Source organism: Salmo trutta, chromosome 40, assembly GCF_901001165.1.
Source record: "Salmo trutta chromosome 40, fSalTru1.1, whole genome shotgun sequence".
In the NCBI taxonomy this organism is placed as follows: Eukaryota; Metazoa; Chordata; class Actinopteri; order Salmoniformes; family Salmonidae; genus Salmo; species Salmo trutta.
In genome coordinates this window covers 11,172,949-11,245,037 of record NC_042996.1, presented here as the reverse complement: position 1 = coordinate 11,245,037, position 72,089 = coordinate 11,172,949, and the positions used below count along the sequence as shown (strand labels likewise).

General features: G+C 43.7%; 2 gene segments (V, D, J or C); one reads left to right on the top strand and one right to left on the bottom strand.

Moving 5' to 3' along the window:
- The first annotated feature begins 25,331 nt into the window (after positions 1-25,331).
- Positions 25,332-26,254, top strand: LOC115180560 (Ig kappa chain V region 3381-like). The segment is given in 2 exon segments: positions 25,332-25,666; positions 25,769-26,254. Coding segments are annotated over 2 exon segments (414 nt in total).
- A 13,544-nt stretch (positions 26,255-39,798) lies between these two features.
- LOC115180153 (Ig kappa-b4 chain C region-like) lies at positions 39,799-71,674 on the bottom strand. The segment is given in 3 exon segments: positions 39,799-40,367; positions 70,621-70,724; positions 71,640-71,674. Coding segments are annotated over 3 exon segments (456 nt in total).
- Between the last annotated feature and the right edge of the window lie 415 nt (positions 71,675-72,089).

The window sequence follows — 72,089 nt, the reverse complement described above, 5'->3', positions numbered from 1 at the left end:
ATCCCGAAGAGGTTTTAAGAAACTCAACATCCATCCCACTTTTTTGTCTGAAATCAGACACTTATTTAACCTGCTTAAATCTAAGAGTAATGGACTATCTGAATGCATTTGTCATGTATGTCACTAAGTGCATGTGTTGTGACGAAGGGAACTGAACTTTAAAAAAACCTTTCAATGGGATTGGCTTGAGTGAATCCTTTAACGAGAATTGGTCAAAATCACATGACATTCTGGACATCTTGATTTTGCATTAAGATTTGCAAAACAAAAGGCTTGCTATTATGCATATATTTGTGTATTTTATGTACATTTGTGTTTTAGCAAACAATATGCTTTTTGGCCTATTTTCAAATGAACTAATTTAGATTTTAATTCCTTTGAGTGGGGTTTGATTGCCTGACTGTTATGCTACTGTATAATCTCGGTTACCGTGGGATGTCTTTCTCTCAATTGATTTTTATCTCTATCTAGGTTCACTGAAACACTGAGGTTTCTATTGTTACCAGCTCTAACCACTGGGGGGAGACAAACAAAATCCTATTTTATCCTCAACAGATTGTCTGGAGCCAGAGTAAGTAGCCATTAGAATTCTGGAAGCACAAGCACCTACTTTTTGCTTACGCATATGTTATTTTTTAGATAACACAGTAAGGTAGCCGTTGAAACAAATCCTGTTCTCAGCATTGATGGTGTTGGTTGTTCTTCGGAATACCATTTGCATAGAGAGGACACTTTGCATTGGCAGCACATGATTCAGTGCTCTGGGAGTGTTTATATCTCTGTGAGTTTAACACTTCATGACTGAGAGCTGTCCTTCATGACAACAGAACCCACAATAACCATGACTTTTATCACCATCTTCATCTGGACACTGGCCCTCTGCTTTCAAGGTGATGATTGTATTTGCTTGGTTTTACGTTAAATTATTTTGTTATAGTGAAATTATGATATGATTTACACAATAAGACATGCTAAACGATTAAATTAGGTACTTGCTAATTGTTTGATGTCTTTTTTTCAGAATCCAGAGGGCAGTACACTTTGACTCAGACTCCTGCTGTGAAAGCTGTTCTCCCAGGACAGATGGTCTCTCTGGGGTGTAAAACTAGCACTGATCCAGGTGGGAATTGTGGTGGTTGAGGTAAACAGTGTCTAGCTTGGAACCAACAAAAACCTGGAGGAGCTCCTAAACTCCTCATTTACTATACAAGCACCCTTCAGTCTGGGACTCCATCTAGATTCAGTGGCAGTGGATCTGGGAGTGACTTCACTCTGACCATCAGTGGAGTCCAGGCTGAAGATGCAGGAGATTACTACTGTCAGAGTTTAAACTGCAATCCATGTGTGTTCACACAGTGATACAGAGTCGTACAAAAGTCTCCCTCAGATTTCTCAGTGACTGTACTATTTGAGTGTGACTGCAGGTGCTGAGGGGGAAGAGACAGTGACTTGGAACACTGACTGAACTAAAATAAACTGAGATAAATATATCAGTGAAACTTAATCTGTCAACCCATTTACTGTTATCAAAGAATTCCTGAAATGGCAACTCATACTGTCACCAAAGCATTCCTGAGGTGGCCACCCATATACTGTCACCAAAGCATTCCCATTCATACTTATACATGTCTAGGAATTATATTATCTGTTGAAAGTATTAACCACCTTGAACATTTTCCCCTAGATCCTACACATTTGACCAATTTAATCATTGATTATTCCACATCTGCTTTGAAAAATCAGGTTTATTTTGAATGCAAACACTTCATTATATGCAGGAATGTGCAATACATTGAATGGACTGCATAATTATGTGTGTAATAATAATGTCTCACATTATTTCAGAATAAATACCCCAGTCATGGCCCCCTGCTGAATAGAGCATTTCAAGCAATATTTCAACCATATTTATTGATGTTATAAATTAGTAATAAACTCCTTAAACCAGAGCACAAAGACCCTCAAGTCTAAACATCACCTGCACACTAAATAGCCACCCTCTGGTTCCGGGATTGTCCATGTAGGAAGAAATGTTCTGTTTCACCTGTCCTTGTGATTGTCTCCACCCCTCCAGGTGTTGCTTATTATCCCCGGTGTATTTATCCCTGTGTTTCCTGTCTCTCTGTGCCTGTTCGTCTTGTTTGTCTAAGTCAACCAGCGTTTTTTCCGTTCTCCTGCTTTTTCTATTTCTCTTTTTTCTAGTCCTCCCGGTTTTGACCCTTACCTGTTTCTGGACTCTGTACCCGCCTGCCTGACCATTCTGCCTGCCTTGACCTCGAGCCTGCCTGCCACTCTGTACCTCCTGGAATCTGATCTGGTTTTGACCTTTTGCCTGTTCACAACCATTCTCCTGCCTACTCCTTTTTGGATTATTAAACATCTAAGACTCCAACCATCTGCCTCCTGTGTCGGGCAACGCCAGCATGGTGTGTGCAACGCCAGTGTTGTGGGTTTGATTCCCACGGGGGGCCAGTACAATTTTTTTTTAAATAAATAAATAAAATAAAAAATGCATGAAATGAAATGTACGCATTCACTACTGTAAGTCGCTCTGGATAAGAGCGTCTGCTAAATGACTAAAAATGTAAAAATTTTAATGTGTCTGCGTCTGCGTCTGGGTCTCGCCTTGAGTTATGATATGTTGAATCATCAGCCCCTCAAACCAAATCCCTTCATGCAACCAATTATTGATGTGATCAACTAGCATGTATTAACCTTTTTCATGAGCTGTTAGATCTGTGAATGAGACATGATGCTGGGCTCAAACATGACACATTTATGTAGAGACATACGCTACACACTATTATCATGAAGTATAATATCTGTTTTATCTTTCACATGGTGTCCCTCACCGGAATCCACCATAGAGGTTAAAACCAGTCCACTCCCTCACATCTGGCCCAGTCCAGGGTATTTCAGGCTGTGAAACTGTTCAACTGGTAGCTGTAAGAGTGAAACTGAGATTTGCATAGACAGGGCTGGGTGGTTCTGCTTGTCCCAGAATAGAGCAGCACTGTCACCAGATGTTCACTCTGTTCCCAGGGGGTTGGAGGTAGAGAAGACCAAGGGGGAAAATAATAGAGATTACACATTGTTGAAAACCATTGCTAAAACATCTAATATAATAAAATCACATTAGGAATTAAACATAAATACAGTGCATTCAGACCCCTTGAGTTATTCCACATCATATTACGTTACAGCCTTATTCTAAAATTGATTAAATGATTTCCCTCATCAATCTACACACAACACAGAGCTTCCTGCCATCCAAGACCTATATAATAGTCGGTGTCAGAGGAAAGCCCATAAAATTGTCAGAGACCCCAGTCATCCAAGTTATTGACTGTTTTCTCTGCTACCGCACGGCAAGCGGTACCAGAGCGTCAAGTCTAGGACCAAAAGGCTCTTCAACAGCTTCTACCCCCAAACCATTAGACTGCTGAACAATTCATAAAAATCGCCACCGGACAATTTACAGTGAGGGAAAAAAGTATTTGATCCCCTGCTGATTTTGTATGTTGCCCACTGACAAAGAAATGATCAGTCTATAATTTTAATGGTAGGTTTATTTGAACAGTGAGAGACAGAATAACAACAACAAAAACGCATGTCAAAAATGTTATAAAATGATTTGCGTTTTAATGAGGGTAATAAGTATTTGACCCCTCTGCAAAACATGACTTAGTACTTGGTGGCAAAACCCTTGTGGCAATCACAGAGGTCAAATGTTTCTTGTAGTTGGCCACCAGGTTTGCACACATCTCAGGAGGGATTTTGTCCCACTCCTCTTTGCAGATCTTCTCCAAGTCATTAAGGTTTCGAGGTTGACGTTTGGCAACTCGAACCTTCAGCTCCCTCCACAGATTTTCTATGGGATTAAGGTCTGGAGACTGGCTAGGCCACTCCAGTACCTTAATATGCTTCTTCTTGAGCCACTCCTTTGTTGCCTTGGACGTGTGTTTTGGGTCATTGTCATGCTGGAATACCCATCCACGACCCATTTTCAATGCCCTGGCTGAGGGAAGGAGGTTCTCACCCAAGATTTGACGGTACATGGCCCCGTCCATTGTCCCTTTGATGCGGTGAAGTTGTCCTGTCCCCTTAGCAGAAAAACACCCCCAAAGCATAATGTTTCCACCTCCATGTTTGACGGTGGGGATGGTGTTCTTGGGGTCATAGGCAGCATTCCTCCTCCTCCAAACACGGCGAGTTGAGTTGATGCCAAAGAGCTCCATTTTGGTCTCATCTGACCACAACACTTTCACCCAGTTGTCCTCTGAATCATTCAGATGTTCATTGGCAAACTTCAGACGGGCATGTATATGTGCTTTCTTGAGCAGGGGGACCTTGCGGGCGCTGCAGGATTTCAGTCCTTCACGGCGTAGTGTGTTACCAATTGTTTTCTTGGTGACTATGGTCCCAGCTGCCTTGAGATCATTGGCAAGATCCTCCCGTGTAGTTCTGGGGTGATTCCTCACCGTTCTGATGATCATTGCAACTCCATGAGGTGAGATCTTGCATGGAGCCCCAGGCCGAGGGATATTGACAGTTCTTTTGTGTTTCTTCCATTTGCGAATAATCGCACCAACTGTTGTCACCTTCTCACCAAGCTGCTTGGCGATGGTCTTGTAGCCCATTCCAGCCTTGTGTAGGTCTACAATCTTGTCCCTGACATCCTTGGAGAGCTCTTTGGTCTTGGCCATGGTGGAGAGTATGGAATCTGATTGATTGATTGCTTCTGTGGACAGGTGTCTTTTATACAGGTAACAAGCTGAGATTAGGAGCACTCCCTTTAAGAGTGTGCTCCTAATCTCAGCTCGTTACCTGTATAAAAGACACCTGGGAGCCAGAAATCTTTCTGATTGAGAGGGGGTCAAATACTTATTTCCCTCATTAAAATGCAAATAATTTTATAACATTGCGTTTTTCTGGATTTTTTGTTGTTGTTATTCTGTCTCTCACTGTTCACACAAACCTACCATTAAAATTATAAACTGATCATTTCTTTGTCAGTGGGCAAACGTACAAATCAGCAGGGGATCAAATACTTTTTTCCCCTCACTGTATACGCTACAATGCTGAAATGATAAAAGCTGATTAATCTAAATTAGAATGAAATGTGTGTCCACGTATGCTGATGATACAACCATATACGCATCAGCAAACACAGCTAATGAAGTCCCTGAAACCCTTAACAAAGAGATGCCGTCTGTTTTGGAATGGGTGGCCAGTAATAAACTGGTCCTGAACATCTCTAAAACTAAGAGCATTCTATTTGGTACAAATCATTCCTTAAGTGCTAGACCTCAGCTGAATCTGGTAATGAATGGTGTGGCAGTTGAACAAGTTGAGGAGACTAAATTACTTGGTGTTGCCTTAAATTGTAAACTGTCATGGTCAAAACATATAGATTCAATGGTTGCAAAGATAGGGAGAGGTCTAGCCATAATAAAGAGAAGCTCTGCTTTTTTGACACCACACTCCAAAAAGCAAGTTCTGCAGGCTCTAGTTTTGTCTAATCTTGATTATTGTCCAGTTGTGTGGTCCAGTGCGGCAAGGAAAGACCTAGTTAAGCTGCAACTGGCCCAGAACAGAGCGGCACGTTTGCTCTTAATTGTAATCAGAGGGCTAATATTAATACTATGCATGTCAGTCTCTCTTGGCTAAGAGTTGAGGAGAGACTGACTGCATCACTTTTTATTTTTATAAGAAACATTCATGTGTTGAAAATCCCAAATTGTTTGCATAGTCAATTTACACACAGCTCTGACACACACACTTATCCCACCAGATATGCCATCAGGGGTCTTTTCATAGTCATCAAATCCAGAACAAATTCAAAGAAAACGTATTATATATAGCCCTTATTGCATGAAACTTCCTTCCATCTCATATTGCTCAAACAAACAGCAAACCTGGTTTTGTCACGGTTGTCGTCGGTGAAGGAGGACCAAAACGCAGCAGGTATGTGCAGGTTCATCTTGATTTTTATTAACTATCAAAAATGAACGTACAAAAATAACCAAAAAAAACACGAACGATCAACAAAAACAAGGCGAAACACAGAACAATCACCCACCCATACCAAACACAAACACACCCTACTATATGGGACTCTCAATCAAAGGCAGATAGACAACACCTGCCTTCAACTGAGAGTCCTAACCCCAATTAACCAAACATAGACATACACTCACTAGACTCCACATAGAAATACCTAAACATAAACCAAAACCCGGAATTACTAAATCAAACACCCTTTTAACAAAACACACCACCCTGAACCACATAAAACAAATACCCTCTGCCACGTCCTGACCAAACTACAATACTAATTAACCCTTATACTGGCCAGGACGTGACAGTACCCCCCCCCTTAAAGGTGCTAACCCCGGAAGCACCTTAAAAACAAAAAAACAACAACCCCAAACAACAAAACAAATTTCCCCTCTACTAAAAGGGAGGGAAGGGAGGGTGGCTGCCGTCAACGACGGCACTGTGCTACACCCCCCCTCCCCAACCCACCTATATCAGGAGGTGGCTCCGGTTCTGGCCGTTCCGGGCAGTCGGGCCACTCTGGCAGTTCGGGGCAGTCTGGCCAGTCTGGCAGCTCGGGGCAGTCTGGGCAGTCTGGCAGCTCGGTGCAGTCTGGCAGCTCGGGGCAGTCTGGCAGCTCGGGACAGTCTGGCAGCTCGGGGCAGTCTGGGCAGTCTGGCAGCTCGGGGCAGTCTGGCAGCTCGGGGCAGTCTGGCAGCTCGGGGCAGTCTGGCAGCTCGGGACAGTCTGGCCACTCTGGCAGTTCGGGGCAGTCTGGCCAATCTGGCAGCTCGGGGCAGTCTGGGCAGTCTGGCAGCTCGGTGCAGTCTGGCAGCTCAGGGCAGTCTGGCAGCTCGGGAGTCTGGCAGCTCGGGACAGTCTGGGCAGTCTGGCAGCTCGGGGCAGTCTGGGCAGTCTGGCAGCTCGGGGCAGTCTGGCAGCTCGGGGCAGTCTGGCAGCTCGGGACAGTCTGGGCAGTCTGGCTGCTCGGGACAGTCTGGGCAGTCTGGCAGCTCGGGACAGTCTGGCAGCTCGGGACAGTCTGGGCAGTCCGGCAGCTCGGGGCAGTCTGGGCAGTCCGGCAGCTCGGGGCAGTCTGGGCACTCCGGCAGCTCGGGGCAGTCTGGCCACTCTGGCAGCTCGGGGCAGTCTGGCCACTCCGGCAGCTCGGGGCAGTCTGGCCACTCCGGCAGTTCGGGGCAGTCTGGGCAGTCCGGCAGCTCGGGACAGTCTGGGCAGTCCGGCAGCTCGGGACAGTCTGGGCAGTCCGGCAGCTCGGGACAGTCTGGGCAGTCCGGCAACTGGGGACAGTCTGGGCAGTCCGGCAACTGGGGACAGTCTGGGCAGTCCGGCAACTCGGGACAGTCTGGGCAGTCCGGCAACTCGGGACAGTCTGGGCAGTCCGGCAACTCGGGACAGTCTGGGCAGTCCGGCAACTCGGGACAGTCTGGGCAGTCAGGCAACTCGGGACAGTCTGGGCAGTCTGGCAACTCGGGACAGTCTGGGCAGTCTGGCAACTCGGGACAGTCTGGGCAGTCTGGCCACTCCGGCAGTTCAGGGCAGTCTGGCCACTCCGGCAGTTCAGGGCAGTCTGGCCACTCCGGCAGTTCAAGGCAGTCTGGCCACTCCGGCAGTTCAGCGCAGTCTGGCCACTCCGGCAGTTCAGCGCAGTCTGGCCACTCCGGCAGTTCAGCGCAGTCTGGCCACTCCGGCGACTGTTGACTGGCGGGGAGCTCCGACGACTGTTGACTGGCGGGCAGCTCCGACGACTGTTGACTGGCGGGCAGCTCCGACGACTGTTGACTGGCGGGCAGCCCCGACGACTGTTGACTGGCGGGCAGCCCCAACGACTGTTGACTGGCGGGCAGCCCCGACGACTGTTGACTGGCGGGCAGCCCCGACAACTGTTGACTGGCGGGCAGCCCCGACGACTGTTGACTGGCGTGCAGCTCCGACGACTGTTGACTGGCGTGCAGCTCCGACGACTGTTGACTGGCGTGCAGCTCCGACGACTGTTGACTGGCAGGCAGCTCCGACGAGTGTTGACTGGCAGGCAGCTCCGACGACTGTTGACTGGCAGGCAGCTCCGACGACTGTTGACTGGCGGGCAGCTCTGACGACTGTTGACTGGCGGTGCTGGGTTTACGCACTTGAAGGCTAGTGCGGGGAGCGGGAACAGGACGAGTCGGACTGGGTTGACGCACTTCCGGGTCCGCACGAGAGACAGGAGCTGGAAACCCAGGGCTATGGAGGCGCACAGCCGGTCTAGATCTTACCTCCTGCACAACCCGCCTTGGCTGGATGGAACTAGTAGCCCTGTACGAGCGGGGTGCTTGTACAGGGCAGACTGGGCTGTGCAGGGGCCTGATGGTAGCCGTGCGTAGAGCGGGAGTTGGGTAGCCTGGTCCTCGGAGGCGTACCGGCGACCAGATGCGCTGCGCAGGCATCCTCCTACCAGGCTGGATGCCCGCTCTAGCACGGCACCTGCGAGGGGCTGGAATAACTCGCACCGGACTGTGCGTGCGTATGGGTGAGATAGTGCGCTTCTCAGCGAAACATAGCGCTCTCCACCCCATACGCTCCTCCATATAACCACGGGTAGCTGGCTTCCGGCTCTTCCTACGCCTAGCCAAACTACCCGTGTGCCCCCCCAAAAAAAATTCTTGGGGGTGCCTCTCGTGCTTCTCCCTCAGCGCGTCTATGGCCTCGTACCACCGCCTCTCTGCCTTGGCTGCCTCAATTTCCCACTGCGGGCGACGATAATCCCAGCCTGATGCCAAGGTCCGGCCCCGTCCAGAATTTCCTCCCAGGTCCACTTCTCCCGCCAGTCCAACTCGAATTCCTTCTGCTCCTTCCTCTGCTGCTTGGTCCTTGAGTGGTGGGTGATTCTGTCACGGTTGTCGTCGGTGAAGGAGGACCAAAACGCAGCAGGTATGTGCAGGTTCATCTTGATTTTTATTAACTATCAAAAATGAACGTACAAAAATAACAAAAAAAAACACGAACGATCAACAAAAACAAGGCGAAACACAGAACAATCACCCACCCATACCAAACACAAACACACCCTACTATATGGGACTCTCAATCAAAGGCAGATAGACAACACCTGCCTTCAACTGAGAGTCCTAACCCCAATTAACCAAACATAGACATACACTCACTAGACTCCACATAGAAATACCTAAACATAAACCAAAACCCGGAATTACTAAATCAAACACCCTTTTAACAAAACACACCACCCTGAACCACATAAAACAAATACCCTCTGCCACGTCCTGACCAAACTACAATACTAATTAACCCTTATACTGGCCAGGACGTGACAGTACCCCCCCCCCTTAAAGGTGCTAACCCCGGAAGCACCTTAAAAACAAAAAAACAACAACCCCAAACAACAAAACAAATTTCCCCTCTACTAAAAGGGAGGGAAGGGAGGGTGGCTGCCGTCAACGACGGCACTGTGCTACACCCCCCCTCCCCAACCCACCTATATCAGGAGGTGGCTCCGGTTCTGGCCGTTCCGGGCAGTCGGGCCACTCTGGCAGTTCGGGGCAGTCTGGCCAGTCTGGCAGGTCGGGGCAGTCTGGGCAGTCTGGCAGCTCGGTGCAGTCTGGCAGCTCGGGGCAGTCTGGCAGCTCGGGACAGTCTGGCAGCTCGGGGCAGTCTGGGCAGTCTGGCAGCTCGGGGCAGTCTGGCAGCTCGGGGCAGTCTGGCAGCTCGGGGCAGTCTGGCAGCTCGGGACAGTCTGGCCACTCTGGCAGTTCGGGGCAGTCTGGCCAGTCTGGCAGCTCGGGGCAGTCTGGGCAGTCTGGCAGCTCGGTGCAGTCTGGCAGCTCGGGGCAGTCTGGCAGCTCGGGAGTCTGGCAGCTCGGGACAGTCTGGGCAGTCTGGCAGCTCGGGGCAGTCTGGGCAGTCTGGCAGCTCGGGGCAGTCTGGCAGCTCGGGGCAGTCTGGCAGCTCGGGACAGTCTGGGCAGTCTGGCTGCTCGGGACAGTCTGGGCAGTCTGGCAGCTCGGGACAGTCTGGGCAGTCTGGCAGCTCGGGACAGTCTGGGCAGTCCGGCAGCTCGGGGCAGTCTGGGCAGTCCGGCAGCTCGGGGCAGTCTGGGCACTCCGGCAGCTCGGGGCAGTCTGGGCAGTCCGGCAACTCGGGACAGTCTGGGCAGTCTGGCAACTCGGGACAGTCTGGGCAGTCTGGCAACTCGGGACAGTCTGGGCAGTCTGGCAACTCGGGACAGTCTGGGCAGTCTGGCCACTCCGGCAGTTCAGGGCAGTCTGGCCACTCCGGCAGTTCAGGGCAGTCTGGCCACTCCGGCAGTTCAAGGCAGTCTGGCCACTCCGGCAGTTCAGCGCAGTCTGGCCACTCCGGCAGTTCAGCGCAGTCTGGCCACTCCGGCAGTTCAGCGCAGTCTGGCCACTCCGGCGACTGTTGACTGGCGGGGAGCTCCGACGACTGTTGACTGGCGGGCAGCTCCGACGACTGTTGACTGGCGGGCAGCTCCGACGACTGTTGACTGGCGGGCAGCCCCGACGACTGTTGACTGGCGGGCAGCCCCAACGACTGTTGACTGGCGGGCAGCCCCGACGACTGTTGACTGGCGGGCAGCCCCGACAACTGTTGACTGGCGGGCAGCCCCGACGACTGTTGACTGGCGTGCAGCTCCGACGACTGTTGACTGGCGTGCAGCTCCGACGACTGTTGACTGGCGTGCAGCTCCGACGACTGTTGACTGGCAGGCAGCTCCGACGAGTGTTGACTGGCAGGCAGCTCCGACGACTGTTGACTGGCAGGCAGCTCCGACGACTGTTGACTGGCGGGCAGCTCTGACGACTGTTGACTGGCGGTGCTGGGTTTACGCACTTGAAGGCTAGTGCGGGGAGCGGGAACAGGACGAGTCGGACTGGGTTGACGCACTTCCGGGTCCGCACGAGAGACAGGAGCTGGAAACCCAGGGCTATGGAGGCGCACAGCCGGTCTAGATCTTACCTCCTGCACAACCCGCCTTGGCTGGATGGAACTAGTAGCCCTGTACGAGCGGGGTGCTTGTACAGGGCAGACTGGGCTGTGCAGGGGCCTGATGGTAGCCGTGCGTAGAGCGGGAGTTGGGTAGCCTGGTCCTCGGAGGCGTACCGGCGACCAGATGCGCTGCGCAGGCATCCTCCTACCAGGCTGGATGCCCGCTCTAGCACGGCACCTGCGAGGGGCTGGAATAACTCGCACCGGACTGTGCGTGCGTATGGGTGAGATAGTGCGCTTCTCAGCGAAACATAGCGCTCTCCACCCCATACGCTCCTCCATATAACCACGGGTAGCTGGCTTCCGGCTCTTCCTACGCCTAGCCAAACTACCCGTGTGCCCCCCCCAAAAAAATTCTTGGGGGTGCCTCTCGTGCTTCTCCCTCAGCGCGTCTATGGCCTCGTACCACCGCCTCTCTGCCTTGGCTGCCTCAATTTCCCACTGCGGGCGACGATAATCCCAGCCTGATGCCAAGGTCCGGCCCCGTCCAGAATTTCCTCCCAGGTCCACTTCTCCCGCCAGTCCAACTCGAATTCCTTCTGCTCCTTCCTCTGCTGCTTGGTCCTTGAGTGGTGGGTGATTCTGTCACGGTTGTCGTCGGTGAAGGAGGACCAAAACGCAGCAGGTATGTGCAGGTTCATTTTGATTTTTATTAACTATCAAAAATGAACGTACAAAAATAAAAATAAAAAACACGAACGATCAACAAAAACAGTCTGGTAAGGCACAAGGCGAAACACAGAACAATCACCCACCCATACCAAACACAAACACACCCTACTATATGGGACTCTCAATCAAAGGCAGATAGACAACACCTGCCTTCAACTGAGAGTCCCAACCCCAGTTAACCAAACATAGACATACACTCACTAGACTCCACATAGAAATACCTAAACATAAACCAAAACCCGGAATTACTAAATCAAACACCCTTTTAACAAAACACACCACCCTGAACCACATAAAACAAATACCCTCTGCCACGTCCTGACCAAACTACAATAGTAATTAACCCTTATACTGGCCAGGACGTGACAGGTTTAAAAAAACAGATAAAGCAACACCTCGCGGCAGAACGCCTCTCCCCTATTTGACCTAGATAGTTTGAGTGTATGATATGTAGGCTATGTGTGTCTTTTTAAAATGCATGTAGTTTTGTCCTTGAGCTGTTCTTGTCTAATGATGTTCTGTATTATGTCATTCGGTATTACTGTATGTTTCATGTTTTGAGTGGACCCGAGGAAGAGTAGCTGCTGCTTTTGCAACAGCTAAGGGGGATCCTAATAAAATACCAAATACCAATACTACTACTCCTACTACTCCTCCTCCTCTTCTCCTACTACTACTACCACTACTACTACTACTATGACCACAACAACTACTACTACTACAATTACTGCTACTACTACTATTACTACCACTGCTCCTACTACTACTACTACTACAACTACTACTCCAACTTTTACTACCACAACTACTAGTACTATTACTAGCGCGACAACAACTACTACAACAACTACTACTACTGCTACTACTACCCCTGCTGCTACTACTACAACTACTACTCCTACAACTACTACCATGACTACTATTACTATTACTAGCGCTACAACAACTGCTGCTACTACTACTACTACTACTACTACTACCACTACTATTACTACCACTGCTCCTACTGCTACTACTGTTATTACTACCACTGCTCCTAGTACTACTACTACAACTACTACTCCTACTATTACTACCAATACTGCTATTACTATTACTAGTGCTACAACAACTACTACTACAACTACTACTGCTACTACTACCATTACTACCACTGCTCCTACTACTACTACAACTCCTACTATTACTACCATGATTACTATTACTATTACTAGTGCTACAACAACTACTACTACAACTACTACTACTACTACTGCTACTACTACTATTGCTACCACTGCTCCTAGTACTACTAGTACTACTACCACTACTACTATTATTATTACTAGCGCGACACCAACTACTGCTGCTACTGCTACTACTACTACTACTACTACTACTACTACTGCTACTACCATTACTACTACTTCTCCTACTAGTACTACTTATACTACTACTACTACCATTACTACCACTGCTCCTACTACTACTACGACAAATCGTACTATTACTACCATGATTACTATTACTAGCGCTACAACAACTACTACTACTACTACTGCTACTACTACTATTACTACCACTGCTCCTAGTACTACTACTACAACTACTACTCCTACTATTACTACCACGACAACTATTACTATTACTAGCGCTACAACAACAACTACTACTACTACTACCACTACTACTGCTACCACAACTACTACTACTACAACTTATACTACTCCTACTATTACTACCACTACTACTATTATTATTACTAGCGCGACACCAACTACTGCTGCTGCTACTACTACTACTACTGCTACTACCATTACTACTACTTCTCCTACTATTACTACTTCTACTACTACTACTAATACTCTGTAACATTAGAAGAGGAGAGGGGAGAAAACACACTGGCCTTGTCTGAATACCCATACTACCGTACTAAATAGTATGTGAAACAATTGCATTTTATAGTATATGAATTTTCTAACATAGTACCTGAATGCGTCCGGTAATGCACGATTGTGTTGACCAGCCATTCGTTGATTTTGGTACAGCTCGTCAATTTATCTGATTATCAGCTGTTGCCAAACAGTGAGTGAATTCTACTTGATCAAACACCAAAATGAGTATGCAGTTTAAATGTGTCCACAGTTTCGGCCCCCCTCACATTCTCTGGAAGTCTATTCCAGAGGCTGTGGGTGTAATAACTAAAGGCTACCTCTTCATGCCTCTTGGTCCTAGGCTTTGGGATAGTCAAAAGGCCAGTACCAGAGGACCTGAAGGACCTACTGGGTACATAACTTAAAAGCATGTCTGACATGTATTGGGGTGCACAATCGTGGATTGATTTAAAAACTAATCTCAAAATGAATTTTCAAACTCAGACAGCCAGTGCAGAGACCTTAAAACCGGTGTAATGTGTGCTCTCCGTCTGGTCTTGGTCAATACCTGTGCTGTAGCATTCTGACTGTTTTGCAGTTGACCAATGGCTTTCTTTGATAGACAAAGCTATTTTGGTCACATTCCTAATGTGTGATTTGAAATTTAGTTCAGAATCTAAAATAAACCCTAGGTTTTTTACCTGGTGTTTTATCTTTATTGCCTGTGAATTAAAATGTGTGGCTAGATTCTCTCTCTGGGCGTTGGCTCCAACAATAAGTACCTCAGTCTTTATTTAGATGGAGGAAGTTGTGACCCATCCAAGTATTTAGATCACTAGTACAGTCTAATAATATATGCATGGAGCGAAAATCCTTGTGTATCGTCTGTGTAGGCAGTGAAAATCAATGCTGTGCTTTCTGATAACCCTGGCAAGGGGTAATGTAAATAAGCTGAAGCAGGAGACTGGCGTCATCAGAGCTCTGGAGATCTCCCCTTCAGATCAGAGTCAGTCAGCAGCATCACACAGTCCACACACATACTGCAGTTACTGACCCTGACCACTGGAGGGAGACAGAAAGCAGATACCATCTGGTCTAATAACACAGTGATTACAATCTACTCTATTTATAGGTGTCTATTATCACAAATATCAGTCCCCATTCATCACTTATATCAGAAACCATATCAGTGATTACATAGCTACTAGGTTTCTACATCACATTGGTCCGACTGTCCAGGAAGACTATTTACATATAAGACACTTTGCATTGGCAGCACATGCTTCAGTGGTCTGGGAGTGTTTATATCTCTGTGTTTAACACTTCATGACTGACAGCTGTCATTCATGACAACAGAACTCAAAACATCAACGACTTTGATCATGATTTTTCTGTGGATATTGATGTTCTTAAATCAAGGTAAGATTCGACAATTTGTTGGTCTAAAAAAAAATTCTTATTGAAATCTTTATTCTTAATTTTACCTCATATTTGACTCAAGAGAGACATGACCAAACGTTGACAACATGAACAACTGTTATTACATAAATAATGATGAGATCTTAAATGTATCTGTTTCAGAATCCAGAGCACAGGTCACTGTGACTCAGACTCCAGCAGTGAAAGCTGTTCTCCCAGGACAGACAGTCTCTCTGAACTGTAAAACCAGCAGTGATGTGAATGGCGCAGGAAGCTCTATTCCCCGTCTAGCCTGGTATCAACAGAAACCTGGAGGAGCTCCTAAACTCCTTATTTACTATGCTACAACACTTCAGTCTGGGACTCCATCTAGATTCAGTGGCAGTGGAACTCATAGTGACTTCACTCTGACCATCAGTGGAGTCCAGGCTGAAGATGCAGGAGATTACTACTGTCAGAGTGAACACTACATTAATAGTAAATATGTGTTCACACAGTGATACAGAGCTGTACAAAAACCTCCCTCAGTCAGACTGCACAGTGACTGTACTACTACAACTGGGACCTACTGCAGCTGCTGAGGGAGAAGACAGTGACATGGAACACTGATCAGTAGAGGAGGTCAACTTTGAAAATGGTTGAAAAGTATCATACAAACCACACGTTCTCCAACGTCGTCATTATCGTCTTCATCATCATCATCATCATCATGGCTGTAACTTGTTATGTTGGTCATGAACTGAAAGTGTATATAAAAGTTATTTGTAGTTTTGGAACACATTACCAGTCCATATGTAGAGTAAGATCTACTGATGTTAAATCAGCATCAGCCCCCCAAACCAAATCCCATCAGCCCCCCAAACCAAATCCCATCAGCCCCTAAACCAAAGCTTCACAACCAACCAACACTGCTGTGATCATCTAGCATGTATTAACAAGCTGTTAGATCTGTGAATAAGACATGATGCTGGGCTCAAACATGAGACACATTTATGTAGAGACATACACTACACACTATTATCATAAAGTGTATTCATTTTATCTTTCATTAATTACATGAATGCATATCTGTTATGTCTCCGTCCCTGAATCCACCATAAAGGTTAAAACCAGTCCAATCCCTCACATCTGGCCCAGTCCAGGGTATTTCAGGCAGTGAAACTGTTCAACTGCTAAACTGGTAGCTGTGGGAGTGAAACTGAGATTTACATAGACAGGGCTGGGTGGTTCTGCTTGTCCCAGAATAGAGCAGGACTGTCACCATCTTTAGAATGGAACATTAAAAATATACATGTTATGGAAAGAGACCGTTAAGCAGAGTGGGTCCTGAGAGAATCATTGGTATTGGTTCTATAGTATTACAGGATCATTCAATTGTAGAAATGATTGCAGAGTATTTGTTGTATCAGATGCCCTTTTAATTCTGTTTGAAAACATGAGTAGCTATTTGCTACAATGTTGAAATTATAAATGAAGCTGATTGATATCAATTAGTATGAAATGTGCTGCATATTCATGAGCTAGTGATGATTGGAATCTTCATTAAATTAACTATTGGGGTTATATCTCAATCAAAACAAGCTTTATTTGAACTTTATTTGAAGTCAAGAAGACATATACAACTTAATCTCAAAATAGTTCATTTAGCACACAGCACTACTGATATTATTCACTATTATGCTGTAACATTCAGCTCCAAAATACTAATGTTTCCAGAACTAGCACCATGTGGGGACTCTCTAGCCCCCTACAATGGCTTCTCCGGTCTCTAGACACTACAGGGATTTCACCGGAAGGCGGACGAATCATTGGTGTCATCATGGGCGACCCTGCAGGTGTACACCTCTCCCTCTTCCCAGCGGGCCTTGCTCAGGGTCAGGGTGCTGCTACGGCTATAGCGACCACTCTTCTCTTCTTCTGTGGTGGTCAGGACCCCCTCCTTCACCTTCGCCCCGTCCACCTCCCAGCTTACCATCGCCCCCTGGGGGGAGTAGCCACTCAGCAGGCAGGCCAGAGTGGCCGAGCCCCCAGAGAGCTGCTCAGAGGACGGGGGGAGCAGAAACACTGTGGGCCTGACAGAGAGACCAGCTGGAGAAGAGGAGAGATGGAAAAGCAGGGTCAGCTAGTACTATTGTATAATGGAATGTATTAGGAGAGGAGTGGAGAGAGGAGTGGAGGGCTAGGCTTAATGTGTCTGGCAAACAGCCCCTAAGTCTACAAAGACATGCGGAAATACCGTATATGAATTTTATTTTTATTTTTTTAATCGCACGTTATTATTGCCAGATAATCTTGGTGATATGTGAACAATTCTCTCACTTCGGTGACTCTGCCATTTACCAATCTACCAAGGTGTTCATAGAGATCTCTAAAAAGATACAGCCTGAAAGTATTTCCTCTGGAGAAGATCATAACGTTGTTACAGATGATTACTACTGTCGGAGTGAACACTACCCCAACAGTGTCTGGGGTTTCACACAGTGATATAGAGCCATACAAAAACATACCTCAGATTTCACAGTGACTTCACTAGTTGAGTATGACTGCAGGTTTATTTTTTTATTTCACCTTTGTAACTAGGCAAATCTGTGTAGAACAATTTCTTACAATGACAGCCTACCCCGGCCAAACCCTAACGCAGATGACACTGGGCTAATTGTGCACCGCCCTATGGGACTCCCAATCACGGCAAGTTGTGATACAGCCTGGAGTCGAACCAAGGTCTGTAGTGATGTCTCTAGCGCTGAGATGCAGTGCCTTAGACCTCTGCGCCACTCGGGAGATCCTAAACTCCTGAGTGGGAAGAGACGTGCTGAGTGGGAAGAGACAGTGGCCAAACTGGCCATGTCCGAATACTAGCATACTAAATAGTAATAGTTTTATACTATGTGAAATTTGGATAATAGTAGGCCTACTCCATATGCGTCATCTAATGCGATATTCCATTGACTCCCGTTATTCATTCATTTTGGTACAGCGCGTCAATTTATCTGATTATCAGCTGTTGCCAAACATGTGAGTCGGAAAAGAGTAGTGAAGTCTTCTAGATCAAATGCCGAAAATAGTGTAAGTATGTAGTAATAGTTTAAGTATGTAGTACGCTAGTATGGATATATTTATACACGGCCACTGACCTGGAACACTAACTGAACTAAAGTACACTGAACTAAATACAATATATGAGTGTACAAAACATTAGGAACACCTTTGTAATATGGAGTTGCACCCCTTTGTCCTTTAGAACAGCCTCAATTTGTCGGGGCATGGACTGTACAAGGTGTCGAAAACGTTCCACAGGGGCGCTGGCCCATTTTGACTCCAATGCACCCCACAGTTGTGTCATGTAGGCTGGATGTCCTTTGCGTGGTGGCCCATTCTTGATACACACGGGAAACTGTTGAGAGTGAAAAACCCAGCAGCGTTGCAGTTCTTGACACGAACCAATGCCCCGGCACCTACGATTATACCCTGTTCAGAGGAATGTCGTGGAAAATTGCAAGATTATGTTATAATGCTTGTATTGTATTATAATGGCTGTTTTATTTGACAGAATAGAGTATTCTGTTGACTATTGTGTGTGTTTTACGAAGGATGGGCCTCTACGAGATAGCACTGACAGAGGAGATTTACGATGTCTTTGGGTAATAAAGTCTAAAGAGCATTCCAGAGAACATGAGCTAATGGTTCTGTTCTATACCGTACCAGGGAGAGACGGTTCCAGTTTGGAGTAGGAGGACCAGACACTGGTCTATACAATGAAAACTGTTGACACAGCAGTGGCAGTCTGCTATGTTTTATAGATATCTTTCATACAAATCTTAACCTTGTGACCATTCTATGTATCTGTTGTTCGTCATGTACGTTGAGAGGGGTGTATCTTGGCTATAAAAGATCTTTGTACTTCTGTGTTGTCACTTTTCAATGGCGCATCATTGAAAGTCAAGTGCTATTGCAAAGCTCTTATTATTAAAGATGTAGTTTAAGTATAACTCTGACTGGTGTGTGAAGTGTGTAACTTTAGTAATGCAGAAATTAGCCACCACATTTGGCGACGGGGATGGGATGTGAATCTTCACTTGGTTACCGCTCCCGACGATCTGGGCAAATCGTGCACAAGGGATCCCTCAAACTTGGGATTTCGAGGAAACCACACTTCAGGAACGAAGCAGATTGACCCACCTTTGATCTGAGAGGCAGCAAGCCGAGTGGATAGCACATCTCAAACTTAGTTTTTTTTAGAAAGAGGTGAGCAAACCACACTTGAAGTTGAGTTTTTAGAAAAGCCTCTGTTACGTGAGCACTGAGTGTGTATTCCTTTGTGAGGGGGGCACCTTGGAGGCGTAAGCAGGGCCGAGTTAGAGGAGAGTAATCTGAGAGTTTGCGGACTCAAAGATACTCTGCCACTGGTCGTTGCGGGCGACCTAGAGCCGTCCTGACACTGAATTGATCACAGTGGGGATTGGTGCGGTCTGTGGGGGTGAGAGACCAGGGTGACTGTGTGTTCTGTGTGAAACATGGTACTTGGTGAAACCCTATTGGAAGAAGGACCTCGTTCTGAAAGTGTCTGTGTGACTGTCTAAGTGACCCTCAGAGGTGGTGAATTCCAATTATTTTAAATGTGCTAGCCAGGTATGCCCTGGGTTACTCTGTGTGAGTATTTTGTTTTGGGACCACTAGGACCACTAGGTAATCTCTGTGTGTGCGCGGTAGGTTGACTCTGTGTGGGTCACCTTTCAATTATGTTCTGATGTTCTGTGTGGACATCTGACCAGTTCTGTGTGAGCATCTGACCAATCCTGTGAGGGTGATCCTTAAAGTTCTGTGTGAGTGCCTAAGAATTTCTAACGTTTTATATGGATTCTGTGAGTATATGAAAATATGATCAATTGTATGTGTGTATAATCGATTACTAGAGATTTGATAAAGTAATGCTGAGAATATAATTAGATACAATTTAAACCACACATTCGTAGACGTACCTAGGTTTTTAGTTGGTATCTTTAATGGATAATTTGATAAAGATGAGGTTTTAAGCATTATTAAACTGTCTACAATGTCTGGGAAATTGTGCTCTAGAAACTGATTGGAGTGTGTCCACTTTTGGTTATCTTACCTTAACGATGTAACTATAAATGCATGTTGGATTATCTCCGTCTGGGTAAAACAGTTGAAATAAAACTCCCCTTAAGGTCTGAAACTGTTTTATTTTTTCCTCCCAGTATGAGAGGAGTTGCTGGATTTATTGAATAAACCGTTTTCCATAAAGTTAGAGCGAATTAAGATGGAATCTCGATGTCATTTATAATGTCGTACAAAGCCTAGGGTATCCATCAAACTAATTATCATTGCGTGATTAATGTGATGTAGTAAAGTAATTGAAATACGTTGCATGAGAAAACATAATCTACTTTTATTATAAGGCGCAAGATCTGTTTCCTAGTCTATGAATGTCGATTTTACTCGTTGACTGCTAATCTATTAATTTGGCATGTGAGAATCATTGCCGGAGTAACGCTTGTACCTTTAAATTAGGGTTATTTTCTGGGAATTGTCTTGGGAGTACATGCCTGATTTTACGACTACAGACAATTGTAAATTGGTTTATTTGCGGGGAGTCTTAGTCATTTAAATAGCATTGGTGGTTCAGTGGTAGAATTCTCACCTGCCACGCGGGAGGTCTGGGTTTGTTTCCCGGCCAATGAAATCTGGGTTTCTGATTGTAATTCAACTATTGATATGTTTTGCCTGGAAAGACACGGTCGCTAGTGTTTGTTTAATATACACTGCTCAAAAAAATAAAGGGAACACTAAAATAACACATCCTAGATCTGAATGAATGAAATAATCTTATTAAATACTTTTTTCTTTAAATAGTTGAATGTGCTGACAACAAAATCACACAAAAATAATCAATGGAAATCCAATTTATCAACCCATGGAGGTCTGGATTTGGAGTCACACTCAAAATTAAAGTGGAAAACCACACTACAGGCTCATCCAACAAGTCAAAAAGAGGCTCAGTAGTGTGTGTGGCCTCCACGTGCCTGTATGACCTCCCTACAACGCCTGGGCATGCTCCTGATGAGGTGGCGGATGGTCTCCTGAGGGATCTCCTCCCAGACCTGGACTAAAGCATCCGCCAACTCCTGGACAGTCTGTGGTGCAACGTGGCGTTGGTGGATGGAGCGAGACATGATGTCCCAGATGTGCTCAATTGGATTCAGGTCTGGGGAACGGGCGTGCCAGTCCATAGCATCAATGCCTTCCTCTTGCAGGAACTGCTGACACACTCCAGCCACATGAGGTCTACCATTGTCTTGCATTAGGAGGAACCCAGGGCCAACCGCACCAGCATATGGTCTCACAAGGGGTCTGAGGATCTCATCTCGGTACCTAATGGCAATCAGGCTACCTCTGGCGAGCACATGGAGGGCTGTGCAGCCCCCCAAAGAAATGCCACCCCACACCATGACTGACCCACCGCCAAACCGGTCATGCTGGAGGATGTTGCAGGCAGCAGAACGTTCTCCACGGCGTCTCCAGACTCGGTCACGTCTGTCACGTGCTCAGTGTGAACCTGCTTTCATCTGTGAAGAGCACAGGGCGCCAGTGGCGAATTTGCCAATCTTGGTGTTCTCTGGAAAATGCCAAACGCCCTGCACGGTGTTGGGCTGTAAGCACAAGCCCCACCTGTGGATGTCGGGCCCTCATACCACCCTCATGGAGTCTGTTTCTGACCGTTTGAGCAGACACATGCACATTTGTGGCCTGCTGGAGGTCATTTTGCAGGGCTCTGGCAGTGCTCCTCCTGCTCCTCCTTGCACAAAGGTGGAGGTAGCGGTCCTGCTGCTGGGTTGTTGCCCTCCTTATGGCCTCCTCCATGTCTCCTGATGTACTGGCCTGCCTCCTGGTAGCGCCTCCATGCTCTGGACACTACGCTGACAGACACAGCAAACCTTCTTGCCACAGCTCGCATTGATGTGCCATCCTGGATGAGCTGCACAACCTGAGCCACTTGTGTGGGTTGTAGACTCCGTCTCATGCTACCACTAGAGTGAACGCACCGCCAGCATTCAAAAGTGACCAAAAAATCAGCCAGGAAGCATAGGAACTGAGAAGTGGTCTGTGGTCACCACCTGCAGAACCACTCCTTTATTGGGGGTGTCTTGCTAATTGCCTATAATTTCCACCTGTTGTCTATTCCATTTGCACAACAGCATGTGAAATGTATTGTCAATCAGTGTTGCTTCCTAAGTGGATAGTTTGATTTCACAGAAGTGTGATTGACTTGGAGTTACATTGTGTTGTTTAAGTGTTCCCTTTATTTTTTTGAGCAGTATATAAACGTAACATTTTAATAGCTTGTTTGGTTCAAATTGAAAGACGAATTCATTCAACATAAATAGTTTTGATATAATTTTGATATAATTCGTTGTCTGTTGCCTAAATGGCCTGCTGAAATAACATATTGCGAATAGGAGTCGTATTTAAATAACTGAATCAAGGAAGAGACAGTTACCTAAATCTAATGAATTATAATAATAGCGGAGAGGTAATTGCGATAAAGTTGAGCCCACCGAAATGTGTTGTTTATTCTTATGGATTGACTGATGTATTTTATAAATTTGGCTCTTTACATGTTATTTTTAAAGTCTTGGACATTTCATAAGTGTGAAGCCAAAAGAGAAGAGAAAGTTGTAAAGTTTGGTTTTAATCTTACGAAAGAGGTAAGGCAGAACGTTGTTTGAGTAGGGGTTATATTTTTGCCTGCTGGTAAGGATTGGAGAGTTGGTTTTGTGCGCTGGGCTATGTTGGGCTATGTTTGGCTGTAAGGGATTCAGGTGTGAATAAGGAAACATTTTGTGATAGTTTCTGGTTATTGATTCTTGGTTTGAATGTTTAGGTAACACCAGTGAATTTGAACATGAAGTTAATGTTCTAACAATATTCTAACATTATAATCTGTTTCCATTACATGGAACAATGTCAGGTCAGTAAAGTGAATTGCAGGTTGAGTTAATTTTATTTTACAGGGACAGTGCACATTAATCACAGTTGTGTGTGTGTCTAATGGCAGGGTATTCCAGACATGGGAAGCTCTCACACTGAAAGCAGATTGATTAAAGGTGTTTTTCCTTAAGAGAACTATACAGTCATATCTCATGGCGGACCTTGTGGATCTGCTGCCATAAGGTTTGGGTTTTCTGTTTAACAAAAGTACTGAGTGGAGGGGGAGCCTGGACATTTAGAATCTTGAATACAAGATATGAGTCAGTGTATTGCACAAGATTTTTTTCCAACTTAGGAGTTTATGCTTTCTATAGCTATTGGGCTTCCTATCAAGCACTTTGAGAGCCTGTTTGACATACTGAATGGGTTTTAATGTTGTACAGCAAGCTTGGGCCAAACTAGTAAAGCAGTATGTTAGTATATAGTTTTGTTAACTCTGTAGTCAAACAATTTCATATGTTTTGGAAATTAGCTAGGTTGAATTGGTTATTTGAGTTCCCTTTTTCATTTGCTTTTTAAAGGAGAGGTTGGAATCAAGTATGGTGCCGTGGTACTTAAAATCAGATACCACCTGGAGCTTTTCCCCTGATACATAGACATCTGTCTTAGGGGCAACAGTTGTTTTCTTTGTGAGGAACATGCAGACTGTGTGTTTTTACATTTTTTATTGAGATGCAAAGATGAGTCTCTGAGCAACTTTGTCATCTTAACCATTACAGTAGTGAGTTCTTGTGTAGCTTGTTGTTTGTTATTTGCATGCATTTATCACTGTATCATCTGCAGACATTGGAACTTCAGACCCTGTACAGACAGAAGGTAGATCATTAATGTACGAGCTGAACAGTATTGACCTTTGGGGAATGAAAACATTGTATATTATGAGTGGAAAAAAGTTAGTTTTGATTCTTACGCTGATGAGACAGCACCAACTTTTGAAAGGTTTTAGATTTGTTAAACAACAGGTTTGTTTTTACAAAATTTATGCAACAGGTTGAAATGATTAGATTGCTGGAAAGGGGTTATGGGTTTGTTTATTGTTTACTGTTTATTGCTTATTTTAGGTGTTGATTTTACTTAATTAAACATTGTATTATCTGATGTGTTTGAGTAGGATTCTTTCTTCCGGGACGGATGGAAGTCAACTAAAGTATGTATGTTAAAGGAGACTGTCACGGGCGGATAGAACAGTTTAAGGGTGAGTCAAGCGCAGGAGACTGAGGTCCGTTGGAACAAACGTGATTTAATAAATCCAAGGGCAAAATCCATATAAGGCTGGGAGCACAACAGTCAAAAGACTAAACGAAGCTCCGCTCAAAAAGGCAGACGGGGCGCAGCCCGGCAACCCTAATGCCTATACAATAAGTCGTAACCCAAACAATATAACACCACACGTAACAAAGAACAATCCCGCACGAATCCTAACTAAACACAGAGAGACTAAATACCCCCCCACTAATGACAAACACGAAACAGGTGCAATCAAAAAACAGACATAACTAACAGACACTGAAACACAGATCGGTGGCAGCTAGTAGGCCGGCGATGACGACTGCCGAGCACCGACCGAGGAGAGGTGCCACCTTCTGTGGACGTTGTGACAGAGACATGGGAGAACATGTCTCAAACAACATTTTATTTAATGCCTGGGATTAAATATCACTGATTCCTTACGTTGAGAAATGTACTACATTTGCGACAGCATTTTTTACATTTAGTGGGGTAACAGGAACAATCCAAAGGAGAAAAAGCTATTACATATTTGTTGGACATTGGTCTAGCAATGATACCAGGATAAGTGTATCTAAGGGTAGTGCATGTTCAATTAAGCATACATATACATTGATGTAGATTAAAACTAATGATTTGAGGGAGTACGGTGGAATTATCATTATTATATGGTTTTGTTTGAAGTTAACTTTTGGGTTTCTGAATCGGTGTAGTATAATGAATGCTGACCAAGTGTTTGTGTTTCTTTCTCTGGGAAAATAAGTGTTTCATTGTCTCTCTTTGGAATGTTTCCTAGAGTCACGTTTATACACACATGGAATGTTCAAAGTTTTATTTTCTGATTTTTAATAAAAAATGTGTTCTTTTGATAAAGAAATGTTCTGGGAACCTGGGATACAACATGTAGAACATGTTTGATGGTTTTTCTTTCACTGAAATACTAGTATAAGACAATAGGGACTGATAGTACTGAAGTACTGAAGTACTAGTATAATGCAATAGGGACTGATAGTATTAAAGTACTAGTATAATTCAATATGGACTGATAGTCCTGGTTTATAAGTATAATCCAATAAAGAACACAGATAATAACGTTTTCATTTTGGACCAATGGTTTACAGTAAAAGGTATTTAAAACATGATAAAATAATGTGTATAATCTGTATCATAGTTAACAGTTGTAAATGTGGGTGCTAACCAGGAAGATGATTTACTTTTTTTATTATTCTGGAAAATACCAGAAGCTTATTTGCATAGTGATGATGCTCTGCATAGACAGCACATGCTTCAGTGGTCTGGGAGTGTTTATATCCCTGTGAGTTTAACACTTCATGACTGAGAGCTGTCCTTCATGACAACAGAACCCACAACAACCATGACTTTTATCACCATCCTCATCTGGACACTTTCTTTCTACATCAAGGGTAAAACATTATTTAATGAAAATTCAACAATGAGTAAACTGAAAGATTGTTTTATTAATTCCTGGTTATTAATTCCAATTGTTGGTGTTATCTATGTTGCAGAATCTAGAGGACAGATCACTGTGACTCAGACTCCTCCAGTGAAAGCTGTTCTCCCAGGACAGACAGTGTCTCTGAACTGTAAAACCAGCAGTGATGTGTATCCTAACTGTGGTTCATCTATGCCCTGTATGGCCTGGTACCAACAGAAACCTGGATCCATTCCCAAACTCCTTGTTTATCGAGGAAGTACTCTTAACTCTGGGACTCCATCTAGATTCAGTGGCAGTGGTTCTGGGAGTGACTTCACTCTGACCATCAGTGGAGTCCAGGCTGAAGATGCAGGAGATTACTACTGTCAGAGTCAACACTACCCCAACAGTGTCTGGGTGTTCACACAGTGATACAGAGCCGTACAAAAACCTCCCTCAGACAGACTGCACAGTGACTGTACTGCTACAGCTGGGACCTACTGCAGGTGCTGAGGGGAGGAGATGATCCAGTACAATGACACAGTGTGTAGTAGAGCTGAACAACAATAGAGTCAAACTAGAGCTATGTCTAGAAGACCTTAGATCATAACTGATCACAGTATGTTTCTCCTGACCATTAACTACATGTTGACTCTGTTGAGTAACTCAAGGAAAACCACCAACCAATCTGAATAGAGATGATGTGAAATGGTTAAAGCTGGAATCCATAGCGGTGAAACTTTCAAGTTCGTTTGCAACATTACAACAACAAAGACTTTACTTCAAACATCCAACACTGTTTTTTTCCCTTGGACATCATTGCATGAGTGATAGAACAGCAGAGTATGTTCAAAGATATTTGTTTACCACGATGCAGGATGGTCCTGGCCCCGTTTATAAAAACAAACAAAAACAATCACATATGAGCCTGGGGTGACTAGTGGCAGTTTCACCCTATGCGATCTCAGCTTTAAAACCCCTCAGGATTGTATTTTGAATAGCTAGAATTGGATCAACATGATTCAAACACATACAATAAAGCCCCTAAACATTACCAAGGCATCCTCCCTCACACCACTGTGGTAGTTCCAGAGAGCAGCAGGTGAAGCAGGAGACTGGAGACGTCAGAGCTCTGGAGATCTCCCCTTTAGATCTGAGTCAGTCAGCAGCATCACACAGTCCACACACAGACTGCAGTTACTGAGTCTGACCACTGGAGGGAGACAGTAAGCAGATACTATCTTGTCTAATAACACAGTAATAACAATACGTTCCGTTTGTAGATGTCTATAATCAATATATCAGTCCCCATTCAGCACCTATATCAGAAACCATTTCAGTCATTACATAGACATCATGTTTCTACATCACATCAGTCTGACTGTCCAGGAAGACTATTTACATATAAGACACTTTGCATTGGCAGCACATGCTTCAGTGGTCTGGTAGTGTTTATATCTCTGTGAGTTGAACACTTCATGACTGAGAGCTGTCCTTCATGACAACAGAACCCACAACAACCAGGACTTTTTTCACCATCTTCATCTGGACACTTTCCCTCTGCTTTCAAGGTTATATCGTTTACAGAAAATAACCTTGACAATATAATGTTATTATTTTATACAGTACTGGACAAATGAATTAACAATTTAATGCTAATTACAATACATCTCTGTTTCAGAGTCCAGAGGACAGATCACTGCGACTCAGTCTCCTGCAGTGAAAACTGTTTCAGTGGGTTACTCAGTCAGTCTCAGCTGTAAGACCAGCAGTGCTGTAATCATTTACGGACATAGACATAGGTTGGCCTGGTATCAACAGAAATGGAGAAACTCCTAGACTCCTTACATATTTCATTAGTACCCCTAACTCTGGGACTCCATCTAGATTCAGTGGTAGTGGATCTGGGAGTGACTTCACTCTGACCATCAGTGGAGTCCAGGCTGAAGATGCAGGAGATTACTACTGTCAGAGTGTACACCTTCACAATGATAAACATGTGTTCACACAGTGCTATAGAGACTTATAGAAACATCCCTCAAATTTCACAGTAACTGCACTAGTTGGGTATGACAGCAGGTGCTGAGGAAGAGACAGTGACCTGGAACACTGACTGATCTAAAATACACTGAGCTAAATATATCAGTGAAAGTTAATCTGTCAACTCATATACTGTCACCAAAGCATTCCTGAAGTGGTAACCCATATACTGTCACCAAAGCATTCCTGAAGTGGTAACTCATATACTGTCACCAAAGCATTCCTGAAGTGGTAACCCATATACTGTCACCAAAGCATTCCTGAAGTGGTAACACATCAGTGGCGGCACATACATTCTTATAAATGTCTAGGAATTATATTATCTATAGAAAGTCTTAAGCACCTTGATCATTTTCCCCTAGATCCTACAATGTTCACCCATTTCATAATTGATTATTCCACATCTGCTTTGAAAAATCCAATGCAAACATTTCATTATACGCAAGAATGTGCAATACATTGAATGGACTGCATAATTATGTGTGTAATAACAATGTCTCACATTGTTTCAGAATAAATACCCCAGTCATGTCCCCCTGCTGAATAGAGCATTTCAAGCAATATTTCAACCATATTTATTGATGTTATAAATTAGTAATAAACTCCATAAACCAGAGTACAAAGACCCTCAAGTCTAAACATCACCTGCACCCTAAATAGCCACCCTCTGGTTCCAGGATTGTCTATGTAGAAAGAAGTTAACTGGTCCCGTGTGGCTCAGTTGGTAGAGCATGGCGCTTGCAATGCAAGGTTTGTGGGTTCGATCCAATGGGGACCAGTATGGGAAATGTATGCACTCACTACTGTCAATTGTTCTGGAGAAGAGCATCTGCTAAATTACTAAAATGAATCTGCTGCCCTCTCTCTTCACAGATCCCAGCATCAAGCTGATCTGTTTGCATAGAGAGGACACTTTGCATTGGTAGCACATGCTTCAGTGGTCTAGGAGTGTTTATATCCCTGTGAGTTTAACACATCATTGCTGAGAGCTGTCCTTCATGACAACAGAACCCACAACAACCATGACTTTTATCACCATCTTCATCTGGACACTTTCCCTCTGCTTTCAAGGTTACCATTTTTTTGTTCTTCGTATTATAGAAAATGTCATTCAAGCAACATGAAAGAATCATATGTATGGCTTTAATATGTGTATTCAGAACTATTTATTTATTTAATAATTGTGTTTTTATTATATTTTTCAGAATCTAGAGGACAGTACACTGTGACTCAGACTCCTGCAGTGAAAGCTGTTCTTCCAGGACAGACAGTCTCTCTGAACTGTAAAACCAGCAGTAATGTGAATGGCGCAGGAAGCTCTTATCCCCGTCTAGCCTGGTATCAACAGAAACCTGGAGGAGCTCCTAAACTCCTTATTTACTATGCTACAACACTTCAGTCTGGGACTCCATCTAGATTCAGTGGTAGTGGAACTCATAGTGACTTCACTCTGACCATCAGTGGAGTCCAGGCTGAAGATGCAGGAGATTACTACTGTCAGAGTTTCCACTATCCTAATAGTAAATATGTGTTCACACAGTGATACAGAGCCGTACAAAAACCTCTCTCAGTCAGACTGTACAGTTACTGTACTGCTACAGCTGGGACCTACTGCAGGTGCTGAGGGGAGGAGATGATCCAGTACAATGACACAGTGTGTAGTAGAGCTGAACAACAATAGAGTCAAACTAGAGCTATGTCTAGAAGACCTTAGATCATAACTGATCACTAAATCTTTCACTTGATCATTAACTACATGTTGACTTTGTTGATAAATCAAGGAAAACTATCAACCAATCTGAATAGAGATCAAATCAAATTTTATTGGTCACATACATATGGTTAGCAGATTTTAATGCGAGTGCTTGTGCTTCTAGTTCGACCGTGCAGTAATATCTAACAAGTAAACTTTCACAACAACTAACTTATACATACAAGTGTAAAGGAATGAATAAGAATATGTACATAAAAATATATGGATGAGCGATGGCCGAACGGCATAGGCAAGATGCAGTAGATGGTATAGAGTACAGTATGTACATATGAGATGAGTAATGTAGGGTATGTAAACATTATATAAAGGGGCATTGTTTAAAGTGACTGGTGATACATTTATTACATCCAATTTTTCATTATTAAAGTGGCTAGAGACTTGAGTCAATATGTTGGCAGAAGCCACTCAATGTTAGTGATGGCTGTTCAACAGTCTGATGGTCTTGAAATTGAAGCTGTTTTTCAGTCTCTCGGTCCCAGCTTTGATGCACCTGTACTGACCTCGCCTTCTGGATGATAGCGGGGTGAACAGGCAGTGGCTCGGGTGGTTGTTGTCCTTGATAATCTTTTTGGCCTTCCTGTGACATCGAGTGGTGTAGGTGTCCTGGAGGGCAGGTAGTTTGCCCCCGGTGATGCGTTGTGCAGACCTCACTACCCTCTGGAGATCCTTACGGTTGTGGGCGGAGCAGTTGCAGTACCAGGCGGTGATACAGCCCGACAGGGTGCTCTCGATTGTGCATCTGTAAAAGTTTGTGTGTGTTTCCGGTGACAAGACAAATTTCTTCAGCCTCCTGAGGTTGAAGAGGCGCTGTTGCGCCTTTCCTTCACCATACTGTCTGTGTGGGTGGATCATTTCAGTCTGTCCGTGATGTGTACGCCGAGGAACTTAAAACTTTCCACCTTCTCCACTACTGTCCTGTCAATGTGGATAGGGGGGTGCTACCTCTGCTGTTTCCTGAAGTCCACAATCATCTCCTTTGTTTTGTTGAAGATACAATAATCAAAGCCCCTAAAGATTACCACTGTTTTGAATACACTCCTGGATAGAGAGTCGGGGTGCTGCTCCAGCTTAACAGGTCATCCTTTTCCAGGACTCCAGGACTAGCTTCCTGCTTGTTGGTGGTCTCGTTCACTTTCCAGCTCATGATCCAGTCTGAGGGGAAGCCCTTGTTGGCCAGGCACATCAGTGTGGTTGTTGTCTTACTGGAGGGGGGCAGGACGGTGAGGGTGGGGGAACTGTTACCAAGGAGAAACAACACATCAACTACATCAAAATAAAGCACTTGGAAATGACTTCTAAAACTGTATATGAATATAAAAGTTATATTGCTAAAATATGTGAAGAAAACAGTTACTTTATGTAAAGCAGATTACAAGAATAAAGTATACAAGCAGAAAACATACAGGTATGACGTGTTTAACTTAAACATTACTTTGTCATACAGATATGACACTCCTAGGACATTATGTTATACAATACATGCATGTTTTGTTCAATCAAGTTCATATTTATATCAAAAACAGCTTTTTACATTAGCCTGTGACGTTCAGAACTAGCATTCCCACCGAACACTTCCGGTGAATTTACTAAATTACTCACGATAAACGTTCACAAAAAACATAACAATTATTTTAAGAATTATAGATACAGAACTCCTTTATGCAATCGCGGTGTCAGATTTTAAAATAGCTTTTCGGTGAAAGCACATATTGCAATATTCTGAGTAGATAGCTCGCCATCACGGGCTAGCTATTTTGACACACACCAAGTTTGGTACTCACCAAACTCAGATTTACTATAAGAAAAATTGGATTACCTTTGCTGTTCTTCGTCAGAATGCACTCCCAGGACTTCTACTTCAATAACAAATGTTGGTTTGGTTCAAAATAATCCATAGTTATATCCAAATAGCGGCGTATTGTTCGTGCGTTCAAGACACTATCCGAAGGGTAACGAAGGGTGACGCGCCCAGCACGTTTCGTGACAAACAAATTCAAAATATTCCATTACCGTACTTCGAAGCATGTCAAACGCTGTTTAAAATCAATTTTTATGCGATTTATCTCGTAAAAAAGCGATAATATTCCGACCGGGAGTTGTTGTTTTCATTCAAAGACTGAAAATGAAAACATGGAGTCATCTCGTGCATGCACGCCTCAGTCTCATTGTTCTCAGATCGACCACTTACCAAATGCGCTACTGTTTTTCAGCCATGGCCTCCAAAGTCATCATTCAACGTTCTGGCGCCTTCTGAGAGCCTATGGGAGCGTTAGAAAATGTCACGTTACAGCAGAGATCCCCTGTTTTGGATAGAGATAACAAAGAAGGCCAAGACATGGTCAGAGAGGGCGCTTCCTGTTTGGAATCTTCTCAGGTTTTGGCCTGCCAAATGAGTTCTGTTATACTCACAGACACCATTCAAACAGTTTTAGAAACTTTGGAGTATTTTCTATTCAAAGCGAATAATTATATGCATATTCTAGTTTCTGGGCAGGAGTAATAATCAGATTAAATCGGGTACGTTTTTTATCCGGCCGTGAAAATACTGCCCCCTATCCATAAAAGGTTAAGTCAGAACCGTCCAGAGTAAAGATGCTAGTTGAGCGAGCGGGTGCGGACAGCAATCTTTTGAAGAGAATGCATTTAGTTTTACTTGCATTTAAGAGCAGTTGGAGGCCACGGAAGGAGTGTTGTATGGCACTGAAGCTTGATTGGAGGTTTGTTAACACAGTGTCCAAAGAAGGGCCAGATGTATACAGAATGGTGTCGTCTGCGTAGAGGTGGATCAGAGAATCACCAGCAGCAAGAGCGACATCATTGATATATACAGAGAAAAGAGTCGGCCCGAGAATTGAACCCTGTGGCACCCCAATAGAGACTGCCAGAGGTCAGGACAACAGGCCCTCCAATTTGACACGCTGAACTCTATCTGAGAAGTAGTTGGTGAACCAGGCGAGGCAATCATTTGAGAAACCAAGGCTATTGAGTCTGCCGATAAGAATGTGTTGATTGACAGAGTCGAAAGCCTTGGCCAGGTCGATGAAGACGGCTGCACAGTACTGTCTTTTATTGATGGTGGTTATGATATCGTTTAGGACCTTGAGCGTGGCTGAGGTGCACCCATGACCAGCTCGGAAACCAGATTGCATAGTGGGGAATGTTCGGTGGGATTCGAAATGGTCAGTGATCTGTTTGTTAACTTGGATTTCCAAGACTTAGAAAGGCAGGGCTGTAACAGTTTGGGTCTAGAGTGTCTCCTCCTTTGAAGAGGGGGATGACCGCGGCAGCTTTCCAACTTTAGGGATCTCAGACGATACAAAAGAGAGGTTGAACAGGAAAGTAATAGGGGTTGCAACAATTTCGGTGGATAATTTTAAAAAGAGAGGGTCCAGATTGTCTAGCCCAGCTGATATGTAGGGATCCAGATTTTGCAGCTCTTTCAGAACATCAGCTATATGGATTCGGGGTGGGGGGGCTTGAGCAAGTTGCTGCGGGGGGTGCAGAGCTGTTGGCCGGGGTAGGGGTAGCCAGCTGGAAACACGTCCAGCCATAGATTGAAATTCTCGTTTATCGTACATTTATCGGTGGTGACAGTGTTTCCTAGCCTCAGTGCAGTGGGCAGCTGGGAGGAGGTGCTCTTATTTTCCATGGACTTTACAGTGTTCCAAATCTTTTTGGAATTAGTGCTACAGGATGCACATTTCTGTTTGAAAAATCTTGCCTTTGTTAATCTAACTGACTGTGTATATTGGTTCCTGACTTCCCTGAAAAGTTGCATATCGCGGGGGATATCCGATGCTAATGCAATACGCCACAGGATGTTTTTGTGCTGGTCAAGGGCAGTCAAGTCTGGAGTGAACCAAGGGCTATATCTGTTCTTAGTTCTAAATTTTTTGAATGTGGCATGCTTATTTAAGATGGTGAGGAAAGTACTTTTAAATAACAACCAGACATCCTCTACTGACGGGATGAGGTCAATATCCTTCCAGGATACCCGGGCTAGGTCGATTAGAAAGGCTTGCTTGCTGAAGTGTGTTAGGGAGCGTTTGACAGTGATGAGGGGTGGTCGTTTGACCGCGGACCCACAACGGATGCAGGCAATGAGGCAGTGATCGCTGAGATCCTGGTAGAAAACACCAGAGCTGTATTTAGAGGGCAAGTTGGTCAGGACGATATCTATGAGGGTGCCCATGTTTACGGATTTAGGGTTGTACCTGGTAGGTATGTTAATCATATCCCAGTTTAGGTCACCTAACAGTATGAACTCTGAAGATAGATGGGAGGAAATCAATTCACATATGGTGCCCAGGGCACAGCTGGGGGCTGAGGGTGGTCTATAATAAGTGTCAACGGTGATAGACTTATTTCTGGAAAGCTGGATTTTTAAAAGTAGAAGATTGAACTGTTTGAGCACAGACCTGGATAGTATGACAGAGCTGTGCAGGCTATCTCTGCAGTAGATTGCAACTCCTCCCTTTTTGGCAGTTCTATCTTGACGGAAAATGTTGTAGTTGGGGATGGAAATATCTGAATTTTTGGTGGCATTCCTAATCCAGGATTCAGACATGGCTGGGACATCAGGGTTGGCGGATTGTGCTAAAGCAGTGAATAAAACAAACTTAGGGAGGAGGTTTCTGATGTTAACATGCATGAAACCAAGGCTTTTACAGTTAGAGAAGTCAACAAATGAGAGCGCCTGGGGAATAGGTGTAGTACTGGATGCTACAGGGCCTGGGTTAACCTCTACATCACCAGAGGAACAGAGGAGGAATCGGCTAAGGGTATGGCTAAAGGCTATAAGAACTGTTCGTCTAGTGCATTGGGAACGGAGAATAAAATGAGCAGATTTCTGGAAGTGGTAGAATAGATTCAGGGCATAATGTACAGATAAGGGTATGGTAGTATGTGAGTACAGTGGAGGTAAACCTAGGCATTGAGTGACGATGAGAGAGGTTGCATCTCTGGAGGCACCAAGCCAGGTTTGGTCTCCGCATGTGTGGGGGGTGGGTCAAAAGAGATATCTAAGGCATGTTGAGCGGGTCTGGGGGCTCTACAGTGAAATGAAACAATAAGAACTAACCGAAAGAGCAGTTGACAAGGCATATTGACATTAGAGAGAGGCATAAAGCAATCATAGGTGTTGATCGGGAGAGCTAAGACAACAACGGGTAAATTGTGATGAATGGGCAGAGAGGGTCAGTTAGGTACACCTGAGTTCGAGGCAGGGGCCGACAGATTAACAAAATGAGGTACCATGTTAGTAAACAGTCCAGCAGGCATCAGCTGTGTAGTTGGGTGATCATAGGGTCCAATGAGCAATAATAGGTGAGTCAGGGAGCCGTTCGGTAGTCGGTACTACGCTAGGCGAGCGGGAGACACGTCATTCAGAAAGCTAGCAGATCAGGGCTAGCAGATGGGTTTTCGGCGACATTGCAATGGAAAAGCCTGTTGAAACCACATTGGACGATTACGTCGGCAGACCAGTTTTGATGGATCGACGAGGCTCAGTGACGACAATAAAGAGTCTAGGCCAAATGGCAAAAGAGGTATTGTAGCCCAAGAGCTAGCTGGTATACTTCGTCGGCTAGCCGGTAGACGGCCCTAGTTTGAGGCTAGCTCAAGGCTAACTGGTGCTTGCTCCGGGACAGAGGCGTTAGCCAACAATTAGCTGTGGTAGAGAAAAGCAGTCCAATATGCTCTGGGTTGATATTGCGCTGTGCAGACTGGCAGGTATTGACCGAGCTAAAGCTGGCTGGTGTCCGAGCTAAAGGTGAAGACCACTAACAGTGACTAACAATGACTACTGTGGCTAGTGGCTAGTTGGCTGGCTAGCTTCTAATGGAGGTTCCAGTTATAAAGTATAAAAATAGCAGATCCGTACCACATTGGGCGAGGCTGGTTGCAGGACAGTATATTTAGATCGTAGATGGAAAGTGAGATTAAAATATTTACGAAAACCCCCCCGAAGAAACAGACTATTTACATGGGACAGCACTTTGTGACATCAGCTGATGTAAGAGGGGCTTTATAAATACATTTGATTGGTTGATTGCTTTTGAATTTCTTTGCCGATGGGAGAAATATATTTTACCCCTCCAGTCCTTTTTCCACACAACTTTATTTAAAATTGTTGAATGAGTTTCCTGTAAACAACAGATATTATATTCCTTCTCTTTTAGCCAGGTAAATACTGATCATCTTTTCTTATTATCTGCTAAGCCATTACAATTACAACTGGCTATACTTATTTCACCATTTACCATAATGAGACACACGTTTGAAATCTATTGATCATAACATATGTTTGTAAACTCACCATTAAAAAGTAGCATAGTGATTGAGTATCAGCTATCCCATGATATTTGCATTGCTACTAAGTAAACCTACAATTGTTCCCCACTATTCCACCCACTAAAACCCCTCCCCATCTTAAGTTGGGTTGTCATCCCAGTGACTATCAGACCACCCCCGTTCCCACGGGTCCCAGGACCCCCAAGCGACCGGGACCCATCCTTCGAAAAGAGCACACAGTGCCACCCACAGAACAGAAGCAGATCAATCGCCAAAAGCATTTCCATCGCCCTCACCTCGATTTGTATTATATATAGTTATTAAAAAATATATTAATATTAAAAATCCTGCTTATCTTAATTTCCATAATTAACAAATCATTTTCATTATAATGTAGGCAGTTCATGCTAAAGATTGTTAGCTGTAACCAGAATTGCCACTACAAAAATTACATTTTTGGCAAGAAATTATTATTTTAGCAAACAATTATTGTGATTCATCCTATATTGTCCCTAACATCTTTACTCCCTAGCAACAGTTGTGGGATACATACACACACACAAACACTCATACACACTCAACCCCTTTCCCCCACAAACAACCATAAACTCAGATGCTCAATAGTTGTTCCATCCCAGAGCCCAACTCAAGAAAGGACTTGATTTACGAATGCATATACAGTTGCAGATGTTTGAGAAGGCATGCAAAATTGAGCAAAAACTGGCAAAAATTGGGAGATTTGGTTAACCGCTGTCAAGTCCTAGGTGACTGAGATCAGATACACACCCTTCCCCTGAAACACACACGCAAGGGTCCCCCGTTGTGACCATTTTCCCAAGCATCTCTGTGCAGTCAGACCTTTGATTATTTTGTTCCACCAAGGCCACAATAATATGCCCCCTCTCTGAATGTTTGAGTGTGACCCCCTCCCCATGGGTTACTGCAGATAGTGTTGCCTGCACTGCCACTACCTAGGTGGGGGTACCCCACCGGAATCCCCACCGGCTAGGTACAAGGTCGTAAAGGTTCTCATTATCAGCTTTGAGAATTTCCTTGTATATTATGCTCTCCCATCAAGGGGCTTTGGCTTTGTAGGACCAACCCTGCCAAGCAGGCTCAGAATCTTGAGGAGGCGGTGTTGCTTTAGTAGGTCTCTGACCACATTCATCTTTCTGATTTGGCTGTGAATAGGGTACTTACAGCAGGCCCATAAAACAGATAAGGACTTTTCCTTAGTGTATGGGTTGCTCATTCCATCAGGATAGAACAATAAATAAATAAACAATATTATAATTTATTTTAAAATGTATATCTCATATCTGCACAAAATGGAAAGCTCTCTGGCACAACTGTAACGTGCGTCGTATAGAGGGGACCAAGGCGCGGCGTGTGCTCATGATTATTCTTTAATGAAAACTAAACACTTTTACAAAGAAACAAAACGACAGCCAACAGTTCTGTCAGGTTACATACACTAAACAGAAAACAACTACCCACAAAACACAATAGGAAAACCCCAACTTAAATATGATCTCCAATCAGAGGCAACGAGGACCAGCTGCCTCCAATTGGAGATCAACCCAAAAACCCAACATAGAAATAGAAAACCTAGAACTAAAACCTAGAAATAGAAAACATAGAAAAACACAAAACACCCCCTGTCACGCCCTGACCTACTCTACCATAGAAAATAACCTCTTACTATGGTCAGGACGTGACAACAACCTCTGCTCACAAACACACATGGGCTCTGGGATTTGCAACCTTTTTCCTTCTTCACTCACTTAACACTTTTCCAAACACAAAAAAACACACCCCACCTTCCATCACAATACATCTGCACATACCCACATCCTGTGCCTTCTATGTCCTCTGTTAGCTGTGTTTTATCTCTACCATGTTGATTGAGTGCTTTTGTGTTCCAGTTCCTTATATTTAAAAATCCATTATTTCGCTAATTATCCTTTCTTCTAATGCTGTCTTATCAATTTATGAAATACTATAAACAGAAAGTCTAAATACTATTTTCCAACATTCCCCCTATCTAGAATGGTATAGCGTAGTTGTAGTTTACATTTTTGTCATTTAGCAGACACTCTTATCCAGAGCGAATTACAGTAGTGAATGCATACATTTCCATACATATCATACATTTTTTTTCTGTGCTGGCCCCCCGTGGGAATCGAACCCACAACCCTGGTGTTGCAAACACCATGCTCTACCAACTGAGCTACAGGGAAGGCCCTGTTTATTTCTTTAACAATTGTTGTATTTTATTGCTTTTCTATATATTTTTTTTATTAAAATCCCTAACATGGCTAGTATTCGGAGTTGCATTATTTGACTCCTCTATGGGAATTTTGTAACATTTAGAATAGCCATGGAGTAGTCTTTGTGTCTCGGAACATTTGGTTATCAATATAAAGTTTATTGACTACGAGAGCCACACGTTTCCCTTTGAATCTATTCTCCTTGAAGACTGGGTACAGAACGTTGTGGCGTTCTGCAATTTCATTCATGCCTATTTTCATGCCAGCAAGTCTTTTACCCAGGCTTTTAACCGTTATTTTATCTTTAAAGAAAGCAAATTTGGCAATGACTAGGCGCTCATATCTCTGTCCTCTCTGTCTGAAACAGTGTACATTTCGAGTTGGATTTTGTCGACAGCTTCACGTGGGATCTGAAGCGCTGTAAGGAGGAACTCCCTCACTACACCTTCAGGAATTTCTCCTTCTTTCTCTTGGATACCAGTAAGTACCAGATTTTCTCTCATAGTTCCAGTCTGTATGTCAAGTAAGGCTTCTCTCAGAAAGATGTTCTCCTTTTTAAGTTCATTAATGTCCATTTCAATCTTATTGACTGTCCCTTTTAGCTTGTTTGTTTCTTTCTCCATTGTCACAGCTTTTTCTTCACTCATCTCGAGGCTCGCCTTCAACTCATTTATATCATTACTGGGTAGTTCAATTATGCCCAGTTTGTCATTTATCAATTTTAACAGATCAGTTTCCACCCTTACCATTCCCGGGGGTGAAAAGCTTAAATCGTCTGTGTTCATCGAGGAGTGGCATTTATTTTTGCATATTGGTTCTCCTTGTTTACCCTCTGTCATGTTTGGGTGTTGCTTGTTTTCCTAATATTTGTAGATACATTTCTCTAACCTTATGATTTGTTTTGTGTTGTTATCTAGATTGAAGGTTATTACCCACCAGTATGTGAAGTGCTAATATTGAGTCTAACTTATAGATATTGTATATTATAATACGTTTTTATCTTGAGGTGATTTGCAGTGCTGTGTTCAGTCCGCCATCTTGCCGCCTAGCAGTCATGTCTTTAGTAATATCCATCATATATGTAATCTATTACATGGTGGTTTATTCATTGTAAGAAAGTCCCCCTCCTTGAATCCACCATAGAGATTACAGTAAAACCTGTCCACCCACTCAAATCTGGCCCAGTCCAGGCAGTGAAACTGAAACTAGACTGGGAGCTGTGGGAGTGAAACAGATTTGCATAGACTGGGCTCGGTGGTTCTGCGTGTCCCAGAATAGAGCAGCACTGTCACCAGATGTTCGCCCTGTCCCCAGGGGCTTGGAGGTAGAGAAGACTATAACTCTACTCTCTATCTTGAAGTTGTGGCACTTGTAATATTAGTCTTTTTTATAATGTATTTAGCTTCTAATCACAGACTATAACACACGTCCAAGATACCGGTAGACTGTGTGATAGTTCTTATTTTATTTCTGTAAAGTCTGTCAATTTAAACAGGTCTGACACAGACTCAGTATCCTGATGAATACAGACAGTCATCAACTACTTCCATGGCAGAACCTCTTCTATTATATCATAGTATATTGTGATGGTATTAATTACTGGTCAGTGATGATGTTCAGTGAGAATGAAGTTTAGGCCTGACAGTTTTCAAAGACACCATGAATCAGGCTTACTGAATGCATTTATTTTTCCAAATATTCCAAATATATCTATGATCAAGTTAATTAATAGAAACAACACAAATATGTATTGCAAAAATACATCTTTATTTTAATCCATTATTACATAGTTGAAGCAGCAAACATGATAGTGAATAAAAGCAGATCACATCAAATCTAAAACGAACAAAATCGCAGTCTACAGAATGGATTGACACATGAACTCAAGCCAAGCCCCCTGTTAGTCTATACGAGTGTGATCACTAAATCAGAGAACGAAGCAAGTCAAAGCAGAGGAAGCAGCAATCTCTCTCCACAGGGGTGTGTGACTGGTGGGTCCTACCCAGAACAGTCAGCCTTCCTCAGGGTCTTGGTGACTGGAGTCTGGGAATTCTGCTGGGCTTCACAGGTCACCTCTCCTGCCTTGGTCCACTCCTGGGCAGTGAGAGTCAGGGTGCTGCTCCAGCTGTACAGACCGTCCTTCTCCAGGACTCCGGGATTCGCCTCCTCCCCCTTTCTGGTCCCATCCACTTTCCAGCTCATGGTCCAGTCTGAGGGGAAGCCCTTGTTGGCCAGACACGTCAGTGTGGCTGTTGTTGTACTGGACAGCTCCTCACTAGAGGGGGGCAGGACGGTGAGGGTGGGGACACTGTTACCTGGAACAAACAGAACACATCAAGTTATTAACTACATCAAGTACAACTTCAGTAAAGTACACATCAAAATAAAGTGAATTGGAAATGCCCTGTAAATATGAATGTAAAAGTTAGATTGTTTAGTGAGATTGTTTAGTAATATGATAAAGCAGATTTATAAACCGAACAAGTATTAAATAAGTAGAGTTACAAGTTATACGACGTCAGTTATACATGTCATACAGATATTATTTAGGAATGAATCTGATGAGAATGGCCAAGTCATATTCATAGTATTTGCAGAATTTGAGCCTAAATTATTTTTAATCACATATCAACCATGTTAGTTCATGACGTTGGTTACAAACATAACTGAGACCTTTTGTCTTCACACTAACAGTGAAGGCTACCATGAATTCAATGCAACAATAATGACTACTATATCCAATACTATTAAAAATTGTCGTACCAGAACTAAGAGTTACATTCTGCAATCATACAAATCAGACATAAATAAACCTACAATTTAACATTTTGATTCAATAAAATGTTACTTGAAAGAAGGCTCAGTCAAAAGCAATTAAAATATTTAGAAAATCTAAAATCGCAATATTTTCATAGAGACAGAGTGTAAGAATAATATACTTAAGTGTAATCAGAAAGAAATATCAAGAGATCTTGTTACTTACTTCCAACATCAAGTCTGGTGCCGCTACCAAAAGTGTACCACAGTGATACAATCCCTATTACTGCTGGTACAAAAACCTCCTGACCATTGGGCAAGCTGAATTTCTTTAGACTGTGGTTCAAATCATTGACTCTAATATGGTATGAATACTTGCCAAAGATGATTTTATCTTGTTCTTTTCAAATACAGTGTTTTTTGTTTTGTTTTCCTAAAGAATTTGCTGAAACTACTCTTTATTGAAAATTTCCTACAAGGTGCAGTATGTTTATTCATACAACTAATCTAAAATGTAGGCTAATCACTTTCATAGTTTAAAGACAGGTACAATTTAATTAGATGTGATAACATTCATATTCTAACTTGCCATATTATGTGTAGGCCTTGTATATTGTTTCCCAAAATCATGTAAAAAAAAAAGTAAGTAAAAAATTCTCAATATTGAGGCTAAAATTATTGAAATATTGAAACACAAGATCAAAAGGTGAATAAAACAGTTAATTTAGTTGTTTACTTCCAACATCTAGTCTGGTGCCGCTACCAAAAGTCCTCCACAGTGATACAATCCCTATTACTGCTGGTACAAAAACCTCTATGTTGTGATGCTGCAGCTGTTACAGTGAAGATCAGTCATATAGAATCATAATCAAAACTAATACACTTGACCATCTTCCAGGTAGAACAAACACTTCATATAAGCTGTTCTAGATAATACCGATGAATTGAATCTTAAATCCAGATATGAGTATTTTGTCCTTCCTCTGTGTATCAGGTTCTCCTAGTTTGTCGTTATAGTCCTGCATTAGATCAGTGTTGCTAGTATTCCTCCATATTGTCCATCTGAAAGACAACAGCAGCAGCAGTAGTGATAGTGATCCATGTTGTATATTCCTTTATTAAACATGTTGATCTCAGATTTAACAGTGGTGGTAAAGGACAGACAACACTAACAGAGGAATTCTACCAGCTTTAGTTTAGAGAAGTGTTCACTAACTGATTAGAGGAACTTACATCAGAGACCAAGCATGAGTGAACAGACAGTTCATTATATCTGATCATCATCAGAATAAAAATATAATGGTGATGTGACATAAAAGTGGCCATACATCAGTTACCTGAGTAAACAGTTACTGTTTGATGTTCTTAAAGGACAGCAGGTAGCTAGCGCATAGAGTGTTGGCCTAGTAACCAAAAGGTCGCTGTCACGTCCTGACCAGCAGAGGGCGTAATTGTATTCGTTTTGGTCAGGACGTGGCAGAGTTTTGTTTTTCTATGTTTAGTTGATTGAGGTTGGACTCCCAATTGAAGGCAGGTGTGTTGAGTTGCCTTTGATTGGGAGTCCTATATAGTAGTGTGTGTTTTTCTTTGGGGTTGTGGGTAATTGTTTCTTGTTTAGTGTGTTTGCACCTGACAGGACTGTTGGCTGTCAGTTTCCTTGTTTTGTTTGTTATAGTGTTCTTTCTAATTAAATTGAAAGATGAATACTAACTCCGCTGCATTTTGGTCCATTCCTGAAGACAGCCCTTACAGTCGCTAGTTCAAATCCCCAGGCTGTGTAACGGTTGTCGTCGGGAATAGAGGACCAAAACGCAGCAGGAATGTGGATGCTCATCTTGTATTTATTTTAAAATAAAGAGAACACCAAAATAACAAAATGAAGAACGCATGAACAACAAAACAGTCTTTGTCAGGCTCACACAGGCAAAACAGGAAACAATCTCCCACAAACACTTAACCAAACCCATACCCATATATAGGACTCTCAATCAGAGGCAACTAGAAAACACCTGCCTCCAATTGAGAGTCCAACCCCAATAAACTAGACAAAGAAATACAAAAGACTAGAGACCACATAGAAATACAAACCTAGAACATAACCCCAAAAACCCGGAAATAATAAATCAAACACCCTACTACATAAAACACCACCCCGAACCACATAAACAAAATACCCTCTGCCACATCCTGACCAAACTACAATAACAAATAACCCTTATACTGGTCAGAACGTGACAGGCTGACACAGTGAAAAATCTGTCGATGTGCCCTTTAGCTAGGCACTTAACCCTAATTTCTCCAGGGTCGTCATTAATAATGGCAGATGCTGGCCGTGACCACAGTAGTGGAGTGTATAATATACATGTGTGAAATAGGACAAATATAAGCACCCACCTAATTACTATTATTATAAAAGCAAGCTCATGCAGGACAAAACATATTCTAATGATGGGAGCCTACTTGGAAACTGAAATAGATTTGAAACAATAATTTGTATAATGCATCTGCCCCGCTGCTCTAAGAGTGTTTATAGCCCTGTCGATTTAACACTTCATGACTAAGAGCTGTCATTTATGACAACAGAATCCACAACAATCATGACTTTTATCACCATCTTCATCTGGACACTGGCCGTCTGCTTTCAAGGTTACACATTTCCAAATTTACTGTTGAAAATTAATGAAATCTACACAATTGAAATGTATATCTATGTTAATATTTCTATTCAGAACTATATGTAATATTTTTTTAATGTAATTTTTTTAATTATATTTTTCAGAATCCAGAGGACAGATTACTGTGACTCAGACTACTGTTGTGAAAGCTGTTCTCCCAGGACAGACAATCATTATTGACTGTAAAACCAGTATTGATGTGCTTGGTACTAACTACCTAGCCTGGTATCAACGAAACCTGGAGGAGCTCCTATACTCCTTATTTACTCTGCTACAACACTTCAGTCTGGGATTCCATCTAGATTCAGTGGTAGTGGAACTCATAGTGACTTCACTCTGACCATCAGTGGAGTCCAGGCTGAAGATGCAGGAGATTACTACTGTCAGAGTTTACACCTTCACAATGATAAACATGTGTTCACACAGTGCTATAGAGACATATAGAATTATCCCTCAGATTTCACAGTAACTGCACTAGTTGGGTATGACAGCAGGTGCTGAGGAAGAGACAGTGAACTGGAACACTGACTGAACTAAAATACACTGAGCTAAATATATCAGTGAAAGTTAAGCATTCCTGAAGTGGTAACTCATATACTGTCACCAAAGCATTCCTGAAGTGGTAACTCATATACTGTCACCAAAGCATTCCTGAAGTGGTAACTCATATACTGTCACCAAAGCATTCCTGAAGTGGTAACCCATATACTGTCACCAAAGCATTCCTGAAGTGGTAACTCATATACTATCACCAAAGCATTCCTGAAGTGGTAACACATCAGTGGCGACACATACATTCTTATAAATGTCTAGGAATTATATTATCTATAGAAAGTCTTAACCACCTTGATCATTTTCCCCTAGATCCTACAATGTTCACCCATTTCAGAATTGATTATTCCACATCTGCTTTGAAAAATCCAATGCAAACATTTCATTATATGCAAGAATGTGCAATACATTGAATGGACAGCATAATTATGTGTGTAATAATAATGTCTCACATTGTTTCAGAATAAATACCCCAGTCATGGCCCCCTGCTGAATAGAGCATTTCAAGCAATATTTCAACCATATTTATTGATGTTATAAATTAGTAATAAACTCCATAAACCAGAGTATAAAGACCCTCAAGTCTAAACATCACCTGCACCCTAAATAGCCACCCTCTGGTTCCAGGATTGTCTATGTAGAAAGAAGTTAACTGGTCCCGTGTGGCTCAGTTGGTAGAGCATGGCGCTTGCAATGCAAGGTTTGTTGGTTTGAGCCCATGGGGGACCAGTATGGGAAATGTATGCACTCACTACTGTAAATTGCTCTGGAGAAGAGTATCTGCTAAATTACTAAAATGAATCTGCTGCCCTCTCTCTTCACAGATCCCAGCATCAAGCTAATCTGTTTGCATAGAGGACACTTTGCATTGGCAGCACATGCTTCAGTGGTCTGGGAGTGTTTATATCCCTGTGAGTTTAACACATCAGGACTGAGAGCTGTCCTTCATGACAACAGAACCCACAACAACGATGACTTTTATCACCATCTTCATCTGGACACTTTCCCTCTGCTTTCAAGGTTACCATTTTTTTGTTCTTCGTATTATAGAAAATATCATTCAAGCTACATGGAAAATCATATATATGGCTTTAATATGTATATTCAGAACTATTTATGTATGTAATAATTGTGTTTTTATTATATTTTTCAGAATCTAGAGGACAGTACACTGTGACTCAGACACCTCCAGTGAAAGCTGTTCTCCCAGGACAGACAGTCTCTCTGAACTGTAAAACCAGCAGTGATGTGTATGGCGCAGGAGGCTCTTATCCTGAACTAGCCTGGTATCAACAGAAACCTGGAGGAGCTCCTAAACTCCTTATTTACTATGCTAAAACACTTCAGTCTGGGACTCCATCTAGATTCAGTGGTAGTGGAACTCATAGTGACTTCACTCTGACCATCAGTGGAGTCCGGGCTGAAGATGCAGGAAATTACTACTGTCAGAGTTACCACAGTGGCCCAGTGTTCACACAGTGATACAGAGCCGTACAAAAACCTCCCTCAGTCAGACTGCACAGTGACTGTACTGCTACAGCTGGGACCTACTGCAGGTGCTGAGGGGAAGAGATGGTCCAGTACAATGACACAGTGTGTAGTAGAGCTGAACAACAATAGAGTCAAACTAGAACTATGTCTAGAAGACCTTAGATCATAACTGATCACTAAATCTTTCACTTGATCATTAACTACATGTTGACTCTGTTGACTAACTCAAGGAAAACAATCAACCAATCTGAATAGAGATCAAATCAAATTTTATTGATCACATACCTCTGATCCACCACTACGCAGACGACACCATTCTGTATACTTCTGGCCCTTCTTTGGACACTGTGTTAACAACCCTCCAGACGAGCTTCAATGCCATACAACTCTCCTTCCGTGGCCTTCAACTGCTCTTAAATACAAGTAAAACTAAATGCATGCTCTTCAACCGATCGCTGCCTGCACCTGCCCGCCCATCAAGCATCACTACTCTGGACAGTTCTGACTTAGAATATGTGGACAACTACAAATACCTAGGTGTCTGGTTAGACTGTAAACTCTCCTTCCAGACTCACATCAAACATCTCCAATCCAAAGTTAGATCTAGAATTGGCTTTCTTTTTCGCAACAAAGCATCCTTCACTCATGCTGCCAAACATACCCTCGTAAAACTGACCATCCTACCGATCCTCGACTTCGGCGATGTCATTTACAAAATAGCCTCCAATACCCTACCCAATAAACTGGATGCAGTCTATCACAGTGCCATCCGTTTTGTCACCAAAGCCCCATATACAACCCACCACTGCGACCTGTACGCTCTTGTTGGCTGGCCCTCGCTGCATACTCGTCGCCAAACCCACTGGCTCCAGGTCATCTACAAGACCCTGCTAGGTAAAGTCCCCCCTTATCTCAGCTCACTGGTCACCACAGCAGCACCCACCTGTAGCACGCGCTCCAGCAGGTATATCTCTCTGGTCACCCCCAAAGCCAATTCCTCCTTTGGCCGTCTCTCCTTCCAGTTCTCTGCTGCCAGTGACTGGAACGAACTACAAAATCTTTGAAACTGGAAACACTTATCTCCCTCACTAGCTTTAAGCACCAGCTGTCAGAGCAGCTCACAGATCACTGCACCTGTACATAGCCCATCCATAATTTAGCCCAAACAACTACCTCTTCCCCTACTGTATTTATTTATTTATTTATTTTGCTCCTTTGCACGCCATTATTTATATTTCTACTTTGCACTTTCTTTCACTACACATCTACCATTCCAATGTTTTACTTGTTATATTGTATTTACTTTGCCACCATGGCCTTTTTGCCTTTACCTCCCTTATCTCACCTCATTTGCTCACATTGTATATAGACTTATTTTTCTACTGTATTATTGACTGTATGTTTGTTTTACTCCATGTGTAACTCTGTGTTGTTGTATGTGTCGAACTGCTTTGCTTTATCTTGGCCAGTTCGCAATTGTAAATGAGAACTTGTTCTCAACTTGCCTACCTGGTTAAATAAAGGTGAAATAAATAAATAAATAAATAAAAAATACACATGGTTAGCAGATTTTAATGCGAGCGTAGCAAAATGCTTGTGCTTCTAGTTCCGACCGTGCAGTAATAACTAACAAGTAAACTATACATTTCACAACAACTACGTTATACATACAAGTGTAAAGGAATGAATAAGAATATGTACATAAAAATATATGGATGAGCGATGGCCGAACGGCATAGGCAAGATGCAGTAGATGGTATAGAGTACAGTATGTACATATGAGATGAGTAATGTAGGGTATGTAAACATTATATAAAGTGGCATTGTTTAAAGTGACTGGTGATACATTTATAACATCCAATTTTTAATTATTAAAGTGGCTAGAGACTTGAGTCAATATGTTGGCAGCAGCCACTCAATGTTAGTGATGGCTGTTTAACAGTCTGACGGCCTTGAAACAGAAGCTGTTTTTCAGTCTCTCGGTCCCAGCTTTGATGCACCTGTACTGGCCTCGCCTTCTGGATGATAGCGATGTAAACAGGCAGTGGCTCGGGTGGTTGTTGTCCTTGATGATCTTTTTGGCCTTCCTGTAACGTCGGGTGATGTAGGTGTCCTGGAGGGCAGGTAGTTTGCCCCCGGTGATGCATTGTGCAGACCTCACTACCCTCTGGAGATCCTTACGGTTGTGGGCGGAGCAGTTGCAGTACCAGGCGGTGATACAGTCCGACAGGATGCTCTCGACTGTACATCTGTAAAAGTTGGTGAGTGTTTTCGGTGACAAGACAAATTCCTGAGGTTGAAGAGTCGCTGTTGCGCCTTTCTTCACCACGCTGTCTGTGTGGGTGGATCATTTCAGTTTGTCCGTGATGTGTATGTACGCTGAGGAACTTTAAACTTTCCACCTTCTCCACTACTGTCCCGTCGATGTGGATAGGGGGGTGCTCCCTCTGCTGTTTCCTGAAGTCCACAATCATCTCCTTTGTTTTGTTGACGGTACAATAATCAAAACTCCTAAAGATTACCACTGTTTTGAATACACTCCTGGATAGAGAGTCAGGGTGCTGCTCCAGCTGAACAGGCCGTCCTTTTCCAGGACTCAAGGACTAGCTTCCTGCTTCTTGGTGGTCCCGTCCACTTTCCAACTCATGATCCAGTCTGAGGGGGAAGCCCTTGTTGGCCAGGCACATCAGTGTGGTCGTTGTCTTACTGGACAGCTCCTCACTAGAGGGGGGCAGGACGGTCAGGGTGGGGGAAACTGTTACCAAAGAGAAACAACACATCAACTACAGTGGGGGAAAGAAGTATTTGATCCCCTGCTGATTTTGTACGTTTGCCCACTGACAAAGAAAAAATCAGTCTATAGTTTTAATGGTAGGTTTATTTGAACAGTGAGAGACAGAATAACAACAAAAATATCCAGAAAAACGCATGTCAGAATTTTTATAAATTGTTTTACATTTTAAGGAGGGAAATAAGTATTTCACCCCCTCTCAATCAGAAAAATGTCTGGCTCTCAGGTGCCTTTTATACAGGTAACGAGCTGAGATTAGGAGCACACTCTTATTAAAGGGAATGCTCCTAACCACAGCTTGTTACCTGTAAAATGACACCTGTCCACAGAAGCAATCAATCAATCAGATTCCAAACTCTCCACCATGGCCAAGACCAAAGAGCTCTCCAAGAATGTCAGGGACAAGATTGTAGACCTACACAAGGCTGAAATGGGCTACAAGACCATCGCCAAGCAGCTTGGTGAGAAGGTGACAACATTTGGTGCGATTATTCGCAAATGGAAGAAACACAAAAGAACTGTCAATATCCCTCGGCCTGGGGCTCCATGCAAGATCTCACCTCGTGGAGTTGCAATGATCATGAGAATGGTGAGGAATCAGCCAAGAACTACACGGGAGGATCTTGTCAATGAACTCAAGGCAGCTGGGACCGTAGTCACCAAGAAAACAATTGGTAACACACTACGCCGTGAAGGACTGAAATCCTGCAGTGCCCGCAAGGTCCCCCTGCTCAAGAATACATATACATGCCTGTCTGAAGTTTGCCAATGAACATCTGAATGACTCAGAGGACAACTAGTGAAAGTGTTGTGGTCAGATGAGACCAAAATGGAGCTCTTTGACATCAACTCAACTCGCTGTGTTTGGAGGAGGAGGAATGCTGCCTATGACCCCAATTACACCATCTCCACCTTCAAACATGGAGGTAGAAACATTATGCTTTGGGGGTGTTTTTCTGCTAAGGGGACAGGACAACTTCACCGCATCAAAGGGATGATGGACGGGGCCATGTACCGTCAAATCTTGGGTGAGAACCTCCTTCCCTCAGCCAGGGCATTGAAAATGGGTCGTGGATGGGTATTCCAGCACGACAATGTCCCAAAACACACAGCCAAGGCAACAAAGGAGTGGCTCAAGAAGAAGCACATTAAGGTCCTGGAGTTGCCTAGCCAGTCTCCAGACCTTAATCCCATAGAAAATCTGTGGAGGGAGCTGAAGGTTCGAGTTGCCAAACGTCAGCCTCGAAACCTTAATGACTTGGAGAAGATCTGCAAAGAGGAGTGGGACAAAATCCCTCCTGAGATGTGTGCAAACCTGGTGGTCAACTACAAGAAACGTCTGACCTCTGTGATTGCCAACAAGGGTTTTGCCACCAAGTACTAAGTCATGTTTTGCAGAGGGGTCAAATACTTATTTCCCTCATTAAAATGCAAATCATTTATAACATTTTTGACATGCGTTTTTCTGGATTTTTTTGTGGTTGTTCTGTGTCTCACTGTTCAAATAAACCTACTATTAAAATTATAGACTGATCATTTCTTTTTAAGTGGGGAAACGTACAAAATCAGCAGGAGATCAAATACTTTTTCCCCCCACTGTACATCAAAATTAAGCACTTTGGAAATGACTTCTAAAACTGCATATGAATATAAAAGTTATATTGCTAAAGGATGTGAAGAAAACAGTTACTTTATATAAAGCAGATTATAAGAATAAAGTATACAAGCAGAAAACATACATGTATGAAGTGTTTAACTTAAACATTACTTTGTCATACAGATATTTTTTTAGGAACATATCTGATCAGAATACTCAAATTTATAGTATTTTTTGAATCCAAGAGGTTTGATACAAACGTAACGGAGACCCTGTCACAAGTGTAGAGTGGAGTAGGCAGTCGCAGGTTTTGAACTACTGAATTTATTGAAGCACCATATTTAAAAAAGTGACAAAACCAAAAGTGCTAAATAATAAAGTACTCAGGAAATGGTAGGAGAGATTCCTCTCAGGAAAACAAACATTTACAATGACTGACAAAGACAAATGACAGAGGGAGTATATATACAGTGAAAGAGTGAGGATTGGAACCAGGTGTGTGTAATGATGACGAGACAAGTCCGGGGTTGATTAGTGAAGGGTGTTTGCAAGCAGCAGGTCGGCTACGCCGAAAGCCTGAGCTGGAGAGGAGGGGGAGCCAAAGCGAAGGCTGGTGTGACAAACACTTTTTTGGTTACTAGATGATTCCATATGTCTTATTTCAAAGTTTTCATGTCTTCACTATTAAAAAAGTTAAAAAGTAAAAAATAGTAAAAAAATGAAGCAAAACCCTGGAATGAGTAGGTGTGTCCAAACTTTTTACTGGTACATGTCCTGGTATATATAAATATATATATATACAAAAAAAATGTCTAAGTGCTAGAGTACAGAACCAAAATAACAAAAATTGTCACTGTCCAATGAATTATGGTGCTCACTGTATACAATGACAATGGGGGGGAAAGTATACAATGACAATGGGGGTGAAGTGCAGACTGTCAGCTTTAATTTTAGGGTATTTTCATACATATCGGATGAACCGTTTAGAAATGATAGAAGCTTTTGTACATAGTACCCCCCATTTTCGGGCATTACAAAACATTGGACAGTTTAACATAATGAGAATAAAGTAATCATTGTTAATATTTGGTCGCATATCCTTTGCATGCAAGGACTGCTTGAAGTCTGCGATGCATCTACATCACCAGACGCTGGTTATCATTTACATTTACATTTTTGTCATTTAGCAGACGCTCTTATCCAGAGCAACTTACAGTAGCGAATGCATACATTTCATGCATTTTTTAAATTTGATTTTGTACTAGCCCCCCGTGGGAATCAACCATGGCGTTGCACAACCATGGCGTTGCACACACCATGCTGGCGTTGCAAACACCATGCTCTATCAACTGAGCCACAGGGAAGACTGGTATCTTCCATGGTGATGCTCTGCCAGGCCTGTACTGCAGCCATCTTCAGCCTTCAGTCTCCTCTTCAGCATATAAAATGCATGTTCAATTGGATTCAGATCCAGTGATTGACTCTGCCAGTCAAGGATTTTCCACTGTTTGGCAATCAAAATCCCCTTCGTTGCTCTAGCAGTATGTTTAGGGTCATTGTCTTGTTGCTTTTTTATAACCTCCCAACCCTTTAGTAAACCCAGAAATCTCTTCGTTAGATATTCCTTCATATATACATTTTTGTTACCACCTTCAAATAATATTTATGCAGGAATCTCCTTGTGAATGATTTTGCCTAAGATTGTATCTCCCCGGCCTGGGCTTGAGTTTGGAGGCATTTGGTTTTATCTGAGCAGATAAAATATTTCTGTAGACTTCAGAATTCATTGTTCTACCTCTGTCTGCAGTCACATCATCGATGAAGACAAGTGAGCCTGTTCCACTGGCAGTCATACAGGCCCAAGCCATAACACCCGCTCCACCATATTTCACGGATGAGGTGGTATGCTTTGGATCATGGACATGTCTTTTTTTTCTCAACACTTTCCTCTTTCCATCACTCTGGTACATGTTAATCTTTGTCTCATCTGTCCACAATACTTTTTTACAGAAACCTTGGGGCTCTTTTAGGTGCTTTTTAGCAAACTGTAATCTCGCCTTTCTGTTCTTCAGGCTTATCAGTGGTTTGCATCTTGTAGTGTACCCTCTGTAGTCCTGCTGGTGTAGTCTTCTACGTATGGTAGACTTTGACACATCTACATCTGTATCCAGGAGAGTGTTTCTGATCTGTTGGGCTGTTGTCAGGGGGGTTTTCCTCACAATTGTTGGTCCCTCTCCTTGTTCGAGCAACGTTCGGCGGTCGACGTCACCGATATTCTAGCCATCGCCGATCCATTTTTCATTTTCTGTTGGTTCTGTCTTGTCTTCCATCGCACCTGGTTCCAATTCCATCAATTACATGTTGTGTATTTAACCCTCTGTTCCCCCCCATGTCCTTGTCCGTAATTGTTTGTTGTAGTGCTTGTGCACGGTATGCTGGTAGTGACTGGGTTTTGTTTGACCCATTTATTGTATTATTCTGTTGACGGTGGTTTATGGTTATTAAACATAACCGTTGTAAATCAGTTTCCGCTCTCCTGCGCCTGACTTCACTGCCGCCAGTAGCATCGCATTACAGAATTAGGGACCAATACTATGGAGTCAGCAGGAGCAGGTACCCCGGTTATAGGGGTGGAGGAGCGTGTCCAGGAGCACGCAGCAATGCTCCAACATCTTTGCACTGCCATGGACAGCTTTGTCCAGACAATGGACCGCTGGGAGAGACAGGGAGTTCATCCTGCGCCTCCACCAGCACAACCGGGGTCTCCACTGAGCGCCCCTCTTCATCCTGGTCCCATTGGGGTTCCTCTCTCCCTGCCCCAGGAATACGATGGGAAGGCTGTGAACTGCCAGGGGTTCCTTCTACAACTGAACCTACACCTGGCCACCGTCCACCTGGCTCCGTCGGGCCGTGAGAGGGTGTCCGCCCTCGTCACGTGCCTCACCGGGAAAGCCCTGGAGTGGGCCAATGCCGTGTGGAGAGAGGGAGACGCCGCGTTGGACCAGTTTGAGGAGTTCACCCGCCCGAGGGTAGAGTGGTGAAGGAGCGCCTCTTCGATCTGAGGCAGGAGACGAGGAGCGCCCAGCAGTTCACCCTGGAGTTTAGGACCCTGGCTGCCCGCGCAGGATGGAACGACAGGGCCCTGATCGACCATTACCGAGTTGGCCTGCAGAGACACCACCCTCACGTTTGACCAGCTGGTGGACCTGTTCATCCGGCTGGACAATTTCCTGGCTACCTGCGGACGTTCAGATCGGAGTCTGGTGGTTCCATCCCCCCACTCCCCCTCTCTGATACCTATGGAGCTGGGGGGGCGGTGCACAGGGAGACCGGAGGGGGTTCCAGCTCGTGCACCGTCTGTGGCCGCAGAGGTCACACTGCCGGTCGGTGCTGGGCTGGTTCCTCTAGGGATCGAGGCAGCAGGCAGGGCGCTTTGGCGTCACCCCAGGTGAGCCAGCACCATTCTCACCGAGAGCCCTCTGTTGCTCATATGTTTGTCTATGTCACAGTTTTCCTCGCATTCCCAGCATAAGGCGCTCGTCGATTCAGGCGCAGCTGGGAACTTTATAGATAGATCGTTCGCCCATAGATTAGGGATCCCCATTGTTCCTGTGGCTGTGCCCTTCCCCGTTCCCGCCTTAGATAGTCGACCATTAGGGTCAGGTTTGATCAGGGAGGCCACCGCTCCTCTGGGCATGGTGACGCAGGGCGGACACAAGGAGAGATTTAGTCTCATCCTTATTGACTCTCCTGCGTTTCCCGTGGTGCTAGGCCTACCCTGGTTAGTTTGTCATGACCCCACTGTTTCTTGGCCACAGAGGGCTCTCACGGGGTGGTCGCGGGAGTGCTCGGGGAGGTGTTTAGGGGTTTCCGTTGGTGCTACTACGGTGGAAAGTCCAGACCAGGTCTCCACCGTGAGCATTCCCCCTGAATATGCCGATTTGGCTCTCGCCATCGCTAAAAAGAAGGTGATTCAATTACCACCCCATCAACGGGGCGATTGTGCGATAAATCTCCTGGTAGACGCTGCACTTCCCAGGAGTCACGTGTATCCCCTCTCACAGGCGGAGACGGAGGCTATGGAAACATATGTCTCCGAATCCCTGTGTCAAGGGTACATTCGGTCCTCCACTTCACCCGTCTCCTCGAGTTTCTTTTTTGTAAACAAGAAGGAGGGAGGTCTGCGCCCGTGTATTGACTATCGGGGTCTGAACCAGGTATAGTTACCCGCTACCACTCATAGCCACAGGGATTGTGTCAATGCACAGGGCGCGCTTCTTCACTAAACTAGATCTCAGGAGCGCTTACAACCTGGTGCGTATCCGAGAGGGAGATGAGTGGAAGATGGCTTTCAGTACCACCTCAGGGCACTATGAGTAACTCGTCATGCCGTACGGGTTGATGAATGCGCCATCAGTCTTCCAAGCCTTTGTAGACAAGATTTTCAGGGACCTGCACAGGCAGGGTGAAGGGGTGTATATTGATGACATTCTGATATACTCCGCTACACCCGCTGAGCATGTGTCCCTGGTGCGCAGGGTGCTTGGTCGCCTGTTGGAGCATGACCTGTAAGTCAAGGCTGAGAAATGCTTGTTTTTCCAGCAATCCGTCTCCTTCCTAGGGTATCGCATTTCCACCTCAGGGATGGAGATGGAGAGTGACCGCATTTCAGCCGTGCGTAATTGGCCGACTCCCACCACAGTAAAGGAGGTGCAGCGGTTCTTAGGGTTTGCCAACTTCTACCGGAGGTTTATCCGAGGTTTTGGTGTCATTTCTGGTCACAACTTGCAGACTTGTTTACGTGCTGCTGTGCGTTTTGTTGCTAACCTTTCTTTGCTACCTGACAACTTTACCGTTTTTACTTTTTAATTATCGTTTATATTTTTTGTTTTTCCCTCACTCAACTTTTTTTTCAGTCAACTTTTTCACTCCGGATGCTTTATCTGGACATGGTTCATCAAGACCTCCAACAGTGGAAGCTAAGTAGTAACATTAACATGATGCCTTCTAATTGCAGTCGATGTACTCATAATATACAGGAGAACGATCGCCTTACGGTGAGGATAGCTGTGCTGCAAGCCCAGCTTCAGACGCAATCATTAGGCAAGGGTAATTTCAGTGTAGGAAAGGATGAAACAGCGTCTGTGCCACCAGTAAGTACAGATAGTAGTATAAATTCCACTTGCACAGTCCCCGCAGCCGGACAACTTTCTCATGGCTTCTGGAGGGAAATGCTGTAGGAATGCTCAACCGGTGTCGCTTATTCAGCCGACAGAAACTTTCAACCGGTCCTCCCCATTAAGCAGCGGGTCGGAGTCTAAGGCCGAGCCTTCTCTGGTCTCTACTCCTCCCGTTACGGGGTCTGAGATGCCAAAGGCTCCCACCATTAGCTCTGAAAAATTGAAAACCCTAGTCATTGGCGACTCCATTACCCGCAGTATTAGACTTAAAACGAATCATCCAGCGATCATACACTGTTTCCCAGGGGGCAGGGCTACCGACGTTAAGGCTAATCTGAAGATGATGCTGGCTAAAGCTAAAACTGGCCAGTGTAGAGAGTATAGGGATATTGTTATCCACGTCGGCACCAACGATGTTAGGATGAAACAGTCAGAGGTCACCAAGCGCAACATAGCTTCAGCGTGTAAATCAGCTACAAAGATGTGTCGGCATCGAGTAATTGTTTCTGGCCCCCTCCCAGTTTAGGGGAGTGATGAGCTCTACAGCAGAGTCTCACAACTCAATCGCTGGTTGAAAACTATTTTCTGCCCCTCCCAAAAGATAGAATTTGTAGATAATTGGCCCTCTTTCTGGGACTCACCCACAAACAGGACCAAGCCTGGCCTGTTGAGGAGTGACGGACTCCATCCTAACTGGAGGGGTGCTCTCATCTTATCTACGAACATAGACAGGGCTCTAACTCCCTTAGCTCCACAATGAAATAGGGTGCAGGCCAGGCAGCAGGCTGTTAGCCAGCCTGCCAGCTTAGTGGAGTCTGCCACTAGCACAGTCACTGTAGTCAGCTCAACTATCCCCATTGAGACCGTGTCTGTGCCTCGACCTAGGTTGGGCAAAACTAAACATGACGGTGTTCGCCTTAGCAATCTCACTAGAATAAGACCTCCTCCATTCATGCCATTATTGAAAGAGATCGTGATACCTCACATCTCAAAATAGGGCTACTTAATGCTAGATCCCTCACTTCCAAGGCAGTTAGAGTCAATGAACTAATCACTGATCATAATCTTGATGTGATTGGCCTGACTGAGACATGGCTTAAGCCTGATGAATTTACTGTGTTAAATGAGGCCTCACCTCCTGGTTACACTAGTGACCATATCCCCTGCGCATCTCACAAAGATGGAGGTGTTACTAACATTTACGATAGTAAATTTAAATTTACACAAAAAAAGGGTGTTTTCGTCTTTTGAGCTTCTAATCATGAAACCTATGCAGCCTACTCAATCACTTTTTATAGCTACTGTTTACAGTCCTCCTGTGCCATATACAGCGTTCCTCACTGAGTTCCCTGAATTCCTATCGGACCTTGTAGTCATAGCAGATAATATTCTAATTTTTGGTGACTTTAATATTCACATGGAAAAGTCCACAGACCCATTCCAAAAGGCTTTCGGAGCCATCATCGACTCAGTTGTTTTTGTCGAACATGTCTCCGGACTTACTCACTGCCACAGTCATACTCTGGACCTAGTTTTGTCCCATGGAATAAATGTTGTGGATCTTAATGTTTTTCCTCATAATCCTGGACTATCGGACCACCATTTTATTACGTTTGCAATCACAACAACTAATCTGCTCAGACCCCAACCAAGGAGCATCAAAAGTCGTGCTATAAATTCTCAGACAACCCAAAGATTCATTGATGCCCTTCCAGACTCCCTCTGCCTACCCAAGGATGTCAGAGTACAAAAATCAGTTAACCACCTAACTGAGGAACTCAATTTAACCTTGCGCATTACCCTAGATGCAGTTGCACCCCTAAAAACTAAAAACATTTGTCATGAGGAACTAGCTCCCTGGTATACAGAAAATACCCAACCTCTGAAGCACGCTTCCAGAAAATTGGAACGGAAATGGCGCCACACCAAACTGGAAGTCTTCCTACTAGCTTGGAAAGACAGTACCGTGCAGTATCGAAGAGCCCTCACAGCTGCTCGATCATCCTATTTTTCCAACTTAAATGAGGAAAATAAGAACAATCCGAAATTTATTTTTGATACTGTCGCAAATCTAACTAAAAAGCAGCATTCCCCAAGAGAGGATGGCTTTCACTTCAGCAGTAATAAATTCATGCACTTCTTTGAGGAAAAGATCAGGATCATTAGAAAGCAAAAAAATTCAACTTTTTAGGGAAGTTAGAAACCAATACACACAGGCAGATAGAAACGCCAAGGCTAGCTTTTTCAAACAGAAATTTGCTTCGTGCAACTCCAACTCTAAAAAGTTCTGGGACATTGTAAAGTCCATGGAGAATAAGAACACCTCCTCCCAACTGCCCACTGCACTGAGGATAGGAAACTCTGTCACCACCGATAAGCCCACTATAATTGAGAATTTCAATAAGCATTTTTCTACGGCTGGCCATGCTTTCCACCTAACTACCCCTACTGCATTCAACAGCACTGCACCCCCCACAGCTACTCGCCCAAGCCTCCCCCATTTCTCCTTCTCCCAAATCCATTCAGCTGATGTTCTGAAAGAGCTGCAAAATCTGGACCCCTACAAATCAGCTGGGCTTGACAATCTGGACCCTTTCTTTCTAAAATTATCTGCCGAAATTATTGCAACCCCTATTACTAGCCTGTTCAACCTCTCTTTCGTGTCGTCTGAGATTCCCATAGATTGGAAAGCAGCTGCTGTCATCCCCCTCTTCAAAGGAGGTGACACTCTTGACCCAAATTGCTACAGACCTATATCCATCCTACCCTGCCTTTCTAAGGTCTTCGAAAGCCAAGTCAACAAACAGATTACCGACTATTTCGAATCCCACCGCACCCTCTCCGCTATGCAATCTGGTTTCAGAGCTGGTCATGGGTGCACCTCAGCCACGCTCAAGGTCCTAAACGACATCGTAACCGCCATCGATAAGAAACAATACTGTGCTGCCGTATTCATTGACCTGGCCAAAGCTTTTGACTCTGTTAATCACCACATCCTCATCGGCAGACTTAGTAGCCTTGGTTTCTCAAACGATTGCGTCGCCTGGTTCACCAACTACTTCTCTGACAGAGTTCAGTGTGTCAAATCGGAGGGCCTACTGTCTGGACCTCTGGCAGTCTCTATGGGGGTACCACAGGGTTCAATTCTTGGGCCAACTCTTTTCTCTGTATACATAAATGATGTCGCTCTTGCTGCTGGTGAATCTCTGATCCACCTCTACGCAGACGACACCATTCTGTATACTTCTGGCCCTTCTTTGGACACTGTGTTAACAACCCTCCAGACGAGCTTCAATACCATTCAACTCTCCTTCCGTGGTCTCCAACTGCTCCTAAACACAAGTAAAACTAAATGCATGCTCTTCAACCGATCGCTGCCTGCACCTGCCCGCCCATCCAGCATAACTTCTCTGGACGGTTCAAACTTAGAATTTGTGGACAACTACAAATACCTAGGTGTCTGGTTAGACTGTAAACTCTCCTTCCAGACTCACATCAATCATCTACAATCCAAAGTGAAATCTAGAATTGGCTTCCTATTTCGCAACAAAGCATCCTTCACTCATGCTGCCAAACATACCCTCGTAAAACTGACCATCCTACCAATCCTCGACTTCGGCGATGTAATTTACAAAATAGCCTCCAATACCCTACTCAACAAGCTGGATGCAGTCTATCACAGTGCCATCCGTTTTGTCACCAAAGCCCCATATACAACCCACCACTGCGACCTGTATGCTCTCGTTGGCTGGCCTTCACTTCATAATCGTCGCCAAACACATTGGCTCCAGGTCATCTACAAGACCCTGCTAGGTAAAGTCCCCCCTTATCTCCGCTCACTGGTCACCATAGCAGCACCCACCTGTAGCACGCGCTCCAGCAGGTATATCTCTCTGGTCACCCCTAAAGCCAACTCCTCCTTTGGTCGTCTCTCCTTCCAGTTCTCTGCTGCCAATGACTGGAACGAACGACAAAAATCTCTGAAACTGGAAACACTTATCTCCCTCACTAGCTTTAAGCACCAGCTGTCAGAGCAGCTCACAGATCACTGCACCTGTACATAGCCCATCTATAATTTAGCCCAAACTACTACCTCTTCCCCTACTGTATTTATTTATTTTATTTATTTTGCTCCTTTTGCACCATATTATTTAGATTTGAACTTTGAACTTTCTTCAAACTACAAATCTACCATTCCAGTGTTTTTCTTGCTATACTTTATTTACTTTGCCACCATGGCATTTTTTTTGCCTTTACCTCCCTTATCTCACATCATTTGCTCACATTGTATATAGTCTTATTTTTTTCTACTGTATTTTTGACTGTATGTTGTTTACTCCATGTGTAACTCTGTGTTGTTGTATGTTGTCGAACCGCGTTTGCGTTATCTTGGCCAGGTCGCAATTGTAAATGAGAACTTGTTCTCAACTTGCCTACCTGGTTAAATAAAGGTGAAATAAATAAAAAATAAATAAAAATTACGGACTCCTCTTTAAATCTGCATATTCCTCCAAAACTCAGTTGTCCTGAGTCTGCACAACTCTGCCAGGACCAAGGATCAAGGGAGACACTCAAGTGTTTTAGTACTATATCTCTTGACACAATTATGAAAATAATCACGGCCTCTAAACCTTCAAGCTGCATACTGGACCGTATTCCAACTAAACTACTGAAAGAGCTGCTTCCTGTGCTTGGCCCTCCTATGTTAAACATAATAAACGGCTCTCTATCTACCGGATGTGTACCAAACTCACTAAAAGTGGAAGTAATAAAGCCTCTTTTGAAAAAGCCAAACCTTGACCCAGAAAATATAAAAAACTATCGGCCTATATCAAATCTCCCATTCCTCTCAACTTTTTTGGAAAAAGCTGTTGCGCAGCAACTCACAGCCTTCCTGAAGACATACAATGTATACGAAATGCTTCAGTCTGGTTTTAGACCCCATCATAGCACTGAGACTGCACTTGTGAAGGTGGTAAATTACCTTTCAATGGCGTCAGGCCGAGGTTCTGCATCTGTCCTCATGCTCCTAGATCTTAGTGCTGCTTTTGATACCATCGATCACCACATTCCTTTGGAGAGATTGGAAACCCAAATTGGTCTACATGGACAAGTTCTGGCCTGGTTTAGATCTTATCTGTCGGAAAGATATCAGTTTGTCTCTGTGAATGGTTTGTCCTCTGACAAATCAACTGCAAATTTTGTGGTTCCTCAAGGTTCCGTTTTAGGACCACTATTGTTTTCACTATATATTTTACCTCATGGGGATGTCATTCGAAAACATAATGTTAACTTTCACTGCTATGTGGATGACACACAGCTGTACATTTACATTACATTTACGTCATTTAGCAGTTGCTCTTATCCAGAGTGACTTACAGTAGTGAATGCATACATTTCATTTTCATTTCATACATTTTTTTTTCTTCGTACTTGGCCCCCCGTGGGAATCGAACCCACACCCCTGGTGTTGCAAACACCATGCTCTACCAACTGAGCTACGGGGAAGGCTATGAAACATGGTGAAGACCCAAAATTGCCCTCGCTGGAAGCCTGTGTTTCAGACATAAGGAAGTGGATGGCTGCAAACGTTCTACTTTTAAACTCGGACAAAACAGAGATGCTTGTTCTAGGTCCCAAGAAACAAAGAGCTCTTCTGTTGAATCTGACAATTAATCTTGATGGTTGTACAGTCGTCTCAAATAAAACTGTGAAGGACCTCGGTGTTACTCTGGACCCTGATCTCTCTTTTGAAGAACATATCAAGACTGTTTCAAGGACAGCTTGTTTCCATCTGCGTAACATTGCAAAGATCAGAAATGTTCTGTTTAATATTGATGCAGAAAAATTAATCCATGCTTTTGCTACTTCTAGGTTAGACTGCTGCAATGCTCTACTTTCCGGCTACCCGGATAAAGCACTAAATAAACTTCAGTTAGTGCTAAATATGGCTGCTAGAATCCTGACTAGAACCCAAAAATGTGAGCATATTATTCCAGTGCTAGTCTCTGGCTTCCTGTTAAGGCAAGGTCTGATTTCAAGGTTTTACTGCAAACCTACAAAGCATTACACGGGCTTGCTCCTACCTATCTTTCCAATTTGGTCCTGCCGTACATACCTACACGTACGCTACGGTCACAAGACGCAGGCCTCCTAATTGTCCCTAGAATTTCTAAGCAAACAGCTGGAGGCAGGGCTTTCCCCTATCGAGCACCATTTTTATGGAATGGTCTACCTACCCATGTGAGATACGCAGACTCGGTCTCAACCTTTAAGTCTTTATTGAAGACTTATCTCTTCAGTAGGTCCTATGATTGAGTGTAGTCTGGCCCAGGAGTGTGAAGGTGAACGGAAAGGCACTGAATTAACGAATCGCTCGTGCTGTCTCTGCCTAGCCGGTTCCCCTCTCTCCACTGGGATTCTCTGCCTCTAACCCTATTACAGGGGCCGAGTCACTGGCTTATTGGTGCTCTTCCATGCCGTCCCTAGGAGGGGTGCGTCACTTGAGTGGGTTGAGTCAGTGACGTGGTCTTCCTGTCTGGGTTTGCGCCCCCCCCTTGGGTTGTGCCGTGGCGGAGGTCTTTGTGGGCTATACTCGGCCTTGTCTCAGGATGGTAAGTTGGTGGTTGAAGGTATCCCTCTAGTGGTGTGGGGGCTGTGCTTTGGCAAAGTGGGTGGGGTTATATCCTGGGCACCCTCATAGGGGCAAAACAATAAATAACAATATGGGGATGAGGTAATTGGGTGGGCTATTTAAAAAATGGGCTGTGTACAGGTGCAGTGATTGGTAAGCTGCTCTGACAGCTGATGTTTAAAGTTAGTGAGGGAGATATAAGTCTCCAGCTTCAGTGATTTTTGCAATTCGTCCCAGTCATTGGCAGCAGAGACCTGGAAGGAGAGGCGGCCAAAGAGGTGTTGGCTTTGGGGATGACCAGTGGAATATACCTGCTGGAGGGTGTGCTATGGGTGGGTGTTGCTATGGTGACCAGTGAGCTGAGATATGGCGGGCTTTACCTAGCAAAGACTTATAGACGACCTGTTCTTAGTTCTACATTTGTTGAATGTGGCATGCTTATTTAAGATGGTGAGAAAAGTACTTTTAAAGAACAACCAGGCATCCTCTACTGACAGGATGAGGTCAATATCCTCCCAGGATACCCGGGCCAGGTCGATTAGAAAGGCCTGCTCGCTGAAGTGTTTTAGGGAGCGTTTGACAGTGATGAGGGGTGGTTGTTTGACCGCGGACCCACAACGGATGCAGGCAATGAGGCAGTGATCGCTGAGATGCTGGTTGAAGATAGCAGAGGTGTATTTAGAGGGCAAGTTGGTCAGGATGATATCTATGAGGGTGCCCATGTTTAAGGATTTAGGGATGTACCTGGTAGGTTCCTTGATAATTTGTCTGAGATTGAGGGCATCTAGCTTAGATTGTAGGACGGCTGGGTTGTTAAACATATCCCAGTTGAGGTCACCTAACAGTACAAACTCTGAAGATGGGAGGAAATCAATTCACATATGGTGCCCAGGGCACAGCTGGGGGCTGAGGGTGGTTTATAACAAGTGGCAACGGTGAGAGACTTATTTCTGGAAAGCTGGATTTTTAAAAGTAGAAGATTGAATTGTTTGGGCACAGACCTGGATAGTATGACAGAACTCTGCAGGCTATCTCTGCAGTAGATTGCAACTCCGCCCTTTTTGGCAGTTCTATCTTGACGGAAAATGTTGTAGTTGGGGATGGAAATATCAGAATTTTTGGTGGCATTCCTAATCCAGGATTCAGACACGGCTAGGACATCAAGGATGGCGGATTGTGCTAAAGCAGTGAATAAAACAAACTTAGGGAGGAGGTTTCTGATGTTAACATGCATGAATCCAAGGCTTTTACTGTTAGAGAAGTCAACAAATGAGAGCGCCTGGGGAATAGGTGTAGTCCTGGACACTACAGGACCTGGGTTAACCTCTACATCACCAGAGGAACAGAGGAGGAGTCAGTTAAGGGTATGGCTATAGGCTATAAGAACTGGTCGTCTAGTGCGTTGGGAATCGAGAATAAAAGGAGCAGATTTCTGGGCGTGGTAGAATAGATTCAGGGCATAATGTACAGATAAGGGTATGGTAGGATGGAGGTAAACCGTGTACAGTGGAGGTAAACCTAGACATTGAGTGACGATGAGAGAGATTGCATCTCTGGAGGCACCAGTTAAGCCAGAATCGGTCTCTGCATGTGTGGGGGGTGGGTCAAAAGAGATATCGAAGGCATGTTGAGCGGGACTGGGGGCTCTACAGTGAAATAAAACAATAAGACCTAACCGATACAGCAGTAGGCAAGGCATATTGACATTAGAGAGTGGCATAAAACAATCATAGGTGTTGATCAGGTAAGACAACAACGGGTAATTTGTGATGAATGGGCAGAGAGGTTCAGTTAGGTACACCTGAGTTCGAGGCAGGGGCCGACAGATTAATAAAATATGGTACCGTGTTAGTAAACAGTCCAGCAGGCATCAGCTGTGTAGTTGGGTGATCATAGGGTCCAATGAGCAGCAATAGGTGAGTCAGGGAGCCATTCGGTAGTCGCTACTACGCTAGGCGAGCGGGAGACACGGCGTTCAGAAAGCTAGCAGACCGGGGCTAGCAGATGGGTCTTCGGCGACATCGCAACGGAAAAGCCTGTTGAAGCCACATCGGACGATTACGTCGGCAGACCAGTTTTGATGGATCGACGAGGCTCAGTGACGACAATAAAGGGTCTAGGCCAAATGGCAAAAGAGGTATTGTAGCCCAAGAGTTAGCTGGTATACCTTGTCGGCTAGCCGGGAGACGGGTCTAGGTTGAGGCTAGCTCAAGGCTAACTGGTGCTTGCTCCGGGACAGAGGCGTTAGCCAACAATTAGCTGTGGTAGAGAAAAGCAGTCCGATATGCTCTGGGTTTATATTGCGCTGTGTAGACTGGCAGGTATTGTCCGAGCTAAGGCTGGCTGGTGTCCGAGCTAAAGGTGAAGACCGCTAGCAGTGGCTAACAATGACTACTAGCTAGTAGCTAGTTAGCTGGCTGGCTTCTAATGGAGGTTCCAGTTATAAAGTATAAAAATAGCAGATCCGTACCACATTGGCTGAGGCTGGTAGCAGGACAGTATATTTAGATCGTAGATGGAAAGCGAGATTAAAATATTTACGAAAAAAACCCCAAAGAAACAGACTATTTACATGGGAAAAGATAAACACACGTCCGACTGCTTCGCCATCTTAAGTGCATGAGGTGATAGTTTGTAGTGTGATTTCCTTCACGGTCCATAGAGGTATTTGAAACCGCATTATATTCTCCCACCATAATAATAGAGTCTTGTATTGGTTGTAGGGTTTATAAATTATTCTATACATTTTTAAAGAAGCGTGGATCATCATTATTTGGACCGTATAGGTTAATGTGCCATATCTGTTTATGGTCCAATAAAATATTTAAATTCATCCATCTACCTTGAGGATCTGTTTGGACAATTTGTACATTCGAATCAAAATTACTGTTAATTAATATCATCACGCCTATCATCACTCCGGGTTGGTGCCATCCCCCCCCCCCCCCCCCCCCCCCCCCCCCCCCCGGGTTCGTGCCGTGGGGGAGATCTTCGTCGGCTGTCTCAGGATAGTAAGTTGGCGGTTGAAGTTACCCCTCCAGTGGTGTGGGGGCTGTGCTTTGGCAAAGTGGGTTGGGTTATATCTTCCATGTTTGGCCCTGTCCGGGGGTATCGTCAGACGGGGCCACAGTGTCTCCCGACCCCTCATGTCTCAGCCTCCAGTATTTATGCTGCAAAAGTTTGTGTCGGGGGGCTAGGGTCAGTCTGTTATATCTGGACTATTTATCCTGTCTTATCCGGTGTCCTGTGTGAATTTAAGTATGCTCTCTCTAATTCTCTCTCTCTCTCTCTCTTTCTTTCCCTCACTTTCTCTCGAAGGACCTAAGCTTTAAGACCATGCCTCAGGACTACCTTCCTTACTGTCCCAAGTCCACCTGGTCGTGCTGCTGCTCCAGGTTCAACTGTTCTGCCTGCGGCTACGGAACCCTGACCTGCTCACCGGACATGCTACCCTGTCCCAGACCTGCTGATTCAACTCTCTAGAGACAGCATGTGCGGTAGAGATACTCTGAATGATTGGCCATGAAAAGCCACCTGACATTTATTCCTGAGGTGCTGACCTGTGATTATTATCTGACCATGCTGGTCATCTATGATCTTGGCCATGTTCTGTTATAATCTCTACCCGGCACAGCCAGAAGAGGACTGGCCACCCCTCATAGCCTGGTTCCTCTCTAGGTTTCTTCCTAGGTTTCGGCCTTTCTAGGGAATTTTTCCTAGCCATCGTGCTTCTACATCTGCATTGCTTGCTGTTTAGGGTTTCAGGCTGGGTTTCTGTACAGCACTTTGCCCCTGTGACAACAATTCCTAAATGTAGAGTATGAAATAATTTTTACATAACACATTTTTGCTATCGTTCTTTTTTAACATCCGTTATCAGACAGTGGCAACGTGGAACATGGTCTGTTGCCTGCTAAAGCCTGCAATGCAGTGAAGAAAACGATATGACAACAATAACGTCTAATGTAACAGGCCCCTCTAACAGTACACCTGGCCCCAGGTTGGCCCCCCCAGTTGAAATGGTCTAGAACCGCCACTGGCGACCGGGACCCATCCTTTGAAAAGAGCACACAGTGCCACCCACAGAACAGAAGCAGATCAACCGCCAAAAGCATTTCCATCGCCCTCACATCGATTTGATTTTATATTAATATTAATATTAAAAATCCTGCTTATCTTAATTTCCATAATTAACAAATCATTTTTGTAATAATGTAGGCAGTTCATGCTAAGAATTGTTACCTGTAACCAGGATTGTCATTACAAAAATTACATTTTCGTCAATAAATTATTATTTTAGCAAACAATTATTGTGATTCATCCTATATTGTCCCTAACATCTTTACTCCCTAGCAACAGTTGTGGGATACATACACACACACAAACACTCATACACACTCAACCCCTTTCCCCCAAAAACAACCATAAACTCAGATGCTCAATAGTTGTTCCATCCCAGAGCCCAACTCAAGAAAGGACTTGATTTACGAATGCATATACAGTTGCAGATGTTTGAGAAGGCATGCAAAATTGAGCAAAACTGGCAAAAATTGGGAGATTTGGTTAACCGCTGTCAAATCCTAGGTGACTGAGATCAGATACACACCCTTCCCCTGAAACACACACGCAAGGGTCCCCCGTTGTGACCATTTTCCCAAGCATCTCTGTGCAGTCAGACCTTTGATTATTTTGTTCCACCAAGGCCACAATAATATGCCCCCTCTCTGAATGTCTCAGTGTGACCCCCTCCCCATGGGTTACTGCAGATAGTGTTGCCTGCACTGCCACTACCTGGGTGGGGGCACCCCACCGGCTAGGTACAAGGTCGTAAAGGTTCTCATTATCAGCTTTGAGAATTTCCTTGTATATTATGCTCTCCCATCAAGCGGCTTTGGCTTTGTAGGACCAACGCTACCAGGCAGCCTTTAGTAGGTCTCTGACCACATTCATCTTTCTGATTTGGCTGCGAACAGGGTACTTACAGCAGGCCCGTAAAACAGATAAGGACTTCTCCTTAGTGTATGGGTTTCTCAGGTGGGTGTCCAGGGTATAGGGCTGGGGACCATTCCATCAGGACAGAACAATAAATAAATAAATATTATTAATTTTAAAATGTATATCTCATATCTGCACAAAATGGAAAGCTCTCTGGCACAAATGTAACGTGTGTCGTATAGAGGGGACCAAGGCGTGGCGTGTGGAGTGCTCATGATTATTCTTTAATGAAAACTAAACACTTTTACAAAGAAACAAAACGACAGCCAACAGTTCTGTCAGGTTACATACACTAAACAGAAAACAACTACCCACAAAACACAATAGGAAAACCCCAACTTAAATATGATCTCCAATCAGAGGCAACGAGGACCAGCTGCCTCCAATTGGAGATCAACCCAAAAACCCAACATAGAAATAGAAAATCTAGAACTAAAACATAGAAATAGAAAACATAGAAAAACACAAAACACCCCCTGTCACACCCTGACCTACTCTACCATAGAAAATAACCTCTTACTATGGTCAGGACGTGACAACAACCTCTGCTCACAAACACACATGGGCTCTGGGATTTGCAACCTTTTTCCTTCTTCACTCACTTAACACTTTTCCAAACACAAAAAAACACACCCCACCTTCCATCACAATACATCTGCACATACCCACATCCTGTGCCTTCTATGTCCTCTGTTAGCTGTGTTTTATCTCTACCATGTTGATTGAGTGCTTTTGTGTTCCAGTTCCTTATATTTAAAAATCCATTATTTCGCTAATTATCCTTTCTTCTAATGCTGTCTTATCAATTTATGAAATACTATAAACAGAAAGTCTAATACTATTTTCCAACATTCCCCCTATCTAGAATGGTATAGCGTAGTTGTAGTTTATTTCTTTAACAATTGTTGTATTTTATTGCTTTTCTATATATTTTTTTTATTAAAATCCCTAACATGGCTAGTATTCGGAGTTGCATTATTTGACTCCTCTATGGGAATTTTGTAACATTTAGAATAGCCATGGAGTAGTCTTTGTGTCTCGGAACATTTGGTTATCAATATACAGTTTATCGACTACGAGAGCTACACGTTTCCCTTTGAATCTATTCTCCTTGAAGACTGGGTACAGAACGTTGTGGCGTTCTGCAATTTCATTCATGCCTATTTTCATGCCAGCAAGTCTTTTACCCAGGCTTTTAACCGTTATTTTATCTTTAAAGAAAGCAAATTTGGCAATGACTGGGCGCTCATATCTCTGTCCTCTCTGTCTGAAACAGTGTACATTTCGAGTTGGATTTTGTCGACAGCTTCACGTGGGATCTGAAGCGCAAATGGAGGAACTCCCTCACTACACCTTCAGGAATTTCTCCTTCTTTCTCTTGGATACCAGTAAGTAACAGATTTTCTCTCATAGTTCCAGTCTGTATGTCAAGTAAGGCTTCTCTCAGAAAGATGTTCTCCTTTTTAAGTTCATTAATGTCCATTTCAATCTTATTGACTGTCCCTTTTAGCTTGTTTGTTTTTTCTCCATTGTCACAGCTTTTTCGTCACTCATCTCGAGCCTCGCCTTCAACTCATTTTTATCATTACTGGGTAGTTCAATTATGCCCAGTTTGTCATTTATCGATTTTAACAGATCAGTTTCCACCCTTACCATTCCCGGGGGTGAAAAGCTTAAATCGTCTGTGTTCATCGAGGAGTGGCGTTTATTTTTGGAGATTGGTTCTCCTTGTTTACCCTCCGTCATGTTTGGGTGTTGCTTGTTTTCCTAAAAATTTGTAGATACATTTCTCTAACCTTATGATTTGTTTTGTGTTGTTATCTAGATTGAAGGTTATTACCCACCAGTATGTGAAGTGCTAATATTGAGTCTAACTTATAGATATTGTATATTATATTAAGTTTTTATCTTGAGGTGATTTGCAGTGCTGTGTTCAGTCCGCCATCTTGCCGCCTAGCAGTCATGTCTATAGTAATATCCATCATATATGTAATCTATTACATGCTGGTTTATTCATTGTAAGAAAGTCCCCCTCCTTGAATCCACCATAGAGGTTACAGTAAAACCTGTCCACCCACTCAAATCTGGCCCAGTCCAGGCAGTGAAACTGAAACTAGACTGGGAGCTGTGGGAGTGAAACAGATTTGCATAGACTGGGCTCGGTGGTTCTGCTTGTCCCAGAATAGAGCAGCACTGTCACCAGATGTTCGCCCTGTCCCCAGGGGCTTGGAGGTAGAGAAGACTATAACTCTACTCTCTATCTTGAAGTAGTGGCACTTGTAATATTAGTCATTTTTATAATGTATTTAGCTTCTAATCACAGACTATAACACACGTCCAAGATACCGGTAGACTGTGTGATAGTTCTTATTTTATTGCTGTTAATTCTGTCAAGTTAAACAGGTCTGACACAGACTCAGTATCCTGATGAATACAGACAGTCATCAACTACTTCCATGGCAGAACCTCTTCTATTATATCATAGTATATTGTGATGGTATTAATTACTGGTCAGTGATGATGTTCAGTGAGAATGAAGTTTAGGCCTGACAGTTTTCAAAGACACCATGAATCAGGCTTACTGAATGCATTTATTTTTCCAAATATTCCAAATATATCTATGATCCAGTTAATTAATAGAAACAACACAAATATGTATTGCAAAAATACATCTTTATATTAATCCATTATTACATAGTTGAAGCATCAAAGCAAACATGATAGTGAATAAAAGCAGATCACATCAAATCTAAAATGAACAAAATCGCAGTCTACAGAATGGATTGACACATGAACTCAAGCCAAGCCCCCTGTTAGTCTATACGAGTGTGATCACTAAATCAGAGAACGAAGCAAGTCAAAGCAGAGGAAGCAGCAATCTCTCTCCACAGGGGTGTGTGACTGGTGGGTCCTACCCAGAACAGTCAGCCTTCCTCAGGGTCTTGGTGACTGGAGTCTGGGAATTCTGCTGGGCTTCACAGGTCACCTCTCCTGCCTTGGTCCACTCCTGAGCAGTGAGACTCAGGGTGCTGCTCCAGCTGTACAGACCGTCCTTCTCCAGGACCCCGGGATTGGCCTCCTCCCCCTTTCTGGTCCCATCCACTTTCCAGTTCATGGTCCAGTCTGAGGGGAAGCCCTTGTTGGCCAGACACGTCAGTGTGGCTGTTGCTGTACTGGACAGTTCCTCACTAGAGGGGGGCAGGACAGTGAGGGTGGGGGCACTGTTACCTGGAACAAACAGAACAACTCAACTTATTAACTACATCAAGTACAACTTCAGTAAAGTACACATCAAAATAAAGTGAATTGGAAATGCCCTGTAAATATGAATGTAAAAGTTAGATTGTTTAGTGAGATTGTTTAGTAATATGATAAAGCAGATTTATAAACCAAACAAGTATTAAATAAGTAGAGTTACAAGTTATACGACGTCAGTTATACATGTCATACAGATATTGTTTAGGAATGGATCTGATGAGAATGGCCTAGTCATATTCATAGTATTTGCAGAATTTGAGCCTAAATGATATTTAATCACATATCAACCATGTTAGTTCATGACGTTGGTTACAAACATAACTGAGACCTTTTGTCTTCACACTAACAGTGAAGGCTACCATGAACTCAATACAACAATAATGACTACTATATCCAATACTATTAAAAATTGTCATACCAGAACTAAGAGTTACATTCTGCAATCATACAAATCAGACATAAATAAACCTACAATTTAACATTTTGATTCAATAAAATGTTACTTGAAAGAAGGCTCAGTCAAAAGCAATTAAAATATTTAGAAAATCTAAAATCGCAATATTTTCATAGAGACAGAGTGTAAGAATAATATACTTAAGTGTAATCAGAAAGAAATATCAAGAGAGCTTGTTACTTACTTCCAACATCTAGTCTGGTGCCGCTACCAAAAGTGTACCACAGTGATACAATCCCTACTACTGCTGGTACAAAAACCTCCTGACCATTGGGCAAGCTGAATGTCCTTAGATTGTGGTTCAAATCATTGACTCTAATATGGTATGAATACTTGCCAAAGATGATTTTATCTTGTTCTTTTCAAATACAGTGTTTTTTGTTTTGTTTTCCTAAAGAATTTGCTGAAACTACTCTTTATTGAACATTTCCTACAAGGTGCAGTATGTTTATTCATACAACTAATCTAAAATGTAGGCTAATCACTTTCATAGTTTAAAGACAGGTCAAATTTAATTAGATGTGATAACATTCATATTCTAACTGGCCATATTATGTGTAGGCCTTGAATATTGTTTCCCAAAATCATGTAAAAAAAAAAGTAAGTAAAAAATCCTCAATATTGAGGCTAAAATTATTGAAATATTGAAACACAACATCAAAAGGTGAATAAAACAGTTAATTTAATTGTTTACTTACTTCCAACATCTAGTCTGGTGCCGCTACCAAAAGTCCACCACAGTGATACAATCCCTATTACTGCTGGTACAAAAACCTCTATGTTGTGATGCTGCAGCTGTTACAGTGAAGATCAGTCATACAGAATCATAATCAAAACTAATACACTTGACCATCTTCCAGGTAGAACAAACACTTCATATAAGCTGTTCTAGATAATACCGATGAATTGAATCTTAAATCCAGATATGAGTATTTTGTCCTTCCTCTGTGTATCAGGTTCTCCTAGTTTGTCGTTATAGTCCTGCATTAGATCAGTGTTGCTAGTATTCCTCCATATTGTCCATATGAAAGACAACAGCAGCAGCAGTAGTGATAGTGATCCATGTTGTATAATCCTTTATTAAACATGTTGATCTCAGATTTAACAGTGGTGGTAAAGTCACAGAGGACAGACAACACTACCAGAGGAATCCTACCAGCTTTAGTTTAGAGAAGTGTTCACTAACTGATTTTAGGAACTTACATCAGAGACCAAGCATGAGTGAACAGACAGTTCATTATATCTGATCATCATCAGAATAAAAATATAATGGTGATGTGACATAAAAGTGGCCATACATCAGTTACCTGAGTAAACAGTTACTGTTTGATGTTCTTAAAGGACAGCAGGTAGCTAGCGCATAGAGTGTTGGCCTAGTAACCAAAAGGTTGCTGTCACGTCCTGACCAGCAGAGGGCGTAATTGTATTCGTTTTGGTCAGGACGTGGCAGAGTTTTGTTTTTCTATGTTTAGTTGATTGAGGTTGGACTCCCAATTGAAGGCAGGTGTGTTGAGTTGCCTTTGATTGGGAGTCCTATATAGTAGTGTGTGTTTTTCTTTGGGGTTGTGGGTAATTGTTTCTTGTTTAGTGTGTTTGCACCTGACAGGACTGTTGGCTGTCAGTTTCCTTGTTTTGTTTGTTATAGTGTTCTTT